General features: G+C 37.6%; 3 protein-coding genes across 3 annotated transcripts; 2 read left to right on the top strand and 1 right to left on the bottom strand.

Annotated features, from left to right (window-relative positions):
• The first annotated feature begins 16,014 nt into the window (after nucleotides 1-16,014).
• On the top strand, nucleotides 16,015-17,808 carry LOC141595431 (uncharacterized). The gene is made up of 4 exons (XM_074415397.1): nucleotides 16,015-16,155; nucleotides 16,210-16,371; nucleotides 16,429-16,722; nucleotides 16,864-17,808. The coding sequence occupies exons 1-4, from the start codon at nucleotides 16,015-16,017 to the stop codon at nucleotides 17,806-17,808; spliced, it is 1,542 nt and encodes a 513-aa protein (XP_074271498.1).
• Nucleotides 17,809-28,827: 11,019 nt separating this feature from the next.
• On the top strand, nucleotides 28,828-33,400 carry LOC141597011 (ATP-dependent zinc metalloprotease FTSH, chloroplastic-like). Its single transcript, XM_074417309.1, has 6 exons — nucleotides 28,828-29,871; nucleotides 30,326-30,844; nucleotides 31,635-31,881; nucleotides 32,162-32,345; nucleotides 32,763-32,934; nucleotides 33,073-33,400. The coding sequence occupies exons 1-6, from the start codon at nucleotides 29,083-29,085 to the stop codon at nucleotides 33,295-33,297; spliced, it is 2,136 nt and encodes a 711-aa protein (XP_074273410.1). The 5' UTR covers nucleotides 28,828-29,082; the 3' UTR covers nucleotides 33,298-33,400.
• A 1,888-nt stretch (nucleotides 33,401-35,288) lies between these two features.
• LOC141597010 (serine/threonine-protein kinase BSK1-like) lies at nucleotides 35,289-44,011 on the bottom strand. The gene is made up of 9 exons (XM_074417308.1): nucleotides 43,421-44,011; nucleotides 42,905-43,040; nucleotides 41,727-41,860; nucleotides 41,311-41,416; nucleotides 41,079-41,164; nucleotides 38,776-38,964; nucleotides 38,106-38,270; nucleotides 37,906-38,019; nucleotides 35,289-35,703 (listed from the first exon to the last, which is right to left on the bottom strand). Exons 1-9 carry the CDS (start codon nucleotides 43,715-43,717, stop codon nucleotides 35,470-35,472), a joined length of 1,461 nt encoding a protein of 486 aa, XP_074273409.1. The 5' UTR covers nucleotides 43,718-44,011; the 3' UTR covers nucleotides 35,289-35,469.
• Nucleotides 44,012-72,089: the final 28,078 nt, after the last annotated feature.

Consider the following 72,089-nt stretch of genomic DNA (forward strand, 5'->3'; position numbering starts at 1 on the left):
AAAGGAAACTCCTCACTCCTTTGACATTAACGGGAGGAGGTAATTGTTGAATCACTTCCACTTTTGCTTTATCAACCTCTATTCCCCTATCAGAAACTAAGTGCCCTAATATAACTCCCTCGTTGACCATGAAATGGCACTTCTCCCAGTTAAGCACAAGGTTAACCTCAATGCAAATACTATGACACTTTATCAAGGTTAGACAGACAGTTAGAAAAATCACTTCCATAAACACTAAAATCGTCCATGAAAACTTCCATAATAGACTCGATATACTCTAAAAATATCCCCATCATGCACCTTTGAAAGGTAGAAGGGGCGTTACATAAACCAAAAGGCATCCTGCGATAAGCAAACACGCCCTGAGGATAAGTAAAAGTAGTCTTAGCTTGATCATCTGGGTGAATAGGGATCTGAAAGAACCCTGAATACCCATCTAAATAGCAGAAAAACTTATGAGAAGCTAACCTTTCTACCATCTGATCAATAAAAGGAAGGGGAAAGTGATCTTTCTTGGTGGCGGCATTCAGCTGTCTGTAGTCTATACACATCCGCCAACCAGTCACTACTCTAGTAGGTATTAACTCATTTTTGTCATTCCTAACCATGGTAGTCCCTCCTTTCTTAGGAACTACATGCACTGGAGTCACCCGCTTAGAATGACCAACAGAATAGATAATACCTGCTTCGAGCAGCTTCATTACCTCAGCCATCACAACATCTTGCATCTTTTGGTTCAACCGGCGGTGACTCTGTCTGCAAGGTTTGTGATCTTCCTCCAGCTCTATCCTGTGCATACAAATATCGGGACTAATCCCCTTGATATCATCCAAAGAATAACCCAAAGCTTTCCTGTTTTTCTTAAGCACAGCTAACAAAGAAGTCAGTTGATCATCATCAAGCTTAGCACTAACAATGACTGGATATTGCTCAGTATCATCTAAGAAAACATATTTTAGATGAGAGGGGAGAGGCTTACGCTCAGGTATCTTTACCTCAATAGAGCAAAGGGTACTGATCATTTGTTCCACTTGCTCTCCCTCAGCGTCGGTGAGTTCATGCTTCTCTAAATCATCTTTAAGCAAATCCAACACAGCGTCATCGTCATCTGGGTTATCTGCACACTCATCCAAAAGCATAAGAGCCTCTAGTGGGTCCTTTATAAAAGAACCCGACCAGAAATCATAAATAGACTCTTCAATAATATCAACATAATAACATATATCCTCTATCATTGGCCGAGCCAAGGTGCGAGGCAGACTGAAAGTAATCGCGTCATCCCCTACTGCAAGCGTCAAACGCCCTTGTTTGACGTCAATAATGGCCCCAGCTGTACAAAGGAACGGTCTTCCTAATATAATTGGGGTCCGGGTGTCCTCAGCTATGTCTAAAACAATAAAATCCACTGGTATAAAGAACTTGCCTATTTTTACAGGCACGTCCTCTAAGACACCCAAGGGTCGCCTCACAGATCTATCGGCCATCTATAAGGTAATGTTAGTCAATTTAAGGTGACCCATATTTAATTTCTTGCAGATAGATAGGGGCATGACACTGACGCTGGCTCCCAAATCGCAAAGAGACTTATCAATTACTTCATTGCCTATAACACAGGTAATAGAGAAACTGCCTGGGTCCTTCATTTTAGGTGGAGCCTTATTTAAAAGTAAATTACTAGACTCTTCTAAAAATGAAACGGTCTCAAATTCACTTAGCTCTCTCTTACGCGTAACAATATATTTCATAAATTTAGCGTAAGTAGGTACCTGGGTAATAAGTTCGGTAAAACGGACAGTTACCTGGAGGTTCTTCACAACGTCCACAAACTTACCGTACTGTCGCTCAACCTTTGCATCCTTCAGACGTCCTGGAAAGGGTACTCTAGTAGCAATAAGTGGACCCGCGACTTTCTCTTTACCTTTATCAGTGCGTGACGTCTTCACACTAGGGGAAGATGACACGGTAGCGGAATTAGATGTCGAAACTAAAGCTCCGCTGGTTCTGGCACTCGATCGAGTACTTTCCTCACTCGATCGAGTGGTTTTGTCTTGATTTTTACTCGATCGAGGTATTTGAATAGCTCGATCGAGCTCTTGTATTTCTGGTTCGCTCGATCGAGTACAATTTTCACTCGATCGAGTGACTTCTTATGTCAGAACGTTCGATCGAGAGGAATTTATTGGTCGATCGAGTTCTTCAAATTGATCACGTCTCGATCGAGTAGAATTTATGCTCGATCGAGCATCTTGATGGATAATTTCACTCGATCGAATTGAAATTTCACTCGATCGAGTGCCGGGACAAAATGCAGCAGGGATATCGTCCGTGAACTCTTCCAAATCGTCATCCGGGGTATCATCAGCTGTCACAATCCCGTCTTCGGGCATTTTTTGCCCTTCATAAGCAAGGTCACTTTGGGGATTTATTCCATTGACTGGGTCGCACGTCGGTGGATGGTTGGCTTGGTTTTTCACGAGTGTTAACTGCACGACTTGTTCTCTTAACTCCACGATAACGGTATTATCCTTGTTGCATTTCTCCCCAAATTGTTGTGTTAAGTTCAAAACCAAGGATTTCAGTTCGGCAATCTCCCCATTTGTAGAAGGGGGGTTTGGCTGCGGCAATGGCGTAAAAGGAGTAGAAACATTTGTCATTTCTTCATATAATTGAGAAAAAGGAACTCCTTGCTTATATTTCTGATCAGCAATGACGCGCTCTATTCTCGCCATACAACCGATGGTGTCATACCCCTCCATGCCGCATCTACCGCATATCTCCACATGCATAGTAATAGCACAAACTTGTGCATGCTCACCCATAGTCTCCGTAATATCCGCACTACCTAGACTTTTGCTAGGACTCTCCACCTCAACTGTCACCAACTCGTTAACTTGCCCATTTCCTCGGGGATTTCCATATTCGACAACATGGATGGCCATCTCCTCAATAAGACGCCACCCTTGATCATCCTCTACGTTCTTCGTGAATCTCCCCTTAGCTACATTATCAAGGATAACTCTCTGGTCTGGATATAACCCGTTGTAAAATTGGGTACATAGAAACCAGCGCTTGAAACCGTGATGAGGCACAGAACGGACGAGTTTCTTGAACCTAGTCCAAGCCCCATTCAAGTCTTCAGTGGCTAATTGCTCAAATGCAGTAATCTGAGCTATCAATGCATTAGTGCGCTGTGGTGGAAAACATCGCTTGTAAAAGGCCAAGGCAAGGGAATTCCAGTCAGTTACACTGGCTGGTTCCCTGTCTAAATCCCTCAACCATTCCCGGGCATCATCAGCTAAATAGAAGGGAAAGAGAACTCCCTTCACTCTGTCTTGTGTCACCCCAGCAGCAAGAGGAATGGTGGAGCAATACTCTGTAAATAGCTCTATATGCCTGCACAGATCTTCTCCAGGTACTCCCCTGAAGAGATTTCTCTCGCCCAGCTGTATGTAATATGGGTGGATTCCAAAGGTTCCCAATTCAGTAGTGGGTAGTAAGAAACCTTTTGGAAGGGAATCCACCATTGGCTCTGAATGGCTGGCTATATTCAGCATCCTAGCAAATAGAATTTACAGACTGGAGCAGGTATGACAATGTTCTCTTTCTACAACATATATCCTGCAAACTAATCAAAAACTTTGCCAAAAAATGAGATCAGCCTCAAGGAATGAATTCCTTGAGACGAAAGACAAACTTAAATATAGCAACAAAATTACGCCACCTCCCCGGCAACGGCGCCAAAATTTGACAGGGCAGTCATATACCTATCAAAAATAACCAACTGGCTCTAACTAATATAGCTAGGGAAGTCGGGTCGATCTCCCAGGGAGATGGGAAAATGTCAGCTTTACTAAGTCCGTCACGGTAACCAAATTGGAGGTTTGAATTTGTTATTCTAAACTAAAGAGATTAAGGAAGAGAAAAAGGCAAGAGAATAAAGATCAAGCAAATAAGGAGAAAGTAGCTAAGACAATCGGTTCACCATGATCATTCAGTCAAGCAATCTAGGTCTCAGGTCAATGCAAGTATGGTCTATGGGGCAGTGAATATCTCTTTCTGGTCTCAATTCGCCCTAAAGCACAAATAGCTTAGCTTCCGCCCTCACTACGGTGCCCTAATGTTCGCTACGAGTCTCACCCTTTCCAACCTTCCGGTCCAGGTCAAGGTTTACTATGATTAAATGACTAATTGCGTCGACTCAATTACACAAAAACAATTAATTGCAGCGATTAACAACAAAGACTACACAATCATTAACCTAATTAATAAATTACTACATCTTCATAATCATGGATTCCCTAGTCTTAGCAAAATGGAATTAGCTACGTATCATCATCAAATCAACAATAATAATGCATAGATAATATAGATTAAACATGATAACAATAAGAATAGCAAGATCGAATAAAGTAATAATGAAAATCAACAAGAAAAGGGAAGAATTAAAATAGCAAATATGATTAAGAAATAAAAGGAGTAAATGTACCGATTACAAGTTCCGAATTCGAGTAGTCTAGAGAAAAAAAGAGAACAAAAAGTCGATAGAAGAAGTGAGAAATACGATCCTCAGAGTAACGCAGTCCTCTGTGTAAAAATAGCACACGAGAAGCTTACTCCTAGACCTAATAAATAAACCTAATTAAAAAAGCCCATGTGAAAAACACGGCTGAAGGGTAAAATCTCTCGATCGAGTGGAATAAAACCACTCGATCGAGTAATTATGCAGCAAATCCTCTCGATCGAATGGAAAAACCCTTCGATCGAGTAACTCCTTATAATGGCCTTCTCGATCGAGTAGAAAAACTACTCGATCGAGTGATCTTCATGGTATAAAGCATTCGATCGACTAGAAAAGTGATCGATCGAGCTATATTAGCACATAAGCCACTTCGACACCTTCCGAAATCAGCTCACGCATCTTCAAAGTGATAGATTCCAAGCTCTGATTCCTTATTCTCCATAAATGTATGCAAATAGGACGAGCGTAGGCTTGATTTATCTTCTTTCCGGTCTGTATCTGCAATTTACACAAGACGAACCAAAGTAGACTATTCGGGGGTATTTGTAGCTTGATGCCACGTAAAATAGTACAGAAATACGTGTAAAAATAAGGTAAAAACCTTATATAAAATACATGCATCATTATATATGCTTCAATGTCAGGCGAACTCAAAATTTATATCACACCCAGATAATTTACCTCCTTTATTGTATAGCCTCTATCAATGCCATCCATTATAATAACATGAAATTTCACCTTAACTTAATTCCTCTTGATTTCTCATAAAACTTCACCGAGTCAATACTATTTCCGATGGTTCACCATATTTTTTTTTATACACTAAATATTGATAAGTTCACCATATTTTTTTTTTTATTAAAAGGTTAAATCACATTCCCTAACGTAAAAAAATGGGATTAGAGAGAGAAAGCTCCTCCTTCTCTCTAGGGTTTACCTGGTTCTAAATTGCACGATGGCAAGGAAGAACGTCCCTAAAAAATCCCGAAAAAAGCAAAAACAATCAAACCACGAGCAAAAATTCGTCTTTCTTTTAGTAGTTGTAAAGATCATAACCTTGATATGGATAATTCTGAACAGGATCTGACTATGGGTGAAGGACCACAATCTGCTGATGCTAAATCAACTAGGAATATTAACGAGATTGTTGGAATTCCAGTACTGAATTTGGAGGCCATTGTTGAGGATGCAGTCACGGATTCTGAACCTGGGGAGGATACAACTGAAGGATGGACTGAAGTGCGAGGTAAAAAGTCTCCTCCTTTACCCCCTGCTGCATCTCCTAGGAAGAATTTATTGCATCTCACTAATGAAGATGTTGCGCCAGAGATTGATTATTGGAAAAGTGCAGTTATTTGTTATGTGTTAGGAGGGAATCCTTCTTGGGAGTTAGTTACTGGTTTTATCAATCAATTATGGGGCAAATACAAGTTTGATAAGATCTCTTTTTTACCAAATGGAGCGTTTGTAGTACGATTCCCTACCAAGGAATGTCAATCTTTAGTACTGCAACAAGGGTTTCCAATGTTTGACAACAAACCCCTTGTTGTCAAACCTTGGACTGAAAATGGCAGTATGGCAAAAGAGAAGGTGAAGAAAGTGCCTATCTGGGCTCGCTTTTGTGAGCTTTGATTGAAGTTCTGGGGAACGTCTTGTCTTGAGAAAATTGCATCCTTAATTGGGAAGTTTATGCGTTGTGATGAAGCCACAATGAACAAAACAAGGATAGGGTATGCTAGGACAATGGTTGAAGTGGAGGTTGGTCAGGAGTTCCTTGAGAGAATATACTTTGTGGATGAAAAAGGGGTGGAGGTCAGTGTAGGAATGGAATACGAATGGAAGCCTGTTACTTGTGATGTCTGTAATGGCATAGGACATAGTAATGGAGCCTGTAGGAAGACTAAACCCACCAACCCTGCTCCTTTGAAGACTAAAGCTCAACCTAAAACCACACAAGTATGGAGGCCAGTGGTGAAACCTGTTGCTGTGGCCAATAAGGGGACTGCTGCTACTGCATCTGTGACTTCTAAGGAACCAACACCAGTTCGTACTCCTGTTAGTGCTGTCACCAGAATTGTGAGGCAGGAACACAACACAAGGGACTCTATAGGTGGCTCTCTAGCACCTCATGGGCCTTCCTATGCTGCTATGCTCACTAGTCCTACTAAACAGCTGACTGGAGGACAGGGAGAACCACCAGACAATCATCAAAATGGATAATATTGGCAGCTGGAATGTGAGGGGTATGAATAAGCTTCATAAACAATTAGATATTAAGCGTTTTTTACATCAAAATAAAGTAGGACTTTATAGTTTAGTGGAGCATAAAATAAAGGGTAATGACTATGATGGTGTTCTTGCTACTTTGGGTCAACATTGGAGTGGGATTCATAATTACAGTCATCACCAAGGAGGGAGAGTTTGGATCATCTGGATCACTGCTATTTTTAATGTTAACCTTGTTCACATGTCTTCTCAACAAATTACTGTCAGAGTGGAGGAAACATCTTCTGGTGACTGTTTCTTATTCACTGTAGTCTATGGCCACAATGATGATATTGATAGGAGGGAATTATGGAGGGATTTGAAGGATATCAAGGACAATTACAATGGAGCCTGGGGAATATGTGGAGATTTCAACAGTCTTCTTCATTTTAATGAAATAGAAGGAAGATCTATCTTGTGGAGTGAGATTTCTAAATTTAGAGAATGTGTGGATTACTGTGAAATAGTAGATATCAAAGGACAGGGAGCTTTCTTTACGTGGAACAACAAGCATGAACCCAATTCCAGGGTCTTCTCTCGTCTTGATAGGTTCATGGTAAATACTGAGTGGATGCAACTGTACCCTGAATGCTATGCTTATTTTCTAGCTGAAGGATTGTATGACCACAATCCTTGCCTGTGCTATAGGAGGGTTGTCCCTCAAAGAAAGACTCATTTCAGATATTTTTGTATGTGGGGGCAGGATCCTAACTTTAAAGCTCTGATCCAAGAGAAGTGGAAGTCTCCCATAGCTGGTACTGCAATGTTTAAGGTTGTTAAAAAACTGCAAGCTCTTAAGAAGCCTTTGAGAGAGTTAAACAGACATGGTTATTCTGATATATGCAAAGCTGTGGGAATAGCCAAACTCAGACTTGATAATTTGCAAGAGCAGATGAACCTTGATCCTACTAATTTGGTCATCCTTGCTGAAGAACAGGCAGCATCTGATGATTATAGGCACCTGAGTAAATCTTATCATAGTTTCTTGAGTCAAAAAGCAAAAATCAATTGGCTGCAAGAAGGTGATGAAAACACTCAGTTTTTTCACTCCCAAATCAATGCCAGACAGATGCAAAACAAAGTACTTCAAATTAAGGATAAAGATGGCATCCTTCATTCCAATTTCAAAGATGTTGAACATGCTTTCCTGGATTATTATGAGACACTCCTGGGTACTTGCAAAAGTACAGCACCTGTGCACTTCCCTACTGTCAGAACTGGTAATCTTATTAATACACAGCATCAGCAGATCCTTCTTAAGCCTGTGATGAGGGAGGAAATCAAAAGTAGCATCTTCTCCATTCCAGCCACAAAATCCCCTGGTCCTGATGGATTTTCAAGCCAATTCTACAAAGATGCCTGGGAGGTGGTGGGTGAGGATGTAATCAGTGTTGTTCTGGATTTTTTCTCTACTGGTAAGCTACTTAAACAAATCAATACCACTACTATTACACTCATTCCTAAGGTCAAACATCCTGTCTCTGTGCTTGAATATCAACCCATTGCTTGTTGTAACATCCTCTACAAAAGCATTGCCAAAATCCTTTGCAATAGACTAAGTGAAGTTCTTCCTGATATCATTAGTAGTAGTCAAGGAGCATTCATCAAGGGAAGAAATATTGTGGATAATGTGCTCATCTATCAAGATCTGGTGAGGTTATATAATAGGCAGGCAGCCTCTCCCAGATGCCTAATTAAGATAGACCTCAGGAAGGCATATGATACTGTAGAGTGGGACTTTGTGGAACAAATGCTCACAGCAATGAGATTCCCACAGAACTTTGTTAAGCTTGTGATGGTTTGCATAACTACACCTTCTTATTCCCTTGCTATCAATGGGAGTTCTTTTGGATTCTTTAAAGGCAGAAGAGGGTTAAGACAAAGGGATCCTCTTTCTCCCCTTATCTTTACCCTATGTATGGAGTATCTCTCAAGAATTCTGGGTGTGGTTGCTAATCAAGATGGTTTTAGGTATCACCCTATGTGTGGACATATCAAGCTCAACCACCTGCTTTTTGCAGATGACCTCCTTCTTTTTTGTAAAGGAACTGAAGCTGCCATTATGTGGATGCTGAGGGGGTTTGCTACTTTCTCAGCTTCATCTGGACTTTGCCTCAACAATGACAAAACTGATATTTACTTTAATGGTGTGCCTGGGTATGTCATTGATAATATCATTCAGATATCTGGGTTCAAAAGAGGTACTCTCCCATTCAAATACCTTGGTGTTCCCATTTCTTCTAAAAAGTTAACCAAAAATGATTGTGTTAAGCTTACTGATAAAATCATGGCTAGAATTCGTGCTTGGGGGACCAGACATCTCTCTTATGCTGGGAGACTGGTCCTTGTGAATGCTGTCCTCACCTCTTTACACTCATATTGGGCAACAATATTCCTCATTCCTAATGGTGTGATGAAAAGGATTGACTCTCTTTGTAGGACATTTCTATGGGAGGGAAAAGACTCCTACTCTAGGGCTCCTAACGTGCATTGGGATACTTGCTGCAAACCCAAAGAAGAGGGGGGGCTTGGGATAAAGAATTCTAAATTGTGGAATAAAGCGTTGTTAGGGAAATATACTTGGTGGCTTGCAACAAAAAAAGATCACTTATGGGTGCGTTGGGTTAATCATGTTTATATGAAAGATCAGAATTGGCAAGACTATGTTGCACCTCAGGATTGCAGCTGGTCTTGGAAGAAGATTAACCAAATTAGTGCTACTTTTAAGAATGCTTATACTGATAATCTCTGGCTTAACAGTTCACAACCTTATAATGTTGTTGGAGGCTATAAATGGTTAATGCCACCCAGTCCTAAAGTTCAGTGGAGATATGTTTGTTGGAACAGTCTGAACCTGCCTAGAACTTCCTTCATTTATTGGGCAAGTAGGCTTCAGAGGCTCTTAACTCGGGATAGGATCATCAGAATGGGTTTTGGTCAGGATGACACATGCTTTCTGTGTGCAGCTGCCCCTGAAACTCATGGACATCTTTTCTATACTTGTGACTTCAGTACCAAGTGTATCAGAGTGCTGCAACAGAGACTGAGAATCACATTTCCTCCGCAGTCCTTTGTTCATTGGTATGCTTCTGGTAGAGGAAGGAGTAAATTGCAGCGTAAGTTTGTTTGTGCCTGCTTTGTTAGCCTCACGTATGAGATTTGGCATGCTAGGAATATAGCAAGACTTCAAGGGCAGATTGTCAGGCCTGAGTTTTTGGTTACTAAACTTGTCAATAGCATCAAGCAACGATGGAGCAAGAGGAATCATCATATCTTGAAACAGCGTGACCAAGTATGGATAGATAGCGTAGGAAATTAGAATGGTTGAGATATTCTTGTATTAAGTTGTTTATATCTTATAGGACGCATATGTAATTGTTGGAGCTTATTCTTTATTAATATACTTACCCTTCACCAAAAAAAAAATATTGATAAGTTTAAACTATATACACCATAAACTTCAATAACTTTTCATGGTTCCTCAACACGTCGTTATACCCTAAAACATCACTTTTAACAAACCTCTACTTTCATCAAACATGTATCTCAAAGCTTTAACTGTCATGAAAAGATATTTTGTCACCAAATTGTCTCACAACATATCATCTCAAAACCCGTCTTCCACCAAATATGATTACTCCACATGGTTTCCAATAAATATAACCTTAATACATTGATATCAATTCCAAGTAGTTATCCAAATAGAAAAGTTCACTAATAATAATCCTCTTCTAATCCATCTATTACATCTTAATCTAAAATCTCACCACAATCACTTTAAGATAATAATGTATCACAACATCTCATTACTCCTAAGTCCTAATTGTAACATACAAAATCCCAGAGTACTCATTCTTTTCTATTACCGTCTCCCACAAATTTTAATTCCTTCTCTAAAGCATGGGCACTCCCTCAGCATTCCTAAGCATTCCTAATCCTAACGGGTTTTATAAAATCTTCCTTTATTGTTTTCCGCTAAATTTCAGCATCTTCCTTAAATCTCACAGGACACCCTACAGCCACAAAAATTTTCTCTATCTCTCTAACCCAGATATCAAGCTCATTTGGGCCTCCCTTTCTAGTAAAATACGGTGCTCTTTTCTTTTGCACCACTTCAAACATAGCGGTAACAGTAGGTGCAGCATCCTACCTGTTTATTCTCAGCCGTTTCATTCATACTCCTAGCCCTTTCGGTCATACTCCTACTAACCTCTGTCATTTGTTGCACATCTTGGGGAATAGCACCATTTAGGGCAACTATTTGTGCCATTAAGGTATCCATATCAGCATTGTTCTCTTAAGTTCTGTTCGAGGAGGCATTGTCATCTATAAGAATAAACATTTTATTTGTAAGCTCGAGTATGCTAATCTCATAGTGAATATTAACCAAAACCATATCAAAGTAAACCCATCTCGTCTAATTTTTCAAATATTATAAATTCCATAGTTATCCAAGGGGCTCAAACTAAATTAGCAATGAGTAATAAGACGACGCAAAGGCAATTCTAGATGTAACAATTTAACATTAACTAATAAAACATTCTCATACAGTATGCAGCGATGCATTGGTGGTAATGTTTATGATATTTGACAGTATTATGGAGTTCGGTTGCGTTGGTGTTGAGAATAGAGGAAGCTAGTTTGTGTTATGTTGAGACATACGCGAACTTCGAGGACGAAGTTCATTTTTAAGGAGGGGAGACTGTAATATTCCGTATTTCTTTTATAGGACACTCGGTCGACTAGGTGGGGATACTCGACAAAGTGGGTGTTACTCTGGCAAGTGTGACTGACCGAGTATATGTTTAGAGTTGGGGGTAGTTCCTACTTTGCGTCACTCGGTCGAGTATGCTGGGCACTCTGTCGAATAGGTACAACTCGGCCGGGTGTGGTGAGGCACTCTACCGAGTGTACCGGTCTAGGGAGTTTATTCCGCGGTCTGTTTACGTGATTAGGGGGGTTATATTTCATGGTATCAGTTTCTAAACATCATTTTAACCCTAAACACATTCTAAAACACATCTAAACTCTTTTTCATCCCTCCTTAATCATCCATGTGAGAGATTCGTGGTGATTATCAGATTAGGGTTTCAACCTTCATCTTCATTTACATTCTTTGCGTAAGTTTTTAAATCTAAGATGTTTAATCAATTTTCTTTTGAGACTAGATCTTGGGATTTAGGGGAAATTGTTATGATATGGGTATTAAATGAAGTTTATAGTGATTATATGCGATTACTGTATGTAGGTAACGGTTTCATAGAAAATTGGTACTTAATTGCTATTGATTGGTTGTGACCGGATAATCGCTAAAAGGTATGATTTTCCTACTCAGTATTGTTATATGGTTGATGATGTGATATACTTGTTTGATGTGATTCTTGTGATGATGTTGATATCAGTATTGTGATTGTGAAGTCATGTCGGGAGATGGATTTCACCCTCATGATTCGCCTTTTGTGGCTCCCGTCACAAGGGGCTGTGAACATTCGGGGCTTTAGGTGGTAAGGTTGTGGTCTGTCACTGGCAGGGGAGGGTTACCTGTTGTAATAGGAACCTGGCAGGGCTACTCATTGTGGTGAGTAGTCATTGTGTCTGGGCTACGGTTCGGACACTGGTTACTTGGAGTTTGGAGTTGATCGATATTGGATTGGATTTAATGTTATGAAATACTCCCTCCCGTCCAAACCAAAGGTTACATTTGACTTTATTACGCTTGCCGAGGCACGTTTTGCAACGTGAATATCTTTAGTTACACATTATTAAAAGTTATAAAAAATTGATATTGTTATAGCATTCATGATGATGAATTAAACAAGATCTCGCATGACTGTGTTTTCTCTTATACATTACTAATAATACTAAAGATTTTATGCAATTATGAATAGTGCCAAAAAGTCAAATGTAACCTTTGGTTTGGATGGGAGGGAGTAAGTGTGATTGCTTACGTTCTTATGATTGATTATATATTGGTACTGACCTTGTATGGTGTTTCTTTGGTTGCTGCCTTGTTTGTTTGTGTCTACGGTGATCCATTTGATATTGCCGGCAAATAGTGAGCCGTAAGACTTTATCAGGTTGTCTATGATTGCTGGTTTAGTTACAGGATTGGTTGATGAGGACGCGACGACATCGAATTCACCTAGACTTCATGATATTAGAATTCCACCAGTTGTATTTCAGTTAGTAGATATCAAGTTTGTTTATGAGTTGTATCAGTTGTAAACCTTTTTATACTAAATTACTTATATTAATTGTTCTTTTATTGTTTAATGATATTTACTATCTCGGGTAACCGAGATGGTACGCTCTTATTTACTAGGGAAGGTCTGGCTAAGGCTCCTCGGTAAATGAGGGTGTTACAGGTACACCCTCTGTCACCATACCATTGCATCATCGATAGTACACTCCCTGACACCGTATATATCGGTTTCCTCATCTCAACATAAATTCCGCCGCAATAATAATAAATTCAATGACATAACAATAATAACATTTCCAAAACTACATATCGTCTCAACCTTGTAACACAATTATCAATATTCTATGTATAAATCTGTCTCAGTGCAATTACGATAGAAAACAATCATATAATGAATTTAAACACATAATGAGTAGGTATCCCTACCTATAAGCAAATTCTTCAAAACACAACCTAGCAATTAGAATCAGAAATGTTCCTCTAGAAATCCTCCACCTATAAACATATAGTAATGACGTACAATTACCAACAAGGTTATACAATCACAACGATGAACGATCTACCCCGAATTCTTCACTAGGGCTCGATGCTCATGGCTCAAACTCATATCACGAGTCACCAGTCGATCTAGGGCACTGTGAAGGTCAACGATTAGAGTAGAATCCGATTGACTAATTCTCCGTGTAGCGCCTCTACTCTCTTTTCTCTCGTTTTAGGTTTTGTGTGAGTGTGTTTAATGAGCAAAAGGTGTATAAGCTGGTGTTAGTGGGGTTTACATAGGTATTAGGTCGGTTAGTATTAATTAAATTGAATTAGAATTGGTTTGGAAAACAGGAATTGAGGATAAACCAATCCGCCAAAAATCGGAGGATACTCGATCGAGTGATATAGCTCATTGACACGGTAATTTACGACTTAAGCAAAACTCAATTCTGCAAAGGACACTCGATCCAGTCACCACCCTACTCGATCAAGTGACCTACTCGCTGCCTACAAACACACCTCCAACCACTTAGCATCTAAAAATGAAAGGTATTACACCCAGGGTCAACCACCCTAATCGGGGTCGTGGTCGCCCAGCTCCACGGCTTCAATTCTTCAATTAAAATGAGAAATAAACCACCCCATGAGGAGGGGGTCATCGACCCCTACAGGGGTCATGGTTAAAAGATTTTTGAGTTAAAATGTTCTATGAAAACCTAGTAATATGGCCCTTAGGGATATGGGTTGCGGCATGGGGTCACGTGCTTTCTCCTCAAAACATCAATGGACCACATTTTTTTCACACAAGTTGCAACCAAATCTCGGTCCTTCTTCCTCGAGATACGCGAATCTTCTGGAAACGCCCTTAGCATGGCCAAGACTCACTCCAAGTAGCTCCGTGCTCCATGGTGAATGCCAAATGATTGGAAAAGGGCGTAAAACTGCTCCATTTCCTATAAAACGCAATAAGACATGTAAAACACCTAGAAGACAACATTAGCTCACAAAATCACTCCATAGAGCGCATAAGTCATATAAAAACGAGCGAAAATAGGGGAGAAAATCACATAAATAATAGACACATCAAATATAATCACTACTCAAACAACCATCTTTTCCTTATTGTTTTCCTCCTGTTCTCATCTTCAATGTTCTCGATTTCTTCCATTTCTTCCATCAATCAATGCAAAATGACTTTTTATTACAAAATAGTTTTAGGTACTTTTGAAGAGAATAAAGTATCTAATGCCATTCTAAAATCATTTTTTTTCTAAAATTGCGACAGTACAATTATTTTTCTAACATTGCCACTACTAAACATGTTTAAGCTATGATAATGTCATTGATGACCTTTTTAACCTGCAAGAGTAGGTTAACTCATGTCATGTCGAATTTCATAAGTTATTACTTATAATAAAACCTATTAAATTTTAAGATATAAATATGATATAATTAAGTACCGAAATAATATATCAAAATAAGTTCTTTGTCTCTTATATTGAGATACAGTCTAAAAAATATAATTTCTCTGAAGGTGTATTACAAATTATACTAAATATCTCTGCTGGTATGTTAAGAGAACTTCAACATATTTTTTTTTTGTGTGTGTGTGTGTGTATTAGCAAATTTATTTTAGATCGGGTGTGAAAAATATGTTCGAATATTATCAACTCACTCAAACTTTGGAATAAAGTTGCAATGTCAATATTGTTTACATTGTGCAATGTTCAGTTATGCTCGAAGAAAATGTTCAAGTTTAACAATGTTTTGTCACCGAATTCGATCATGAAGAACTTTAAGAATTCAGAAACGAATTATATCCCTAGGATTGTAATCCTGATATTATGACGGTTTGGCAAATACGATCAAAATATATCATTGAATCAAAAATTCCAATGTTTTATAAAAAAAATTGTATTGCATAATTACAACTGTAGATAGGTTAATAATCTAGGGTAGCAAGTAACAAAAATTATGGGTGTTATAAAAAAAGATGCTAGAGATAGAAAGAGAAAAAGCTCTAAAATTTTAACCTAGGAAAACCGTTACCTAGCTTTTAGCAGCTCAATCATGGCAGTCATGGTTTTCAGTGACGAGCCACCATCATCATCAGCTTCTACATCTAAAACAAAATCTTCACAAAAAAATCAAAAAACACAAAAACATCAAAAAGAGGTAGTTGTTGAGGATGCTCCACAAAAGACTCAACCTTTGGGTACCAGGGGTCCTACGTCTACTACTGCACGTAAAAGCAAGACGATGTCGGAGATTGTAGGAATCTTGGTGCTGAATTTGTCTGAGGGTGATGAAGACTGGTTGGATTATGAGGAAAGGAGGAAGAAATGTCCCTGTGATGGCCACAATCAGTGAGGAAGAAGATTTAGGGGCTATGCTCCAGTTTACACATGAGGACATCAAAAAAGAGGTAGACTTCTGGAATAACTCTGTCTTTTGCTACATATTAGGTGCTAATCCTCCTTAGGAGGTTGTTGAGGAGTTTATTTATAGAATTTGGGATCAGTATGGAGTGGATAGGGTGTCTTTCATGGATAATGGGGTCTTTGTTGTGCGTTTTCAAAAAATTGAGAGTAAGGAGGTTGTGTTACAGTCAGAGTACTATATGTTTGAGAACAAGCCATTAATAATTAAACCCTGGGATGTTAATGTGGATTTAGTGAAGGAAAAGGTTGATGTGGTCCCTGTTTGGTTCAGGCTCTCTGGGATTCCTATGAAATTCTAGGGGGACTGTCTCCCTCAAATTGCAGGGCTTGTGGGAAAATATGTGCAGAGAGATAAAGCAACTCTTGAGAGAACTAGGCTAAGTTTTGCAAGAGTAATGGTGGAGCTTGGAATGGACCAAAACTTGCCTGATAGGGTTAAGTTTTTGGATGAGCATGGAAAGGTGATTGAAATGTTGGTGCACTATGAATAGATTCCTATCACATGTACTGTTTGTAAGGGGATAAGGCATGAATCTAAAAAGTGTAGGAAAGCCCGTCCTAGGACTATGCCTAAGAAAGTCCAGCAACAACCTCAACCAAAAAAGGTGTGGAGATCTGTGCAGAAAGAAGTGTTGACATCTCTAATGGTAGAACAGTCTGCCATGTTTACCCCTGATGTCTTCCCACCTCTTCACCAGGTCATTCAATCAACTCCTGCTAGACAGTTAATGAGATTGAATAGGCAAGGAGGGACAGTTGGACTGAGGAACATGGGAGGTACTGGTCCTTATACCTTTATTGAAGCACTGAATGTTATGGCTACTCCAAAGGGGGGGTGAGTCAGAGTGGAAAGGATCCCTCTCCAATAGTCCCAAATACATAATTTAGGGTTCTGGAGTGTTAGAGGGATTAATTATCTAAATAAGCAGAAACTGGTCAAATGGTTTCTGCAGAATAATGATGTAGATCTTTTTGGTATGTTAGAAACTAAAATAAAACCTAGTACCTTACTGAATAAAAACAATTCCCTCTGTGAAGGGTGGAGTGTGTCTACAAATAGTAGCTGGCATAAGGGTGGAAGGATATGGATATTATGTAAGCTTGATTTCTTCACTGTTCAATTTTTATCTTATGGTGCTCAGTACATACACATAAGAGTTCAGTCGAGAGATGATGGCAAGAAGTTTTTGATGACAATGATCTATGCTTTTAATGGGGTTGTTGAGAGACAGGGACTTTGGGATTTTCTTAAACAGGAAGCAGTGCATTGTAATGAACCTTGGATTTGGACAGGAGATTTTAATACCGTCCTGAATCCTGTAGAAAGGCTTGGTGGTCATACTACTGAAATAGAAATGGAGCAATTCCAGGAATGTGTTTCTTTGTGTTGTATGGAGGATATTCAAGCTACTGGTGCCCTATTTACGTGGTCTGATAAGCAAGAACCAGTAGACAGGGTCTATAGTATATTAGATAGGGTCATGGGGAATTTTGAGTGGATGGAGGAATATGGAGACTATACTGCTCATTTTCACCCTGAAGGACTGTTTGATCACTGTCCTTCTACTATTGTTGATAGGAAGGTGGGACTTATTGGCAGGAGGAATTTTAAGTACTTTAATATGTGGGGACAGGCTGACTCTTTTAAAGATTGTGTAAGGAAGGTCTGGCAGGGTAACATGAGAGGTACTAAAATGTTCCAACTTATTAAGAAACTAAAGGACCTGAAACCTGTCCTTAAGCAAATGAACAAAACTTGCTTCTCTTATATTGAGAACAGTTACAAGCTTACTGGTGTACTGCTAGAGTCTATAAAGAAAGAGTTACTGGATAAACCAGGGGATATGGAGCTGATGCAGAAGGAACATGTGGTGGCCCAAGAGTTAAGAGGGTTGTAGAGTGCCAGAGATAGCTTTTTAATTCAGAAGGCCAAGGTGCAATGGTCTCTGGCAGGTGATATCAACTTAGCTTATTTTCATAATTCTATTAAAAAGAGAGTCATGTAGAATAAGGTGATGAGCATTGAGGATCAGTATAGAAACTTATGCACTGATGGAGACCAAATTCAGAATGCATTCCTTGATTATTACCAGTCTCTTTTGGGGTCAAGGAATGTTGCTGATGAGGCTAATGTAAGGGTGGTGAGAATGAAAGCTTGTTGTTTTATGGAGCATTGGGACATTTTAAATAGGGCAGTGACTGTTGAGGAAGTGAAACATAGTCTGTTTAGTATACCTAAGGATAAATCTCCTGGACCTGATGGGTATACTAGCCAGTTTTATAAGGATGCTTGGGAGATTGTGGGAGATGAGGTCACTGCTGCTGTTATTAATTTTTTTGACACTAGCAAACTACTCACTCAAATCAATGCCACAGCAATTATTTTAATACCTAAGGTAGAGAGGCCTACTAATGTTAAGCATTTCAGGCCAATTGCTTGTTGCAATGTAATCTATAAGACTATTTCAAAGCTTTTGTGCAATAGATTGTCTAAAGTTCTACCTGACCTCATTAGTAAAAACCAGGGAGCTTTCATCCAGGGGAGAAGTATACTGGAAAACATGCTCATCTGTCAAGACTTAGTCAGGCTTTATAATAGGGGGTGTGCTTCCCCGAGCTGTATGTTCAGATTGGATTTACAAAAGGCTTATGATTCAATTCAGTGGCAGTTCATTGATCAAATGTTCAAGGCTCTACAATTCCCTGATCAGTTTAGGAGGTTAGTAATGACTTGTGTGACTACTAGTACCTTCTCTTTGAATTTAAATGGGGCAATGTTTGGATTTTTTCCTGGGCAGAGGAGGTTAAGACAAGGGGGCCCTATTTCTCCTCTACTGTTCACAATTTGTATTGAATATCTTACTAGGATATTAGATTATACACCTCAGAAATGGTTCTTCAGGTTCCACCCATTGTGCAAAGGGCTCAAATTAAATCGTCTCCTCTTTGCAGATGATTTGTTTCTATTCTGTAAGGGGGATGTGAGATCAATGGTGCTGATTTTGAGAGCTTTCTCTACCTTTTATGTTGTTTCTGGTCTGGAAGTTAACTCAGCTAAGTCGGAGGTAGTTTTTTCTGAGGTTGCAGAAGACTTAAAGACTGAGATTCTTCAGATGTCAGGGTTTAAAGAGGGCTACTTACCTTTTAGATATCTAGGTATCCCTATACAGCCTGGTAGATTGACTACTCAGGACTGTAATATTTTAGTTGGAAGGATTGTGAATAAAATTAGAGGAATTGGAGCAAAGAAGCTTAGTTATGCAGGAAGATTGACTCTAGTTAACTCAGTTCTGAGTACTTTACATAATTACTAGGGGTCAATTTTTATAATTTTTAAGACTGTAATTAAAAAAATTGTGGTAGTTTGCAGGAATTACTTCTGGGATGGTGGAACTGAGTACCAAAGAGCAACATTAGTGGCATGGGATACTGTATGTTGTAGTAAATCAGAAGGAGGATTGGGTGTGAAGGAAGCAGAGAAATGGAATATTGCAAGTGTTGGAAAATTATCACATTGGATCTTTGTTAAAGCTGATAGATTATGGGTACAATGGGTTGATCATATCTACTTGAAAGGGCAAGCATGGAGAGATTATAATCCCCCTCCAGATTCCAACTGGAATTGGAGGAACATATGTAAGGTTAGACGGCTGTTGCAGGTTGGTTACACTGGTAACCAGTGGATATATAATCAAAAGGGTTATAGTATTAAATCTGGCTATAGCCTGCCCAATGAATGCACCCTCCTTTGCAGTGGGCTAAGGAGGTTTGGAATAGTTGGAGCCTACCTAAGCATACTATCATTGGTTGGTTGATTTATCAGGAGGCTCTCAACACTAAAGAGAAGTTGCATCGTATTCACTTCAGTGATAGTTGCCTATGTGTTCTCTGTGAAAATGGAGTTGAAACTCATGCCCATCTTTTCTCAGAATGTCCATACAGTAAGTGCATTACTCAGTCCATTGAAGCCTGGTTGCAGATCCCTTTGTAGATAGGAAGTCCTGGTTTGTCGTGTTTGCAACAGAAGGTAAAGAGGATGGTAAAACTGGGTTGCTGGTATCATATATGGTTAGAAAGGAACAATTGCAGGCTAGAACTCAAGTTGAGCAAACCTAGTAAGATAGTGCAGGATATTAAATGCTTGGTCCGTGCTAGAATTAAGTTGTTGCAGCCTACTCATGTAATAGCTAGAGATAGGAATTGGTTAACTCAGATTAATATCTTGAGTTAGATTAAGTAGAGAAACATGATAAGTTCTGATCATGGATGTAATGACTGATGTACTTTGATCCTTGAATCAATATAATGCTCACATTTGACCAAAAAAAAACTAATGGGTGTCAATTAACAATATAATGAATATTTGTAATGGTAATTATAGAAAAATAATATATTTTGGAATTGACAAATTTTGAAAAAATACCCATTTTCCAATGGCACTGGATAGTTTTAACTCTGCTTTTGAGCAAAAAATAATAATTTTAGGTACCATATTTACAAATTACATAAATACTATGTACCTCGTGATATGAAAACCACTCATTTATAAAGCCACAAATTCTCATTTAAGACCGTCATATTCGTCTCAACCTTAAAATGGGTCAAGTATGACACATTAGACAAAAAACAACTTCATTGATAAGCAAAAGGTTTGTCTCATCTACTACAAATAGAGTGTTATTTGACCCATTTTATTTTCATGGTGGATATACTTATTTAAAAAAAGACGCATTGTCATAACGCCTTATTTAACTCCTTCATCTATTACACAACTCATTATAGCAGAAAAAAATGAAGTTGTTTCAAGGTTTGGCTTTTATTAAACCTTTTATTTGGTTTTACGTGTATTACTTGGAATTTGTCATTTTTTTTACATAAATATTTTGTTAGCAATAATAAGTGATAATATTAGTATGTCTCAATATTGTACGTGAAAATGGGTCATTACTTGATCAAAAGTTGTTTACTGAAAAGAAATATTTCAATATCTAAAATTTTAGATTAAAGTTTCAAAGTTAATGTATGTATACGAGTTAGACGGAATTGAAACTCATTTCGATTCTTGAAAATTCTCGAGCACAACCTATTTATAATAAGAAAAATCCTTAACCCTTAAGGAATTGGCTACGTGACTCGTAAATCTATCTTGCCAAGGACTTCCACATATAGTCCACGTAGCATGTCACAAATGAATACCATGACTCATTTCATTCCATGAAAGGCACGTGGACTTCAGAGTCAACTAGATCCGTTTTGCTCTCTCGTACATACATCTTTCTGATATTAAATATATTTCCGTGTTAGCGGACAATACAAAAATATGTCATCGAGATTATTTAACTTTATTATCTCATAATAAATTAAATAAACTTAAACGTTAAATATCAAACCGTAAGTGTGTGACCACATAGGTTCATCGATAAACCGGTAGTAATTAATCTCATTAATTATTAATCGAGGTTGGCGTCTAACAACACTCCCCGACATCCGGATAACGTGAATACCAATAGTCACTGTATTTCAATGTACTCGCACCTAGTAAAGGATACTGTATTTATTTTCCTCCATCTTTCCAACTCCGGATCTTCCTAAGATATGGTTTGACTGTCAAACCCCATGAGACAACCACTATATTACATGCCAATCATTATCGGTCGAGAATGACTTTAAGAAACTCTTTTATTAAATCATTTATCAGCCCTGGTCAAGGTCTTTATATGACCAATACGATTAATGATAACATAGAGTTCAAACTCATTAACTTGAGTTGACGGATTCCATCTTGACTCACCAGTAATTACATAGGTACTCAATTATACTCAATGACCATTCAACTAGAATTTTTACACACCAGGTAGTGTCCGGTATCTAAGTAACAACAAGTAGTCTATTAACTACAATGATGATCTCAGGTCAATGGATAAAATATACAACTATGCTTTAAGAGAATTTCCTTATTGACAATGCATAATAATTATTAATGTGTAGTTAATCTATTGTGATTGATATTACAACAGATTACAAATGTATCGACTAAAACAGGTTTAGTGTATATATAGTGTTCGTTATAATTTTTATCAAGTAGGTCAAAGATAAATCTATACTTTCATTGTACACTGACTACTAATGAATATGATGCCTTTTAATATTAATGTGAGAATGTTGCATGAGTATTGATGTTGTTTTGTTTATTACACTCTTCTCATTTAAATTGTTTTTATTTGATTAAACGTTACAACGGTTAATAAAAAATGAGTTAAAAATAATAAGTTAATTCATAAAATACCATCGTTATTTCCAAATGTAAAAAAAAAGTAAATACATATGCTTAATACTTCTTATTATCATTTTGATAAAGTTGGAGTAAGAAAAATACAATCCAGTCCTCGAGCTAAATTGATATAATTCAGTTACAAAAGTCATATTAGAATAAAAGTATAATATGTGTACAACAACATATCAAAAAATCTCAAAACAATTATTTGAATATCAAACCATTATAAAAATAATAAAAATAATTTATGTAAGCAAACATTCATTAACGAATAGTTAGAAAATACTCGTGATTTTCACGAAAAATTAAACTACTATATAATAAAAAGCTATGATAAAGCATCACAATAAATCATCCCCCTTTTCTAAGAATTTTAGCAAGTCGCGTCATCATGTATTTATTTTTATTTTATTTTTGTAAAAAAGAGAAAATGTTGAAAGAATTTGTAGAATTAAACACAATCATTAAAATTTTGGCTTTTCTTTTTAAAACTAAATTAAACACTCATTAAACATCAAAATAAATATTAAATAAATTTTTGGATTATATTGTTAGAATAAATTTTATGGACAAAATAATCATTTATTTTACTTGAGCGTTTATAATTCGCACCATATTCTTTCAAAACAATGTTAACCGTTCAATCTACCTTGAATTATAATTCGCAAATAAAAATATAGAAATTTCTTTGAAAATTTTGCTTTTGGTTAAATTAATTACCTAGCTTAACTATTTTTAAGAATTATAAAAGGTAAACAAATGACCAAAATGAAGGGAGTAAAATAAAAAAGATGTAAAAAAAATCGAAGACAACAACAACAATAATAACAATAATCGTGGCAAAACACTAATAAACGTAACAGTATTTGTGGCAAATTACAAATATACGTATTGATTATAGATTCGAGCTTGTATAACACTATCAACGTTACAACATAGCTAGGTCCGTGAATTTAAACAAGGTTTGTTACTATATCAAATATGTTCTTTGCTCTAAAGTTGGTAACTTTAACACATCCATTGAATTTTTTAATTTTTTTCATTTTTAGATGTGGATTAATTTCACAAGTATTGTTAAATATACTCCATTTGTTTCGATCATTTGTTTACCTTTTATATTCGGTGGGAGAAACATTTTAATTAAAGATAAACAAATGACTTGGATAGAGGGGTAGAATTTAGTGGAAAGGTTTAATTTTTAATCTATTCTATTATTTTTATTAGAGAAGTTTTGAGAGCTTGAGGAAAAAAAGCGGCTGTAATGAGAGAAATGGAAAAACTTGAGTCTAAGGAGATCACAATTCTAAACCAACTGGAAACTATGATTGGTCAGCTATGCTTTGGCAACGGGATTCTTGCCATGATATTTGGAATAAATTTCCAAATACCGTGCGAGTCTGTTGTTACTAGTTTTACTAGATTACTCTTTCTCTACTTCATCTGTTTAGCACTTTTCATTCCTTTTGCCCGTATAAATTAAATATATTCGTAGAAAACATGAAAAAGGTCTAGACATAAGAGAAAAATATCACAAAAGAAGAGGCAAAGATAACAAAAGAAAAGTCGGAGGAGAAACTATCATTGTATTAACAACTTAAAAGAAAATGCCATCTAATTATTAATATCCATTAATAATTACATCGTATGACATACGTTCAAAATGTTGTTTTCCTCTGGGGCATAGTTCCAACATTTTCTGGTTAGAGGCCGCCAAAATCATTGCGGTACGGAAACTTTTATTATGTTTAATGGATTTGATTGTATCAATGAAGCTAGATTGGTATCATTTTTTTTTTTTCGTTTACAGAGTCAGCGAAGGCATTAGTAAAGCCAACAAAGGCAGCACCAACGGCTTATAAGAAGCATCCCAAATTCTGCTATTACTATTATGGGTATGGTACACTATGCTCCATATTTTATGACACTATCATATCAAAATAATATATTTACGTACAAATCAATTATATATACTTGTTTGCTCTAATATTGCACATGTTTTTTTTATGGGAATGTGGCTAGCAAGAGTATAAGACATGAAAATTGAGATGATTTGAGGAAGTGTCTTTCCATGTAGTTATGTTTTGTCTACGATTAAGAATCTTAAGATTTGATGAGTTTAGTGTTTAGTAGTAGTATGTGTTAATGTTTTACTGGACAGAAAGTTTGAATGCTCAATTATATGTTAAAGTTTGAAGTTTGATGACTGAAAAGCTTAAATGCAATATACTTTCAAAAACGTACTGGAAATTTGTGTTTGAACATGCAATTGCCGATGTTAATTTTCTGGAAAATGGCAAAGTGGGGAGGGCAATTTTTGCGCCATTGACTTGGTAGCCATGGCCTTCTCGTGTGTAGTTTTTTACGAACACCCTATGGTTGTGTCATGTGCGACAAACGAAGAAATGTTGTACTCTCGTGGAAATAAATTAGGGTTAGGTGAAATGAAAATCCGGTCATAAGTTATATCGCCCTCTGACAAGTGTCACCCACTCGGTTGAGTACAACTCGTACGAGTTCCACTGACTCGGTCCACTGAACTCTCCACTAGGTCTAGTATAGGTTATACTTGATGCATTGCACCACTATGTCTTACTCACGATTAGTTTCTCGTCAAGCCTAAGGGTCCTCTCACGCATCGAAGGTTCCTTTACCAGTCTCCAAATATTCGGGCATTACAGTAACGGTGATATGTTACTCGATATTATACTATTTGTGTAGTTGTTTGCATTATATTAGAGTTTTGGTATGAATAAGATGAGTTTTTTTCATGTAAAATTATCTTGTTAACCATTGTTTATGGAAATTAGGTAATATATGAGATTTAGATGATGGTGGGTGTTGTATTGTACTTTAAATCAATGAAAGACACATAATTTTGGATTCAACCATGTTAGTGGTGGGATGTTGGGTAAAGTTAGTTTGTTGCAAAATTGATGATGCCTTATGATGTGTTTGGATGTTGTTCATGTCTCGCTCCATTGTTGTTTGGTGTTGAACCTAGTTGAGTTTACATGAGGTTTTACCTTCATTAACTAAGGAAAACGATAAAGATCTATGTGTGTAACCCGTGTCACGTTGACGGGTGAAATTTTACCTGGTCAAGTAAAATGTGTTTTTGAGTCTTGTCGCTGATGGGTGAAATTTCTCCCGGCCGGGTAACGTTTTACTCGAGCTGGTAAAACTTTTCCTACACTGTCGCGTTTTACTAAAAAGGTCATATTTCCCTCGTTTCTTTTTTTGTTTTGCGCTTGTGACCTACCGTTAGAACCGTAAGAGGATAATCTATCACTTCCAATTGGTTTCACCTCATTATCATGTTTAGAACTACAGTTATGACTGTTTAAAGTTGACCCTTATTGTAATCGAGTTTTACACTTGTTATTTTGTGGGGTTTAGGTTTCTGATGTGCTTTATTTGTATATGTTTTTAATACCCCATTTATTGCTCGTTTTGTCATGTTTTATGCGCTCTCTTGAGCGATTTAGGAGCTAATATCTCCCCTCTAATGTGCTTGGTTGTTTTATCATGTTTTTATAGGAATTGTGCATTTCTGACGCATTTCCCTATGTTTAGGCACACACCGACGAAGATCAATCATTTTGTACGAGCCTAGTTGTTTTTATAGAGGTTTTTAGGTGATCGATGGAGTTTCGAGAAGCAAAGATGTGGAAATGAAGCAAGGAAGGACTTTAAAGTAGAGAAGAAGTCAAAAAAGAAAGAGATCCCAAAGACTCCATATTCTCGGAGTGATTACGGAAGCAACTTAAGTTTGTTGGGTAAAGTGGGGCGTCGGTCGATGATCGGAAAAGAGGAATTGGGTGGTGATGGTAGGAGTTTGTTGGGTGGGATAAAGAGGAAGTGAAAACGAGAGAAGTGGGACAGGGAAGTGAGAGAGAGAGAGAGAGAGAGAGAGAGAGAGAGAGAGAGAGAGAGAGTTTTTTGTTGATGTTAAAATTTAATATTGTTTGTTAGTTTTATAAATTTTTTTAAAGCCTAACCTTATGAGCAGGTAGCCGCTTACCTTAAACTTTTATGGAAAGGTAGGTTGCATAAGATGAATGAAGTAATTTAAGCAGGTCACCCCATAAGAGGATTATTCCTCTAAAATAACTCTAATTAATTAATTAATTAATTTTAATAAAAACAAGGGTTAATTGATAGGAATAATCCAATCTATTGGCCGTCTTCTCTCAATAATCCGAACTTCAATTTAACTCAAAATATACCGTACTATTACTATCATCTTCTCATACTACACTTATGTCCTTTTTAACCTGTGAAAACCGGTAAACTAATAGGTGAATACCATAAGCCTCGTCACCAATCACCACAATCACTCCAGCACCCACAACCCAGCAAATAACCACCCCAAAAATACAACATCGGCGCACCAAACACCTTGACCAGTGCGGCACGTCGGTTAATTTTTGAGCCGTCGGATATCGTATATCTTCCTACATCTCCTTCCTCCAAACCTTCGGTCTAGATCTCGTTGGAAAACGGTGGTGCATCAACCCAACTCTCTTTATTCCTCTCATCTCAGTATTCCTCACGACATCAGCGAGCTCCTTCCCGCCTCATAACCATACACCAAACCCCATAAATTCTTTAATAAATATGGCGTCGGACTTTTACACCGCCACGAATGACGATAAGGGAGGCTAAAATAGTCTACATGGTGGGAGAATGGCGGCTATGACGGGTTGCACATCACCATGATCGACAGCGTTGGGGCTCCAAAAACAACAAAAAAATCGTATTCTACTCGGATCTCTAACTGAGATCTACAATAATATATATGAAATTTGAAAACTACCACCACTAAGAGTTAAGTGGTCATGCTATTTTTGGTGATGGATGGTATGATGTGGTGTTGGTGTTGGTAGTGATGTGGTGGTGGCAGCAGCTCGTTGGGGGTGGTTTTAGTGTTTGGTGATGGAGGACTATATCAGTTAAGGGGAGGAAATGGATGGAGTCATGTAACGTTGGAGTTGATTTGTTCTCAATGATTTTAGAATTATTTTTTTTACTTAAAAGGTGACCTAATGAGCAAAAGAACCGGTTACTAAGGGTAGTATGAGAAGAGGATTGTAACACCCCGGTCCAAACCTAGGGTCGAGAGCGGTCACTCACGGTAGTTTGTCAGGCTGTGTACATGGCTTACAGATCAACACAAGTCCTTTCCAGCGCATTTTGTCCTCACTCTTTCGCATAGATAACCAGAAAAAAAGTACACTTTGTTGATATGAGTAGTACTTTCAATCTCTTTAAGCACTAGTCAGATTTTAAGCTAATCAATGGACCTCTTCAAGGGGTTACCCCACCCGAATAACATCTTCGATTCAGTGGAGTATTACATGATGGTAATAGTGTGATTTACTTTGAATTAAATTGAAGTTCGGATTACTGAGGGAAAAGTGGAAGACCACCGATAATTTGGATTGGATTAATCCTATCAATTAACCATAAAAACAAGGGTTATTTAATGCGAATACTCTGAACTATAAGGGTGCTTCTCAAAATACTCCAAACTCGATTTTAACTACCAATAAAACCAACAATTAGACCACTTCTCTTATACTAGAATTGGTTGACCGGCTACCGGCTAAACAAGTGAATACTTTTTTACACCTCTTTTAACTCCTCTTTTTCAATCCTCTATTATCCCTCTTTTTAACCTTTTCCTTGCCTATTCACCTAATCCCCCAATAAACTTCTCTGCCTTCTCCATACAATCAAACACTATTAATGATCCTCGGTGGTGGAACCCATGACAACGGCGAGGAGAATAACAAAACGAAGGTAAAACAACAGTTATCGTCAGTATCATTTTTCGTATCGCCTCCAGTATACTAAATCAAGTAACTTTGATTCCACCCATATAGTTTATGTGATTGACAAAGTTAATGTGTTTTGAAAAGTACGACAAAATTTGCAGCAATTTGAGGAGTGCCACCCACAAAATTAATTAGAAAAGTAGAAAAATAGATGCTTAAAGAAAGGAAAAGACCATCTTGAGTTAAAAGAGGATAATGATTAAAAGAAAAATTGATGAACCGATCCCAGTGGTTAGCCAAGTAAAATAGCAGCAGCCTTTGGGTAAGCAAAATCAGGTTGCAGGACTGGTAGATTTTTCTGTAGATGTCGTAGTAGATTGTAAAAGGATAACGTTTTCGGTATTGTCTTCAAATTATAAGGGCATTTCTGATATATGCGAGAAATTGAGTAAATTGATAATTAAATTAACTGGAATTTGGAAAAGTGCGGATTTTGAAATGTGAGGGAGAAGAGATCTGACAGAAGGACTCCAAATCCGATGAAACAAAGAAAGGAGTGAGAGTAAGATAAGGGAGGGAAGTGTGTGTGGAGCGAATGCTAAAGTGAACATAATTATAAACACAAACATATTATTGTTAGAATTAAAAGAAAAAAATAGGGCAAAAGAGGAAGATGAAGACCGATAAAAGAGAAAATAGTGGGCTAATTAACGAGGAAGATGAAGACTCATACTTACCTGCTATAATAAGTTAAAAAAACACCAATTCTATTCATAGAGAAGAGGTATAATTGTAGGTTTTATTAGTAGTTAAAATAGAGTTTAGAGTATTCTCATTAAATAACCCTAAAAACAATTATGAAACTCGGCTTTTAGAAAAGCACACAAAAAATGAGTGAAAGATGGGAGACACACGTAGACAAATCCAAGCAACACCCTCATCTATGGCTTCAAATTAATCCCCATCTTCTTCATCTTCTTCTTTTCAAAACAAACTTCTTCTTTTCTCATTAACAATACATTACATGAACCTCCAACCTCCACCTCTACTTACATGCACTTCACTCATTCATTCTTTATAAATACAAAATTCCCAATTCTTCAATTCTTCATTTCTCATCCATGGCTTCCACAACTACTAACCCACTTCTCTCTTCAACCTTCTTCAACAATGGCGCCATTCATATCTACCCACCAACTCCTAAAACCACTACTTTAAACCCACTTCGTAAAAAGCTCCTAATTACTCTATCCCAAAAACCCACTTCTCAAAACCCTAATTTCCCAGTTAAATCATCGTTAGCTGCTTTAATCTTATCCTCAACTTTCACTAATCCCGCATTAGCAATCGACAATGCTAACCCTCCTCCTTCCCCAATTCCACCAACACAAACCCTAGAATTACAATCACAAGCACAATTACCGCCATCATCACCATTTTCGAAAAACATAATTTTAAACGCGCCTAAACCCGCTAATTCCGATCCTGACATTCCGGATGGAACACAATGGAGGTACAGTGAATTCTTAAACGCGGTTAAAAAGGGTAAAGTTGAGAGAGTAAGATTCGCGAAAGATGGGTCAATGGTACAGTTGACTGCCGTGGATGGGCGGCGTGCGGCGGTGGTGGTCCCCAATGACCCGGATTTGATTGACATATTGGCGATGAATGGTGTGGATATTTCCGTTTCTGAAGGTGAAGGCGGAAATGGGCTTTTCGGGTTTATTGGGAATTTGTTGTTTCCTATTTTGGCTTTTGCTGGGCTTTTTTTCTTGTTTCAGAGGGCTCAAGGTGGTCCTGGTGGACCCGGTGGGCTTGGTGGTCCCATGGACTTTGGCCGTTCTAAGTCCAAGTTCCAGGAGGTGCCCGAGACCGGTGTCTCCTTCGCGGACGTGGCCGGTGCTGATCAGGTGAGTCCGAGATTTTGAATTTTGGTTGTGATACGAGTATTATTTTTCCTTCTTTTAGACTTTGTTTAATTCAGTTCCGTTCATATAAGTTTAGGTTAGTTCAGTTCATTTTTGTTCACTTTGGTCATTTCATTTAAGTTCAGGTTGGTTATTTCTAGTCCATAAGAACAGAGGTATAAAACTTGGACTTAAACCGATGATTTACGTATAGTTTATTTTTCTTTGTGAGGGAAACTATGTACAAAAACAAACGTAAAGAATCATTTGATGCTAATGATGGATGTATTTGTTGGTATTGTAAAATTTTGAATTTTGCCTATATCCTTGCTTAAATGATTGTACATTATCTTATTGTAAGCCGGTTTTTCAGGAGACTTGTAAAGTTGTTGATGTTTGGATATTGATTAGTTAGTTGTGTTTACATTGTATTGACATGTAATGAATTAATGATCAGGCTAAGCTAGAGCTTCAGGAAGTGGTCGATTTCTTGAAGAACCCGGATAAGTACACGGCATTGGGAGCAAAAATTCCTAAAGGGTGTCTCTTAGTGGGACCCCCAGGTACGGGAAAAACGTTGCTGGCAAGAGCCGTCGCTGGTGAGGCAGGAGTACCGTTCTTCTCATGTGCAGCTTCTGAGTTTGTAGAGTTGTTTGTCGGGGTTGGGGCAAGTAGAGTTAGGGACTTGTTTGAGAAGGCAAAGAGCAAGGCGCCTTGCATTGTGTTTATTGATGAGATAGATGCGGTTGGGAGGCAGAGAGGGGCAGGGATGGGTGGTGGAAATGATGAGAGGGAGCAGACTATTAATCAGTTGTTGACTGAGATGGATGGGTTCTCTGGGAATTCGGGTGTTATTGTGTTGGCTGCTACTAATAGGCCCGATGTTCTTGATTCAGCCTTGTTGAGACCGGGTAGGTTTGATCGTCAGGTTACTGTTGATCGACCTGATGTTGCTGGCAGAGTTAGGATCCTTCAGGTAACGCACTCTTGGACTGTCTAACTTGGATTATTATTTTATTTTTATTTTTTGTGTGTATTTGTTGTAGTGGTAAAGAAATGTTATGTGAAATAACTTAGCTGGTATAGTAATAGACGAGGGGTCCTCATACCTATGTTACTCAGACTCGTGGACATTTTTGGCGCAGATGTGGAAAGTACACATATTTTGGCTTAAAGTGAGGTGTTCAACTGTCATACACGAGTGTTGAGTGTCCTACACAGTTGTTAAAGGGGAACATGAAGAGTAGGAGTAACATAGCTCATGACCTAAGTTAGAAACCCATGAGCACAAAAAAAATGCACTTGTGATTCGTTTACAGAACTAAAATAAAAAATCCCCTTCCCGGAGTTGGTGAGATGGTTGTAAAATTTCTGTGCAAATTTCCTAAAGTTATAAATGTCTTAGGAACAGTATTGATTTGGGGGCTTCATAAATCATAACGCAATTGGTACACTTTACACTACTCCATGGACTTTTCCTCTTTGATATAACATGAAATTTTTGTTACAATGCCCGAAATTTCCGTGGAAGATGAGGTTCTTGTGTCACATCATTACCTTGATTTGTGGAGAAAGACGGAAAATTAGGAACACAATTTTTCACCGTCTCATTTTCTGATAGGGAAAACATAAAATAGGACTTGATATAACATCATCGGAATTCTGAGACACATGAGTATTGAGTACTTGGGGTTTGTGCTTTATTTAGATCAACATATTACTTGAGTGATAGCAGCTTAATCTTGGGACTGCTTCATCTTCTGTAGGTTCACTCTAGAGGCAAGTCTCTTGCAAAGGATGTGGACTTTGAAAAGATTGCTAGGAGAACTCCTGGTTTTACTGGGGCCGATCTGCAAAACTTGATGAATGAAGCGGCTATTCTAGCTGCTAGGAGAGACCTTAAGGAAATCAGCAAAGATGAGATCTCTGATGCTCTGGAGAGAATTATTGCTGGACCTGAGAAGAAAAATGCTGTTGTGTCAGAAGAGAAGAAGAAATTAGTAGCTTATCATGGTACACTAATTCTCTCAAGTCCAATGTGCATCTAGCAAACATATCATTTGGGTTCAGGTATGGGTCAGTTCGGGTGGGGTTATTACGGCAAACATGTCACTCAGGAGTCGAGTCGGGTCGGGTCGGGTCGGGTGAACTAAGCTTGGGTGGGGTTATTTTGGATATATTATGCACTAAGGGACAGCTTCGGGTAGGGTCAGTTTTGCCTTGTCTACCCATCTTGTCCATTGTTGCTTTGCCCTCATTCTGATTGTTGTGAATCTTGTTTTTCTTTTCGCAGAGGCTGGTCATGCTTTAGTGGGTGCTCTTATGCCCGAATATGATCCTGTAGCTAAAATTTCAGTCATTCCTCGTGGTCAAGCTGGCGGTCTTACATTTTTCGCCCCTAGTGAGGAACGATTGGAATCAGGCCTTTATAGCAGAAGCTATCTCGAAAATCAGATGGCCGTTGCTCTTGGTGGCCGGTATGTAGTGTTTCTTGGTGCATCATGTCCATATAATCACAAATAAAAATTACAAATTACCAGTGGGGTAACAAGGGGTTGGATACTTGGGTGTATGCAGCCATTAGCTGATACCTGGATTGGCATATGGGGTCCTGGGATACCATTCAAATTTTGTTGATGTATTTTGCTCTAAATCAGTGCTGAAAAAATTTAAAACCCCTTCTAAGTTTTTTAAAGAATGACACATTTTTAGGATGCCACAAGCATAATTTTTCTGTATCTGCCACTGCATGGAGCCATATTCTTGGCTACTTCTAAATGACCCAAATGAAAATTGTCTCGATTATGGTATTGAATGACTTGGTTTACCGAACAGTGTAGTCCATATAATCTGTAATGTTGGTTTTATAATTAACCCCCTATTTCATTTTACAGGATCGCTGAAGAGGTAATATTTGGCGAAGACAATGTAACAACAGGTGCATCAAATGACTTCATGCAAGTTTCACGAGTGGCGAGGCAGATGGTTGAGAGGCTCGGATTCAGCAAGAAAATTGGCCAAGTTGCAATTGGTGGTGGGGGTGGTAATCCTTTCCTGGGCCAATCGGTAAAAAATTTCAACCATCCTTTTGATTTTTGATAAAAAGTTTGTCGATGAAGGCAACAAAAACCTGAATATTGTACATTTGTACCCGTACAAATTTATTCAACCAGTATTTCGCATTAACGCGTGTTGTCAATGCAGATGGGGTCGAGTCAGAAAGATTACTCGATGGCTACAGCAGACATTGTGGATGCGGAAGTAAGGGAGTTGGTCGAGACTGCATATAAAAGAGCAAAGGAGATTGTCACCACCCACATCGACATCCTCCATAAGCTCGCTCAGCTCCTTATTGAGAAGGAGACCGTTGATGGTGAAGAGTTTATGAGCCTTTTCATTGATGGAAAGGCTGAGTTATATGTTTCTTAATCCTTCAGGCACATAATTCTCCCTTGTATTATATTCTCTGTAATATACAATACAAATACACTAGTCTTATAAAAAAATTTAGTACAGATCTTTTTTACGGTGTCGTTCCTGCTTCATTGCTACTGAACGTACATACATCCTGTCTTTTTGTTTAGTGGTCTACTGGTCTATGCCACTTTTACTAACGCCATGAAATTACAGTGTAGTGGGAATTTATTGACTTGACAATTTGCCTTCAAAAGTTTCGAACCAAAAAGTTGTATTTTGTAATGTTTGAAATTTCTTGGAGTGAACAAAGAATTTGGAAAAAATGATTTGGAACCATCAAAAATCCTGCGTTATGTTTATCATTTGTGCTTTCCTTTATATATCTCATCGATCCGAGACAAGTGACAAACCAGCGAGGACTGGTGCACATTACTAGACATGGCAAACCCCGTCGTTCAGTCCACATACAGATCGTGTGAAATCGTACTGGAGTTATTCAGATTTTCAGTTTGATTCGGGTTAGGTTCATTTAAAAAGCCACCTTAATTAGTTTGTACTACTTCAAATCGGGTATAGATTGAGCCTACTCTATCAAATCATGTGAATTTACGGTTAAACTTTTATTGAGTTGAGTGTCTAAACTATTTACTAAACAAAGAATCAATGTGAAAAGTAAAAAAGGAGAAAAGGGAAGATATATTGAATGTACTACCTCTAACCTTTTTGTTTTTGAGCATATATATATATTTTTTGAGCTTATTACCCCATTTTATTTGTTTTTGAGCATATGTATATATTTTTTTTGAGCTTATTAAAATTAATAAGTTAGATTTTAATTTTTTTTCCTTCAAAACTCAAATTTTACTAAAATTATATGTAATATTTTTGAGTTTTATTGTAATTTTTTAGAGTTTAATGTTTAAATGAATAAACTCATAAACTTTAAAACTCAATTTTTAAAACAAAACTCCATTTTTATTAGAGTAAATTATAGATAACTCCCTTATATAATCGACTATTTTGAAATAACTCCCTTTTATAATTTTTTGTTCAAATAACTCCCTTTTAAAACATGTTTTTATACAAATCAATGCCTCATCACCGGAATGAGACTTATTTTTGAATTTTCCAGCTAAAAATTCGTTTTATCTTTCATTTTTCACTTATATGAGATGCTAAATAACAATTGTGCCCGTTTACTCACTATTTTGTTCATTAAAATAAGACAAAACGACGAATTTATACTTGATTTTTATTCGTTCGGAGTGCATGATTTGAGTGTTATTATATTTCAGAGAGATTTGGAATTGTTCATAGGTTATGAAAACGTAGTAGCGATGTAGGGATTATGTTATAAGAAGGGTAAATCAATCAAATTATAAAAAATAGATTTAGTTCCGGTGAAGAGGCATTGATTTGTTGAAAAACAAGTTTTATAAGGGAGTTATTTGGATAAAAAATTATAAAAGAGAGTTATTTCAAAAAACATGATTATATAAGGGAGTTATTTGTAATTTACTCTTTTTATTATAATGCTCAAAAACTAATAAATTGGTAATAATACATCAGATGTATAATCTAGTAAAAAGTAGGAGTGCTTTCCTAACAAAATATTTTTTTCTTCTTAATTCTAGTTTTAGTATCAGTACAGGTGTGTTCAGGTTCAGTCATCTTTCTGTATATAAAATTTGGTTCAATTTAGCTGCCAAAAAAAAAAAAAAAAAATTGGTTCAATTTCAATTCACTTCAGAGGTCAGACTAAACCGGATTTGGATAGTATTTGAGATACTCATAGTCCCATACCAGGTGAGTTATTCATGATATCAATTCAAAATTTTAATATTTTAAATTGGTTGGACACATTACAATTTACGAACCCACAAAGGTGTCGTGACACGAGTAGTTGCCGGTAAGTGGAACCTACACCCCTGTTCTTTAGTCCCAACTGCAGCCTTGTTAGGTATTACCCTCCCCCAAAATTGTGATGTATTATGTCTGAGATGTACTTGTAAACTCGACATTATTTTACCCATTTTAGACAAAAAAGTGGCACACCATCAATACACAAGAAATACATACACCCAACATACACCTCTAACTAGAGAAACTAAACGAATAATTGAACAATTTATGAAAAATAAAAAATGTACAGTGGATTGGTCCTCAGCTTCTTTTCGAATTACGTTATCGTTTATCTTCCAACTGAGAAGCCTCGTTCAACATGTCGGCGGCATCCTTGTGCATGTCAAGCTTCGAAAGGGCAACTGATTGTAAGTAGAATGCTGTTGACCAGTCCGGATATACACATTGTGCTTGCATTGCATCTCTTAGAGCTGCGTCCGGTTGGTCCATGAACAGATTGCAAAGACTCCTCCGAGCATAAACAGTCGGAGATACCATTGTTCCAACATCTAAGAACTGCACCAAGTTTTGGATTTTGAGGTTATGGGCTAACAAGTGTTTCCAGTATTAACCTTACAAATTCTTGCAGAAGGCAGACTAGGCAACAAATTTATTGTTAAACCTTTTTAATTACTTGGTTAATTAAATAATTATTTGGCTTGTTCCAAGAGTACAAGTTTATGTTCGACTGTCTTACTAGTATTAGACTCCGAAAGCGACATGTGTAGCTCATCTCTCTTACTTTTTTTGCATAGTGGTAGAAGGTCATAGCTCACCAAATCAGGTAATCCGTCAATTCAATTGCATTAACTACGGTTGCAATTGAACCAAAGGTTTAAGAGATGGAAAATATGTGAGAACTGAGAAAAAATGAGGTGGCACATAGCCACATAAGAGTGTCTTTTTTATGTTTTTCCATGGGACAGATTAGATAGTGAGACACTTTCACACTACGTTTTAAAATGAGTAAATCGTGAACCACTCCCTTTTCAAAATAATATTATACTTCCTCCATTACTTTATATATGACATTTTTGTTTTATGAGATAAGCCTTTGACTTTCAGTTATATAAAAATATAATCTAGAAAAAATTATGAAAATTATCATTAGATTCGTCATGAATTTTGCTTTCATAAGAGTATACATTTCATATTATTAGCTCATATAGTTTGCGGGATATTGAAGAGAAGTGAGCTTCATTCTCGTATATAAAATAATGGATGGAGTATGTGACATACTACCCACGCGGCCACGCGTCTTCTCCTGCCAAAAAAAGTCAATGTTCTATCTATTGAATCTCAGAGGCACTTGACTTCTTGTTACCCTCCTTTTCTAACCCTCGAGTTATTATAACCCCTAGCTTTTACTTCATTTCCCCCCCATTAACACTCCTCATTCCTCCCTAGTCCCTCCTCTGTCTTCAATCTCAACAACTGACAGTATCTCATCTGATAAGTGTCATTTTTTCTAGCATTTTGTTGCATTTCTAAACATTAATCTCATATTGAAACGTTGCCCATAGTTTAACATTTACACAAATTCTCATTTGCGACGGGTCAAATAAAACCCACATGGGTAGATAAAAGACAAGTCATTTGTGATTCCCTAGGCACTCTAATTTTTGTCTTATCTATACATGTGGGTGATACTTAATCCGTCACAAGACAAGAGAGACTTACTGTAATATTTATTGTTGCTTCATGTTTTGTAGCTGCCTGATGTTTTTAATTGTTTCATCTATTTATTAATTTTGTTCAAACTTTAAAATGTTTGATAAATGCGATGTTTGTATATCTTAGCTTAATTTTTTATTGTTGTTTACTTTTACTTTTACTTTAACTGGGTCTCCGGATTTTAGAAATCAACTGGTTATCACATGCCTCCAAGGATCAATGGCCGGATAGTTGACTTTCTTGGCCAGAGACTGCCTTGGGGTAGTGTTTCACATAAAAATAGATTTGTAAGTGGTGAGTTTGCAAGGTATTTTTTGTAAGGAAGTGTTTCACAAATCAACTACTCCCTCCTAGTCGCTCATTTCTTCCCTTTTTCCTTTTTCACGGTAGTCGGATTTTCTTCCCTCTTTCCTTTTTTGGAAAGGTTTGTGTGGTCCAAAATCATTTGCATGTGGGGCAGAGTGTTTTGTGTGGTCTAAAATCATTTCCTTATTTCTTGTGCAAAATGGAAGGGGAAGAAATGAGCGACTAGGAGGGAGCATTTTAAAAGGTATAGTGTCTAGCAATTGATCTTTTTGTCTTACCCAAAATGGGAATGTAACGAACTGGCTCATATGTCCCACAAAGGAACATGTAATAATTCAAAATGAATAAAGGGAATAGTTACTAAACCTATGATAAAGAGACTTGATAAACATAGGTTTTGATTAAACAATGCTCCCAAGTTATCCTAGATCAATGCAATTACCCTAGGCATAAACATATAGGAATATACATATAGGAATATACAATAATAAGATCTATTAGTGTAAATATTGACGACTATTTACACTAATAAGATCTTCAACAACTTCATTACTCCCTCTATTCGCTCAAAGTTCATACATTACCCCACATATATTACCCAAATGTATGGAATTGGCGTGAATGGAGTACTATTTATGAAAGAGCTATTTCTCACTAGCACTATTCAATTTCTCAACCTTTTGTTTCTAGGGGAACTGTGGGAAGGGAGTGGAAAGAAAAGATGGAAAGTCTGCGGACCTGTGAATAGCAGTCTATGGCAGTTTTGAAATCCTTATCGCGAAATGACTGATCGCCACGCTTTCTAGCTTCCAAAATGTCTCTCATTTGTTGTGTCCATTCTTGAAAAGATAACTGAGCCATTACCAAAAAACAAGGACAATGAATTAAGTACAAAAACCAGGATCGTAAATCCAAATGGCAGATTTTCGGTTTATCACCTCATTGGTTCCTTCATCATCTTTGTAGTGGGTCGAAACTAGTATTTGGTGGATTGCTGTGAGGTCCAACCTAGAACAAGCATCTCCCATTGGAGAAAGAGGTTGCGGAGGTGTAGGAGGTGCATCCTCGGGCTTTGGTATCCCCAACATCAAATAAGAAGGAACCTGAAAGGTGGAAACAGTGACTGGTATTGTCATAGGCCCCTAAACTCGGGAAAATTTGTTGCTAAAATAACATCACAATGGATTTGTTAACCACTCACAACATAATTTTTCTTCCTTACAAAGAGTGAGGTGTTAAGCTAAAAAGTAGAAATCAAACTGAATATAAATTTTTATTAACTTGGTTACACCAAATCAATTTTGTTACTGTACCAGGAAAATATTCTGCCCTTAACTCGGGAGTATCCATATATAGCATATTTCCAATAAATTTGAATGTTAAAGTTGTCAAACCCAAACTCACTGGACTCATTACTCAGGATGACGACAAAGATCAAGAGAATGCCATACATAAGGGAAAAGTTTGAAGCCAAAAAACTACGCAAATGTTATAAGATCGTATAAATTAATGTGAATCAGAGAAAGGCCTATCTCTATAAAGCTAAAAGAACAAAAGATGTAAGTTGGAACAACAGTAGTTGAAGTTAGTTGAACGATGACCACTTACATTAGCCTTACTCTGCAGAGGACCAAGTGTTGTAACCAAGTCTTTAACATTTGGGCGCTCTCTTGGCTCGTACTGCAGGCATTGAGACGCAAGATTGAAAACAATTGTGGCCTCTTCATTAGAGAAATTGCCTTCCAGGTGCGAGTCCATTAGAACAACAATATTTTGGCCACGTATCATGTCAAGAGCCTGGAGAACAGATCAAATATTTTATTCTGACAAAACATAAGTTCGAACCCATCATAATGTTAGGTAACTATTGGGACATACCAACAATGAGGCTATTATCACAGCATAAAAGAAACGAGGAGGATTGAAAGTTTGAAACATCACAACCGTCAAGAAAAGAACATTCAAAGTATTTAAGTAACAAATGAGATTGTTTTGCACAGAACCACACTTATTCATGAAATACGAGTAGCTCGTAACTAATTGAACACATCTAATTTTTAGCTGAATACATGATAAAGACATTCCAAGAGACTCATTTTGGTAACCTCACACCTGTAAATTTAATATGAAAGATTCTTAAATGGGCCAGACAACAGATTTAAATTGCTAGCGGAGGCAGTTTAGACATAGAGCAAACTTTAGACCGAGATACAAAACACTCGGAATAGGGGAAAGGAAACATAATCATCTCAATAGAAGTGTATCCAACCTCTGGAGCTTCACTCATAATGGCAAATCTTAATATTTACTTTTGTGGGTTATGACCCAAAAAATCTAGCCCAACTCATTATGTCATGCTTCTTTGTTTTTGAGGATAAGGATACGTGTTTTGGAATGCCTTGTATGTCATGGTGGCGTGGATTATGCAAAGTTGGAAGCAGAGCACACTGAAGCAGCCGAACATCACAAGAAAAACAGAACTCGTTTTGTGCTGATACACAAGCAAGAACAGAATTTTGTAGTGAGTTTTCAAAAAGGAGACTTGTCTTGATTAGTGCGTTGTCGTACTGCTGGTGCAAGGCGATTGTGATCGAGATTCTTGTAACGAGATGATACAATCGGTCAGTACAAGAGTTTTGTAAGCATGGTGTTTTATGCACAGTAGCTTCAAGGCCGTCTAAGAGGCGGTTTCACTGCGAGAAAAGGGGACTCAAAATACTCGATTTCAAAACGAAAGTCAAGTTAATCCTCAACCAAAGTACAAAGTACCCAAAAATGGCGTTACCCACAAAGCCACAAAGTAAGCCAATTTTCTCTCAACCACATTACAATTAATCTTCTAAACATGACCGTTTCTTCTTCCTATTCCATATTTCCAGGAAATCCAGTCAATTAAATGGTGGTTTCCTAAAATAATACCAAGTCTCTTATCTTTTGCTATTGATTCTTTCCCCTCTTCATATTAGAGAAGATCAGAAGGGTTTCATTTTTTCATCGGTGTCCATAACAAAGAATATAGTTAAATTCATCCTCACTTTGAAGGACAGCCTTGCTTAACTGACTGAAAGTTTAACATCTATCTTTTGAAGATTGTGTTGAGATTATGTAGTCTATATACTCCTTCCGCCGCAGTCATTTGTTTACCTATCCCATTTTAGGACGTCTCATTCATTTGTTTACCTTTCTATATTGGAAATATTTTTGATGAGTAATTTGATCATCCACATGTATTATTGTCCACTTGTCATCTAATAACATTGACCACAAATGGTTCTCCCCTCTCGGTCTTTGTGCCATAAGCAAAGGTAAACAAATAACCGGGATGGCGGGAGTATTTATTTAGAAAAAAATTGCATAATACAGTTTTTGTGTTAAGCAAGTCCATTTTGTATTACATAATACAGTTTCCTTATTGCATAATTAATTTTGTTGTGAAGCAAGTTAATTTTGTATTACATAATACAGTTTCCTTATGATTTAGGCCCTCATTTTGATATTTAGAACATTGCCTCTCAAATCCATTAGACGGCCCTGGGTTACTTTGTAGGCGGTCGGTAAATTGGTGCTGATTTTCAATGGCACCAGGACTTAGCTTTAGTGTTCCTAACTTATTGTGGGTTCCGAATCGGTGTATAATTCAGACCTAATAGTATTCTTATAGTGAATAACTCGATCTTTGGTTGGGTTTACCTTCATCTTTGAGGAATTGCCACACAAGGTGTTGACCCTAAACTGTGTCAATTTATTATTGTTTGCTGTTGACTTGACTTTAACATTGACTAGTCGGTAGGTTCTTCTGTTGCAAGTCAGAAGTTGGTGCTAAGTTCCCGAAATCATTAACATAATAATAAGAAGTACAATATCTTCATGTTCCAAAAAATATTAATACATACAGGATTCCACGCACTTACATGACTTGGAGGAATATGCTTTCCCGTCAGAAGATCTAAAAGAACTGTTCCAAAGCTGAAGATAACACTTTCCGGAGTAACTCTTCCTACATTAACACCATAGTTGTAAAGCGGTCATTTTTCTTTATTACATTATAGTCTAAAACCGAAGAATATTTGAATTCTTGGGCTGGCAATGGAAATTTCAGGGTTCGGACTAATGAACAATATGCTCTGAATAATAACTAGTTACCATTTCTAAGATACTCTGGTGGCGTGTAAGCAAGATTGGTGCTATAACTTTTTCCATCACGGCTGTTCTTCATCAGGCCAAAACAGGAAAGTCGTGGATCGCCACTCTGCGACACAAGTGTTCACACACAAAAGTATGAAAAAAGAAGTTTACGAAAAAAAAAGCATTTACATCACAGAAACTCGCCAACTTTCCACATAGCAAATTCAGACTATATGCATAGCAAAACTGTGCATCTCAACAGAGTGAAGTAGCATCAATAACTTCTGAGTAAAAAAAAGCCTTGGTAGCGATAAAGAAAGATAATTAATCAGGTTATATCCAATTATCTATGATTAAGTGAAGATAAAAGATAGCGCATTCACAACTGAAACGGTTGATAATACTCCACAGTGATACTGTAAAGTGCTAAGTACCTCATCAAAAAGAACTCTGTATGCATTTAAGTCGTGATACAGTGGACGACCTTCTGTGCTGCAGTATTCCAGTGCTTCAGCAATATATAACGCAACTCTTAATCGCATAGCCCACTCAAGGGTTTGATTCTCCCCTGTCAAGCATGAAAGCTCGTACACATCAGCTTACATACACAGATAAGTGAAACGGTGTAAAATATGACGCCATTAAATTATACTTTTGATGCCATAATCTTGATAGGGATGCTTACAAACAAAAATTAAATGTTTACATATTTATCCCATTGATATCATCAAAAACAACCAAACAAGGCATTCAACTAAGTTATGAGTTTAGACTTAATTAGGTGAAGTCCACAGTCTTCCTGCAAATCTTCAAAGGTGTAATGAATGAATTTGATCTACATGATCTTTTAATCGAGTTGAAATAAATGCGATACTAATCCTTACTCACTTTAGCAAATTTGATAAACAATTTCACTTGAGGCCTTGGGGGTGTCCTAAGGGGTATGAATGAGTAATTGAGTCAGCTTAGAGCATCTATAAAACATAGTGACCAACAATTATGAAATACACAAATACTATATTTTTGGAGGGGGTTGGGGGAACCCTAATGGGAGTGCATTGACACCATCCACACCAAGGTCTTAGGTATGCATCCCTCTAAGAGCTTACAACTAGAAATTAGTTGAAAATCACAACGTGATCGGAAGTCATGATTTCAAGCAAAACAAAATGCTGTCTATTATCAGATCTCTCATATAGTCAGATTACACTTTCAAACACGCCAAAATGCATCAATAATTTGCCAATAAATGAACTGTATCCTTACTTTAGATACCAATTTCTCGCCACAAAACACCATTACCCTAGTGACTCAAAGGCTTTCTGTCCACGGCAGGTGTCCTTGTCCGTATAGGGCATAGGCGAGGCAGTCTCAAGAGGGAAAATTGCGTAAGACTTGCATTAAACGACATAATAAAAAGAAGAGCAGATAATTACTAATTTTTCTTTTTTCCAATGTCTCCACTCTCCATCCCTTAACAATGCCCAAAAACACCGACAGTAAACCAAGTAAAATAGGATTGAAATACCGAAAAACACATAATGAATGCATTGCTGAATTATAACGCGTCGTCAAAATGAACCTAGAAAACAATAATTCAGTAGAGACGTACAATGAAATAAATGCTTAGCAAGGGTATCATTAGGCATGAATTCTGCGACGAGCAACCTCTCATCCCCATCACAACAATACCCAATCAAAGTTGCCAACTTCTTGTGCCTCAACTTCCCAACTCCCTTTGCTTCCTCCTATACACACACAATAAAATCAATCAAAGAAAACCACTTAATTAATCAACAACAATAACTACATCCAATAACAATCTCACTCCAACATATGCAGCGGCCGAGCCACGGGTCTAGCAGGGGCTCTTCTCTAACAAGGTAAACATTGAAATATTTTAGTTAATTTTTCGGTTTCAAGTCACTATTTTTTCTTTTGTGGTAATCGGAGCTACTCACGTACCAGCTACGCTAGCTGACATTGTAACTAATTTCACTACTAAATTCAAATCATGAGTCCGCCATTAACAGATAAACTAACAAAAGATCATTAAAATTACATAAAACCCTAGAAATGATTAAAAAAACACAAAAACAAATTAACTGAAGGAAATGAAAGGTCATACAGCAAATTGTTTAGGATCAGGCCATGCAAGCTTGGAAAACTTTTTGACAGCGATCTTCCGGCGATTAGCGAGGCGGCCAGCGTAAACGACGTTAGGCGCTTTCTGGCCGCCTTCGGAAACGATAGACTCGGAGCTGAAGTTGTCGGTGGCAGACTTGAGTTCCGCTAGCGTGAACTCCGTGAACTCCCGGCCGCCAACGCTGGCGGTGGCGGTGGCGGTGGCGGCGGTGGCAGGTTTGCCGTTGGCGTGATAGAGGGAATGTTTAGGTGGGGTCAAGGTTGAACTAAAGCACCCCATGGAAGAAATAGAAGAATGAGGAAATTATTAAAGAGAATATAAGAAACAGGGGGGAATAGCAGCTAGAGAATGATTGAGTGATCTCTCTATCTTTCAGGTTTTGTTGTAGGTGAGGAAATAAAGGAACTTCAGTTGACTTAGTGAAGGATTAATTAATATTTAGTTACTCTTAAACGAATATATCTGTCTTAATCATTCTTATTACCACTTTATCTTATTTATATGGAATAATACACGTTGTATTTTTAGTAGCAATGAAAGCTGCAATCGCTAGTTTTGGTACACCGTTGATCCATTTATTACTAAACCACTTTTGATCTAATATATGAGAATGTGAGATTTATACAACAGTTGGTTTTACTACCTTTTGAACTAGCTTTTTGGACGACTTTTCTCATTATCTATATCACCGAGTATCATTGACTATAAAATCGTAGAAGTAAGGAGGCTAGTAGAGATAAATGTCGATATAACAGAAAAAAACTATGACCGTATTAGTTAAAAATTTAGATTTTATTTTTTAATATACTCCCTTCGCATCATTTGTTTACCTATTCTATATTTGGGTGTCTCATTTATTTATTGACCTTTCTATACTGAGAATGTTTTTAAGGTAATTTGATCATCTACATAACCTACCGTACAATTGTCGTTTAATCACAATATTCACAAATGGTTATCTCCTCTCTTCTTATTCTTTGTGCTAAATTAAAGGTAAACAAATAACCAAATTAAAGGGAGAATTTTTATGATACTAATAATTAGTTTTCGCTTAAAAAGTTGATCGTTTAAAAAATTAAAATGAGTGATATAAATACTAGGTTAATGGTCAATTTAGTGAAAGAGAGATATTAAGGATTGGTGGGTGAAGCATAAATTTTGATTAGTTTGGGTGTGAGGTCGTCACCAAGTACAACTCAACATTGCCAAGTTGCAAGCTCGACGTGTGAACGGGTATAGTTTTCTTGGTCCGTTGACATAGAAGACTTCAATGTCATTCGTAGTCTGTAAGATGATGTATTGATGTGGTGCACTATACTATAAGTAGATAGTATCCCGCGTTTTGCGCGACCTGTTTTAAATTTTCTTTTTTTTATAATTAAAGAAAAATAGTCTATATTTACATTTAAAAGAGAGCTTTTTCGAGGGATTTTAGAACGTCCACATGATCAAAAATTAATTTAGAAAAGTTTCATAAATAATATTTTTCACATAAAAAATAAAGTGGAGAATCTTTTAATTATTATAATATCTATATTTCCTATTTTATATTCATGAGAAGTTTCTAATTTTTATATAAAAACTTTGACATTTCATTTGGCAAAAAAATGTCGTTATAAAAATTATAAAGATAATATAATTAGATTCGTGGTAAAAAAAATGCTTTCATTAGAGTATAGATTTCATATGATTTACACATATTAAAGATAGTGTACTTCTTAATATGTTATATGTTCCACGTTGAAAAACAATGTTAGTGTGGTGATTATAATACGTATAAATTATAGAATTGTCTCACATCGAAAGATTAACATAAGGCGGGTGATCCTATGATTATAAATATGAGTCATCGTTGGAACCTATATACCAACCAAAAATCTTTTGAGTCTCTTAAATATTGTTTTGGAGAGCTCTTAAGAGTTTATATCATTATCTTTACAAAGATGATATATATATATATATATATATATATATATATATATATATATATATATATATATATATATAGAGAGAGAGAGAGAGAGAGGTTCAAGTAAGTCCACAAATTTGGTTGAGTCCCTAAGTCCCATTCTTAGCCAATCATTTCTTAGTGTAACTTTATTACTTTATGAGTGTAACTTTAGTCATTTATTGATTCATGAGTGGAATTTTTGTCTTTAAGGTCATTTTATATATGAAAATTTGAATTTATAAATTGGAATTTATGTAATTTTAACAAAAGTATATGTAACTTTATTTTTTTACGAGTATAACTTTAGTCGTTTTAGTTGTAACTTTAGTCATTTTAGATGTAACTTTAGTCGTATGGTGGTTTCTATACTTTTACAGGTGTAATTTTACCCCTTTTAAGTGTAACTTTAGTCATTGGAGTCGTAACTTTAGTCATAATAGTGAATTGTATGTGAAAATTTGAATTAATATATTTTGTTATTGTAATTTTAGTCCTTTCAACTGTAACTTTTGTCCTTCAAGAGTGTAACTTTAATCAATAAAGGTGTAATTTTATTGACTAACGAGTGTAACTCTAGTCCGTAAATTTGTAACTTTAGTACTCAGAAGTGTAACTTTATGCTAACAAATCTTCTTTCACCATCACCACCATCCTACCACCTCCTACCCCAACCACCACAGCACCACCACCTCCAAACCGCAACAACCAACAACAACACCAACCACTTATTATCGCAGATTTGGAAAAAAAAAAAAAAAGGAGAAGGTGGCAGATCCACCACGACCCACCAGCCGCATATTCCACACCACCACTAGCCGTATCCCACAACACCACCTCCAAACCACAATCAGATTTGAAAAAAAAAAAGGGAGAAGGAGGCGGCAAACCCCACGACCCACTAGCCTCAACACCGCCATTAAAAAGCAACCAACAACACCACCAAAAGCTTTTGATTTTAGATCTGAAAAAAAAAAAGAGAAATGAGAATGGGAGGAAGGCGGCAGACATGGTGGTAGGCGGGAGAAGAGGGAGAAGACGAAAATGGCGGTGGTGGTGCGTCACCATTTCAGATCTGGAAAAAAAATAGGATTTGGTGGTGGAGAGGAGCCTGGCGGCGGCAGGAGAAGGAGAGCGAAATGAAGGTGCGTGGTGGTGGCGTTGGTATGGTGGTGGGGAGGGCGGCACAGATGGAACGGTGGTGGCTTGGTGGGCTGCCGCCTTTTGTGAGAGAAAGTTGAGAGAGAGGTGAGTGAGATGTGAGAGAAGGAGAAATGAGAAAAATAAGAGAGACAATTAGGGTTTGGTTTGTTTTAATCTTGGCCATCCATTTAAATTTAATCTACACCGCTCATCTATTAGATCCAAATGTCTATATTAGGACTTATGGACTCAACCAAAAAAGGTGGACTTACATGATCCTTTCTCATATATATATATATATAGAGAGAGAGAGAGAGGCAAGATCCGGTGAGTTTGCCACTTTTCGTGAGTTACCCCCGCGTATATATACAATTGATTAACAAATTAAAATTAATTGCTCACACAAACAATTCATCGTCGCATACCTCCTTCTCCACTATTCTCTCCTTTCTCTCTCGTTACAAAAAAAAAACATCAACAAAATCAATCAAAATCTTTCAGATTCATCAACAATCTCATCAATTCTTCCCATTTTTTTTGTGATTTCAATCGATTACAGCAAATTCGTTCACAAATTCAATTACTTTAATTGAAACGATCAGTTTTTTCTTCAATTCATAATGAAATTTCGGAAAACCCTAACATATCAAATCAAAACGAAGGTATGAATATGTTACGATTTCGTAGCTAATAATCGAATATCAGTGATTTTCGTAGCTATTGGAGAATAAAAAAAACAAATACTAATCATATTTTTGTATTCTTTTTTTCCGCGATTTTCTTTAAAAACAAGATGAGAATAACAAATACTCATCAGATTTCTGTCTTTTTACGATTTCATGATTAATAACATTAGTAAAGAACGAATTCAACAGAAAATTTGTTGTTTATAACAAATTCTGATAAGATTTCATTATTTTTTGTAATTTGCAGGTGGAATGACGTTGAATTGAACAGGGATAATTGATGCTCAATGGAATAATTGACGTCGCGTAATAGAATAACTGATGTTGTATGATAGAATAATTACGTTACAATAATAAAATAACTTGTTTACTGAGAATAATGTTCTCTGGTATGTATAATTATTTTAATGTAGAAACTCAGTTATTGTAATAAGGAAACGTAGTTATTTTATAGTTAACTCAGTTGTTTACTGAGAATAATGTTCTCTGATATAGATAGTTATTCTAATGTAGAAACTCAGTTATTGTAATGTATAACTCATGTTATTGTATTGAGCTGCAACTCAAATATAGTCAATTTTCTGCAACTCTGGTATTTGTAGTTATTGTAATGTAGAGACACCGTTATTATAATGAATAAAGTCAGTTATTCTATATGTGATTCAGTTATTCACTCGTCAGTTATAGTTATTTTACAATCAAGTTATTTTACAATCCAATTACTTTTTGGGTGTTATGTTAAGTTATATTCTGCTTTTTGATGATTTGCAGGTTGAATCATGATAGCGCGGATAATTGACATTCAACGGAAAATTTTGTGTATATACTTGGTCATTTTTTTGTTAGTTATCATCTTGTTAAATTGAATAACTCGGTTATTGTAATGTAGAAACTCAACTATTGTAATGTAGAAAACTCAGTTATTGTAATATAGGAAGTCTGGTATTTGTACTTAGTCCAGTGTAGAAACTCGGTTATTGTAATGTAAGAACTCAATTATTGTAATGTAAAACTCTGGTATTTGTAGTTATTGTAATGTAAAAACTCAGTTATTGTAATGAGTAAATCGTGTTATTGTATTGAGAAGAAACTCAAATATATTCAAATTTCTATCTTGTGCTTGTTTTTATCTTGTTTAATTGCATAACTAGTCATTCTCGTTCAATCAATAATTGAGATTGGAATGCATTAGCAAAATCTGAAAAATGAAATAATAATATATAGCATGGTTAAAAAAACCACTTACTTTGATTATATAACTATTTTGTTTACAACACATTACACTTAAACATCTCCAACAAGTTATATCTAAGCATTTCAAATAATACATCTAACAATAGTAACATCACAAATATTACATATATTTATCTCTAATACAACGTTTAAAAGTATTTCTTCCAACGAGAACCGTGTTTTGCCGTTGTTTTCACGTTTCTTCCACCGATATTTTTTCCCAACGAGAACCATGTCTTGCCTATTGATGAGGATTGAACCAGCAGACAACAAAAGCTCACTGAAAGAAATAAAAACAAAAATGGGGTAAGCTACAAATAACCATGTAACTGATATACAATAACTACCTATAAGTATTGAAATAACCGTAAAACCACTATAAAATAACTGCATATTTTACAGAAATAAAGCATAGTATTATAACCGACTACAAGCATATTATATAAGGCCACAATAATAACTCCAAATTGAAATAACTAAGTTAAACAATATAATAATTGAGATGTAATATTATTATAATCAACTTAAACAAATTATATAAGAAGACACCATCTTACAACAATTCTTATTTGAAACAACTAAGTGAAATAATACAATAACTAAGTTTGAATAATACAATAACTCGGTTAAAGCAATACAATAACTATTAACAGAATATATTCTAACATAGCAAACAAGAAGTAACTACAAAATACAATAATTGAGTTTGAATAATATAATAACTCGGTTAAAGTAATACAATAATTGTTATTAACAGATTAACCACAAAACCCTAGAAAATATCAAAGATACAAAAACGCAATTGAACTAAAAAAAACTACTCAAACACCTTACAACCAACATGAATATGTAAAAAATCATTTAGAATTTTCATATCAAACTCAAAACTCTATAAATTATTGGAAAAAAAGAGAGAACAAGTAATTTAACAACAAAGACATAAGTACAAACGAATATACAACGAATTAACGAAAATGAAACGGATATTAGATAAGAGCGATAATGAAAACACACAAATCAGATCTAGAAAAACAAAATTAGTACTTACCTATAGTAAAACCGAAGAGAAATACAAGGATGAAGCGAAAGAGACGACGAAATCTCGTTAATTGATGATGAATTTGAACGATTTGTAGCCTGCAGGCTGCAACTTGAGAGAATTTCATGAAGATTGAATTTAATAATTTATACGTATTCTTTTTTTGTTGTTCTGAATTTTTAGATGTGGAAGGAGGAGAGAGAGTGATTTTTTCTAATAATGAGGGAGATTGAGAGAAAAGTGGGTTTTTATAGGTTGAGTAAGATTTAATCTTAGCCATCCATCTTAGATTAGATCAATGGTCTAGATTCAGAGGGGTAACTCACCAATAATGACCCAACTCATATGATCCTACTTCTATATCACTCATTCTCTCCTCCTTCACTAATCCTTCTAATTAATCACTAATTCACATAGAGTCCGTGCTAAAGCACGGAATTTTAGAATGTCATGTGTAGAGAACTTAACAATTAGAGCTAATAATAATAATATATAAATAAACTTTGAATTTTATTTGTAATTATCTACAATTGTTAATGTGTAAAAATACTAAGAATTAAAATAGAATGAATTTTACATTTTTACTCGGAATAAGTTTATGATTAAAATAAGAAGATTGTTAGTTTAATTACAAAAACTTATGCTTATTTTTTACGCATTTGAACAGTAAGTGGATTATGCATCTGATATAGTTTTTGAGCATTAAGATAAAGTTTTTGAGTTTTAATCTAAATTTTTTGAGTTTTATTATAAAGTTTTTGAGTTTATTTACTTAAACTTTGATCTCAAAAAGTTACATTATAAAGTTTTAATCCGTTTATTTACTTATTTTTACGCATTTGAAGCATATAACTATTTTTGTAATGTTTGTTACAATATACGGAGTAACAATTTAAACGGAATAAAAAATTTAAAGAATAAGAAAGTGAAAAGCACACACTGATTTTAATAATATGAGTAAAATCTGCATATGTTTTAAATAGAAAATTTACGACATTTAAGATGCATATATTTGACTAATGAGATAATAATGAATGAAATATATTTGGCCCAGCTATAGAAGTTGCGGTGTTTGATAAAGTTAGGCCCAATTTCTAGTCAAAAGCATTTAGGCGGGAAAATTTTCAGTTTTCTTATTCTTTTAGTTTAAGGAGATTCACTATAACTTCTTTTCCTCTCATCCACTTCTCTCACATATCACACAACTCATCTCCTCTCTCAAACCCCAAAAAATAAAAACCCAAAAAATCCAAATAAATAAAAAACCCCAAAAACCCAAATAAATAAATAAAACCCAAAAAATCCAAATAAATCAAAAAACCCAAAAAATCCAAATAAATAAAAAAACCCAAATAAATCATTCATTCCTCTCTTCCTCATTCACCACCACCCACCACTATCCTACCCGACACCAACCACCGCCACCCACCTCCACCACCGCCGTCAGTAAATTCTATAAACTCGTTTTTTTTTTTTTTTTTTCGTCTCGGTTTTTTTCGTCACTTTTTTTATTCCAGATTTTGTGTTAAATTTGTTGTTTGGGGTCGGTTTATTTTATTTGTTAATTTTTGTTGGTTTTTGTTGTTACTTATTCTTTTCAAATCTCTTCTTGTTATACTTTTTTTTTTAAAATTTCGGGTTTTAAATATCGTTTTTTTTGGTGATATACTTTTTATTTTTACAAATGTCGTTTCTTTAAAATTTGTCTTGTTATATAAATTTTTCAGTTTTAGTCTTTAAATTTAAATGTATATATTTATTTATTTTTTTCTCAAATTTCAATGTTTATAACTCCAATCTCTTGTTTTATAAAATTATTTAAAATTATGTATAAATTCAATCAACATTATGTATAACTTCACTGACATTATGTATAACTTTAATTTATATTATGTACAACTTCAATGATATTGTGTGCAACTTCACCGATATTATGTATAACTTTAATGAACATTATGTATAACTTCACTGATATTATGTATAACTTCACTGACATTATGTATAACTCCACTGACATTATGTATAACTTCACTGACATTATGTATAACTTTAACTTACATTATGTACAACAATGGCTTTGTGTTAGTTTCAAATCTTAATTACATTTAGACAAAAGTTATACTATTATGGATTAAAGTTACACGATTTTTGGACTAAAGTTATACAAAAAAGGACTAAAATTATAATATTATGGACTAAAGTTACACAATTTTGGACTAAAGTTATACTATTATGGACTAAAGTTACACAATTTTGGACTAAAGTTATACAAAAAAGTTATACAAAAAGACTAAAGTTATACAAAAATAGACTAAGTTATACAAAAATGGACTAATGTTATACAAAAACAGACTAAAGTTATACAAAAATGGACTAAAGTTATACAAAAATGGACTAAAGTTATACAAATTTAGTCCAATTTTTTGTATAACTTTAGTCCAAATTTGAATTGATATAAGTACTGTTTGTATAAATTTAGTCCATATTTGTATAACTTTAGTCTGTTTTTGTATAACTTTAATCCATTTTTGTATAACTTTAGTCTTTTTTTGTATAACTTTTAGTCATTTTCGATAAATTATTTGGAATTTATATAATTTTATGTAACTTTAGTCCAATTTTTTGTATAACTTTAGTCCATATTTGTATAACTTTAATCCATATTTGTATAACTTTAAAGTTTAAAGGGTATAACTTTAGTCCATATTTGTATAACTTTACACTTTAATGTTAAAAAGGTATAACTTTAGTCGTAAATAGTCCACCATAATAACAAAAAAACGTTAATCTAACAAAAAAACCCGTAAATCTAAGAAAAAACCAAATATTAAAAAAAAAACAAATAACAATGATTACTGAAGTTGCACATAAGGGCATTGAAGTTGTACACAATGACCACTGAAGTTGTACGAAATCTGAAATAACAAAAAAAGAACCGAAATCTAAAAAAATAAAAAACGAAAACTAAAATGAAAAAACGGAAGCAAAGTGGTAGATCTACAATAATTGAAATAAAATTTGGTGACTGAAGTGTATAAAATTTATATACCGTGTGTATAACTTTAATGCACGCAGTGTATAACTTTAATAGACAAGATGTATAACTTTAGTCCAAAATTTGTGTAACTTCAATTTATACAATGTATAACTTTAGACATTAACAGTATAACTCTATTTTGATTTTTGTATAACTTTAGCCCAAAATATGAAACTTAAAAAAAAAATTAATTTCCTATATAGATCTGAAAATTAAAAAGAAGAAAAACCGTAAAACTAACCAAAACTAGATCTACAATAAAAAACCAAATAACAATGACAAAAAGCAAATAACAATAATAAAAAACCAAATAACAATAACAAAAAACCAAATAACAATAATAAAACCAAATAACCAAATACCAAATAACAATAATAAAAAACAATAAACAAAACAAAAACAAAAAAAATCAAAAAAACAAACACTGATTGAAAACACAAAACAAACAGAGAACACAAAAACAAAAAAAAAAAAAAAAAACACCCTTAGCCACGCAAATCTGAAAAAAAAACAAAAAAAAAATGAATAAACCCGACATCACCAACAACAACCACACACACGAACCACCACAACCAACAACAACCATTCCTCATGCTCAGATCTGAAAAACAAAAAATAGAAAGGAGAAGGGAGTGGCGGCGTCGGGTTGGCCGAGGGCGGCAAGAGGAGCCGAGTATGGTGGTCGGCGTTGTTCGTGGGTTGTGGGGTGGTTCGTGGGTTGTGGGGTGGTTCGTGGTGGTGGAAGGCGGGTTTGGTGGTAGGCGGGTTTGGTGGTGGCGAGGGGAAGGCCGGGTTTGGTGGTAGTCGTGTATGGTGGCAGGCGGGTTTGGTGGTGGCGAGGGGAAGGCCGGTTGTGGGGTTGTTCGTGGGTTGTGGGGTGGTTCGTGGTGGTGGAAGGGTGGTGTTGTCTTGAAGAAGTTGTTTTTTTTTTGGTTTTTTTTGGTTTTTTTTTGTTTTAGTTTATTTTGGTTTGGTTTTTTTTTTTTGAGATAATGGGAGAGAATGAGGGGATGAGAGAAGTGTGAGAGAATGAATAATGAGGAAGTGAGTAGGGAAATTAGAATGAGGAAGGAGTTATACAAGATTAGAAGGAGTTATACAAGGATTAGGGAGGGAGATTAGGTAGGGAGATTTGTGACCCTTCAATGAGATGTAATCTCATCCGTCCATCCCTTCCATCCAAAGGCCCTTATAAGGACTTAGGGCCTCATATGATATGAGGGTCTTACTAGAACCCTTATATATATATATATATATATATATATATATATATATATATATATATATATATATATATATATATATATATATATATATAGAGAGAGAGAGAGAGAGAGAGAGAGAGAGAGAGAGAGAGAGAGAGAGAGAGAGAGAGAGAGAGAGAGAGAGAGAGAGAAGGGTTCTAGTAAGGCCATGATATATATTGAGTACCTAAGTCCTCATAAGAACCTTTGGATGAGGGAAATGGAAGGATGAGATTACATCTCAAATAAGGGTTATAAATCTCTCTCCCTAATCTCCCTTCCTAATCTTCCATAACTCTTCCTAATCATGTATAACTCCTCCCACATTCTTATCTCCCTAATCACTTCCTCATTATTCATTCCCCCTCACTTCTCTCATCCCTTAATTCTCTCTGATTCTCTAAAAAAAAAACCCAAACAAAAAAAAAACCAATCATCTTAATCCCAACAAAAAAAACCAAAAAATAATCATTGTTCTCCCTCACAACCACCAGCCACCAACAACCCCGTCACACCACATCCCTCCCTCACAACCACCAGCCACCGCGCCATCTCGCCACCAAACACCATCACACGCATCTCGCCACCACCACCCCCTGCACCCGACACACCCACGTGGCTCACCACCACAAGCAGCCACGGCACACCAAACACGCATCTCGCCACCACCCACACGCATCTCGCCACCACCAACCCCTGCACCCGACACAACCACGCGTCTCACCACCACAAGCAGCCACACGCATCTCGTTGGTTTTGTTGATTTCAGAATTTTTTTTTAAAAAAAATTTGAGTTCTTTGTTTTTTCCCTTTTAACAGATTTGAGTTTTTTTTTTTAGATTTGAGTTTTTTGTGTGTCGTTGGTTTTGTTGATCCACCATTCCCTTTTAGTTTTTCAGATTTGAGTTTTTTTTAGAGTATATAGTTTCTGGCAACCACACGCATGTGTTGGTTTTGTTGATTTTAGATTTTTTTTTTTTTTTAAATTTGAGTTCCTTGTTTTTTCCCTTTTAATAGATTTGAGTTTTTTTCAGATTTGAGTTTTTTTTGTGTCGTTGGTTTTGTTATTGTTTGTTATTGTTATTTCATTTTTTGGTTGTTATTGTTATTTCATTTTTTGGACTAAAGTTATACATCTTGTCTATTAAAGTTATACACTGCGTGCATTAGAGTTATACACACGATATTTAAATTTGGTTTTTTTATTGTTATTTGGTTTATTTCAGATTTCGGGTTGGGTTGGGTTGTTGGTTTTTTGGTTTTATTATTGTTATTTGGTTTTTTGTTTTTGTTATTATGAGTTTTTTTTGGTTTTTGTTATTATTTAATTTTTTTTCAGATTTATTATTTGTTGATTAATTACGATTTTTCATATTTATTTGGTTTTTTAAAAGTTATACTATTTACGACTAAAGTTATACACTTAAAACATTAAAGTTATACACTGGGTGAATTAAAGTTATACATCTTGTCTATTAAAGTTATACACTGCGTGCATTAAAGTTATACAATTTTGGACTAAAGTTATACAATTTTGGACTGAAGTTGTACTCTTATGGAATAAAGTTATACAATTTTGGACTAAAATTACACAAATTTGGACTGAAGTTATACAAATAAGGACTAAAGTTATACAAATAAGGACTAAAGTTATACAATTTTGGACTAAAGTTATACAAATTTGGACTACAATTATACAAAAAATGATTGAAGTTATACAAATAAGGACAAAAGTTATTCAAATAAGGACTAAAGTTATACAAAAATGGACTAAAGTTATACAAAAAAGGACTGAAGTTATACAAAAATAGACCAAAGTTATACAAAAAAAGAATAAAGTTATACAAAAATTGGACTAAAGTCATACAACAATGGACTAAAGTTATACAAAAATGAACCAAAGTTATACAAAAATAAACCAAAGTTATACAAAAATGGACTAAAGTTATACAAAAAATTGGACTAAAGTTATACAAAAATGAACCAAATTTATATAAAAATGAACCAAAGTTATACAAAAATAGACCAGAGTTATACAAAAATGCACCAAAGTTATACAAAAAATGGACTAAAGTTATACAAAAAATTGGACTAAAGTTATACAAAAATTGGACTAAAGTTATACAAAAATGAACCAAAGTTATACAAAAATGAACCAAAGTTATACAAAAAATGGACTAAAGTTATACAAAAAATTGGACTAAAGTTATACAAAAATGAACCAAAATTATACAAAAATGAACCAAAGTTATACAAAAATAGACCAGAGTTATACAAAAATGCACCAAAGTTATACAAAAAATGGACTAAAGTTATACAAAAAATTGGACTAAAGTTATACAAAAATTGGACTAAAGTTATACAAAAATGAACCAAAGTTATACAAAAATGAACCAAAATTATACAAAAATGAACCAAAGTTATACAAAAATGGACTAAAGTTAGTCCATATTTGTATAACTTTAATCCATATTTGTATAACTTTAGTCCATTTTTGTATAACTTTGGTTCATTTTTGTATAATTTTGGTTCATTTTTGTATAACTTTGGTTCATTTTCGTATAACTTTAGTCCAATTTTTTGTATAACTTTTGTCCAATTTTTGTATAACTTTAGTCTTTTTTTGTATAACTTTGGTCTATTTTTGTATAACTTTGGTTCATGTTTGTATAACTTTAGTCCATTTTTGTATAACTTTGGTTCATTTTTGTATAACTTTGGTCCATTTTTGTATAACTTTAGTCCTTATTTGTATAACTTTAGCCCATATTTGTATAACTTTAATCCATATTTGTATAACTTTGGTTCATTTTTGTATAACTTTGGTTCATTTTTGTATAACTTTAGTCCATTTTTGTATAACTTTAGTCCATTCTTTGTATAACTTTAGTCAATTATAAGATTAAAATCAACAAATTATAAGAATTTTTATATGGCTAAGATTAAAACAACAAATTTTATGAAAAATATTTTAGTAGATCTTAGATGAAAAAAAAGTATCTCATAAAAAAAAACGAGATTTAAAACCCGAAATCTTAAAAAATAGTATAACAAGAAGAGATTTGAGAAAATGAATAAAAAACGAGAAGTAACAAAATAAAAGAAAATAAAAGACAACAACAAAAAATGAATGGAAAAAACAACTCAAAACATGAAAATAAACACCAAACGAAAAAAAAAAAAAAAAAAAAAACCGAGGCGAAAAAAAAAAAAAAAAAAAAAAAAGGTAGCGGCGGTGCGGTGGCGGCGGTGGTGGGTGGTGAGTTGGTGTCGGGTGGGATAGTGGTGGGTGGTGGTGAATGAAGAAGAGAAGAATGAATGATTTATTTGGGTTTTTTGATTTAATTGGATTTTTTGGGTTTTTTGATTTAATTGGATTTTTTGGGTTTTATTTATTTATTTGGGTTTTGGGTTTTTTATTTATTTGGATTTTTTGGGTTTTTATTTTTTGGGGTTTTAGAGAGAAGATGAGTTGTGTGATATGTGAGAAAAGTGGATGAGAGGAAAAGAAGTTATAGTGAATTATTGATTAATTAGAAAGATTAGTGAAGGAGGAGAGAATGAGTGATATTAGTCCATAAACACACTTTTGGAGGTTGATCTTGGCCATCCATCTCCCTCCATCCAATGGCTCACAATAAGACTTATGGACTCAAATATATAAATGGCCTTAGTTGATACTTCCTCTATATATATATATATATATATATATATATATATATATATATCAATACTGATGGGGCATATTCTGCACCGCTGACCAAGTCAACATATTGAGCAAGGTCAAAGACGACCACAGCAAGTCAACGACTTAGACAGCCTAGCCGATGCATCCCATCGGCTGTCGGCTGGTCTCGCATGGCAACCCGCCAAATAAGGGCACATACCCGCGTACTCATATCCAAGACCCCTCGGCGGTGAGTCAACAGGGCCCGCCGGCCTGCCATAGGTCCCTCGGCCGAGGGGTAGATCAGTCTTTCCACCTGCTAGCCACTTGGCCACTTGGCCACTACGTGACAAAAGGTGAAAGTCTATAAATACTCCTCAACCTTCATTGAGGAAAGGATCCACAATTTAACCTAAGAATCACTATTCATCTGGTATTATCTTCCTTATCTCTCTACAATATACATTTAGTCAAGTAACAACAACTTTTCCCATAAGTTTACTGACTTGAGCGTCGGAGTGAGTTCGCTCGGCCCCAAGCCGAGCCCTCAGTTTGTTCATCGTTTCAGGAGACCGAAAGGAGGATTCAAGCAAAGACGTCATTCTACGAGCTACGAGTGGTGACAAATATCTGCTCTGGAATTACACCCGGAACAATTGGTGCCGTCTGTGGGGAACGCTACTAGAAGCTAGTCACATTCATTCCCAAACAAAAAAAAACAAAAACCCACCCAAAAAGCTAAGAAGATGTCGAAACAACAAGACGCAGTCGTGACCGACGAAACCGCACTCTACCAAGATGATACCTTCACCAATTCGGTCGAGTCGCGGCCCTCCACCGTGAGTAATCCAACCGGAATTCGGGATGCCGATAATATCGGACACGCCACGCTTCCCCAACCAGTCACCATCATGGGACATGTGGTTGACGTAGCAAAAACCGAAAATGCTCCTGGACCTAATTGGTAATACGCCTGCTCACACTGTCACGCCGATAAGAGCGGCGGAAACCGTACAGGAGACCAGGGCCCGAAATGTGACTCCGAGAAATTTGAACGGAGCACTAGGAGAAGCTGACCCAGTCAAGTCGCCGGGGGAGCCCAAAGTGGGCGTGGTAGACCTAAGTCCTTCCCGTACTCATGGGAGGACAGCGTCCCCGCAGCACGAACGAGGCTTACCCCAAAGGAGCCAGAGGAGTCCGACTCAGCAGAGTTGGAGAAGAAGTCCGAGTCGAAGAAGGAGTCCTTCCCGCTACGAGGGGAGGAGCCGGATTAGGAATGCGAGGAGCCGATCGCCGCGTGTCGTTCGACACGTGGTCAGACAGCCCCTCAGCGCCTACGTCCTAGAAGTCCAGGTGCCAACTAAGCTCAAGTTGCCACCCATATCATACAAAGGAGATAGTGATCCAGCCGACCACGCCGAGGCTTTCGAGTCTTACATGTCGGTATGGGAGCAGCCCGATGAGGTCTGGTGCCGAGTTTTCCCAACAACTTTGCATGGGATGGCTCAAAGTTGGTACAAGGGGCTTCCCGACGGCTCGGTATACTATTACGCCGACCTAAGGGACGCCTTTCTAGCCCAGTACTCTTGCAATAAGAGGAGGGCCGTGGAGACGTCGGACCTCCTAACTATCAAACAGGAGGGGGGCGAGTCTCTGCGAAGCTATGTGAAGAGGTTCGACGGAAAGGTCCAGCAGATTCGAGAAATTAATCCCGAACCGTGGCCTTCGCCGATGAAGGGCCTCCCAAGGGGAGACTTAAAAAATGAGCTCATCAAGTGCGGAGGCCTGGGTTTGGACGCCGCTAGGAAGATGGCCGACCAGGCCATCAAGGTAGAGGACAATCACAAGACCTGGGTAGGCCCCAGCGAGGCCGAGCACTCAGAAAAGAAGAGCCGCCGGGAGGATAACCCCGATGAAAGACGCCGTGACAACAACAGGTCACGGTCCGATGAGAGACGCCGTGACAATAATAGATCACGGTCTGACAAATCTGCCAGGAAACAGGACTCGACGGGCGCCGGGTGGAGTTCGGGAACGTACCACCAGAGGCGGTATAATGATAAAACCCCTCTCGTCGTATCAGCCGCCGAGGTCTTCGCCCTGAGCAAAAACGAGGGCCAGAAGTGGGAGAGACCCCCCAAGCCAAAAAGTGACGGTGACACGAGCCAGTACTGTGAGTACCACGGCCACACCGGCCATTTAACCAACGACTGCCGACATCCGAAGAATGCCATTGAAGAGCTGATCCGGAAGGGGAGCCTCGGCAAGTACGTTGCCAAAGGCCAAAAGACGACGCGGCAGTTCGGGTAAGAAATCCGTCTTCGAACGGATAGGAGTGATCCATGTTGTCATCGGGGCAACGAGAACGCAGGGTCCGCTCATGGCACAAACGACACCCGAACGAGCTATATCGAGCCATCAACTTTGTGCCCAACACAACGATCCCCGCTTCCAACATCCCCGATATGACCATTGGAAGGAAGGACTACGAAGGAGTCATCGCTCCTCACAAATGACCCACTTGTAGTCAATTTGGACATATCCAACCACCTGGTCAAGAGGTGCCCGATTGACACAGGCGCGTACACGAACATCATGTTCGGGGAGTGCTTCCTCGGCCTCGGCCGAAAGTCAAGGACTTAAGCCCCGCACCAACCCACTATACAGCTTCTCCCGGCCGGCCTGGTACCACCGGGGTCAATCGACTCCCGGTGATGTTCGGCGAAGGGAAGACGGCTAAGAATGTCCTAGCCGAGTTCGTGGTCATTGACGGCTCGTCCGCCTACAATGTTCTCATAGGCCGAGTCACTCTGAGCGAGGCCGACGCGGTGATGTCCATCCGGGCCCTAACACTGATGTATGTCTCGGACCGGGGGGAAGCGCATAAGCTCGTCTCCAAGGACGAGAAGGACGAAGTGGTCAACGTCCAGATAGCTGCCAGAGGATGCAACATGCAATCCCTCAAAGTGGCAAAGAAATAAGAGAAAAGGAAAAGTCCATCCTTACAACAGGAGGGCGACCTCATGGATGCGATTGGTGGCTGACTGGGAAGGTGTGCCTTTGATGAGCCATTAGGACGCTGGTAATCTCAGGAAAACTTTATGTAGCGGCGGAGGTGTCCAAAACGGCTGTGGGCACCCCGACGCATGTTTTTATCTAATAAAAAATCGTCCAAGTCTTCCATCAAAATGTTCATTTCCCCCATAGTCACTAGGAAGCAGCAGACGCCGGCTCACACTGTCATACCGACAAGGGCGGCAGTCTCTATCAGTAAGTAGGCGCCGTCGCAGTCACCCCAAGTAGTAGACGCCACGGCGATCCACCCCAAGAGGTTTGACGCCGTCGCAGTCACTCCAAGTGGTAGACGCCACGGCAGTCTCCATCAAGAAGTAGGCGCTGTCGCAGTCACCCCAAGTAGTAGACGCCACGGCAGTCACCCCAAGAGGTTTGACGCCGTCGCAGTCACTCCAAGTGGTAGACGCCACTTAGCCTCCATCAAGAAGTAGGCGCCGTCGCAGTCACCCCAAGTAGTAGACGCCACGGCAGTCACCCCAAGAGGTTTGACGCCGTCGCAGTCACTCCAAGTGGTAGACGCCACGGCGGTCACCCCAAGAGGTTTGACGCCGTCGCAGTCACTCCAAGTGGTATACGCCACGGCAGTCGCTGACAAGAAGTAGACACCGCGACGGTCACGACCAGCGCAGTGGACACTCGCTGAAGCGATCAAAACGCCTCGGAAGCGTTAAACACAATTGAGATACGCACTCTAGACTGCCTCGGCCAAGCCGAGGCGGAAACAAAAGAGACGCTCAATTAATAACGTAGGAAGACAACCCAGACGAAGACGAAAAAAAAAAAAAAAAAAAAAAAACTCGGCCAAGCCAGAGGCAAAGTAAAAACACAAAAGTACAGTTGAGACGCTCAAATACTAGCGCAAGAAAAAGAAGTGAGGTAAAAACCTCGGCCAAGCCGGAGAAAGAAGAAACGAACTCTTATTAAAAGTAATAACAGGTTACAAGCAAGGAGAATGCAGACGACGACCGTCCCCATAGGGATAAGCCTAAACACAACCTACCAAGAGTTTTACAACAAAAGAAGGGAAAGAAAAACAAAAAGTTACAAGTATGTCTCCCTACGTCTGTTGCTGCTTGCCATCAGCAGCGGTAGCAGCATCTTCTTCAATGGGCAACCCAGCGGTTTTCCTAGCAGCCTCAGCTTCAGCAGCCTCAGCCTTAGCCTCGGCAGCCTCAGCTTCCCTCATTCTCTTGGCTTCCTCATTGGCCGTCTTAGCCTTCTCAGCAAGGGCTGCTTCCTCCGCGGCCGCCTCTTTCTCTATCTTCACCCTCACCGCCTCCTTGGCCTTCTCCGCCACGGCCTCCTCCTTAGCTTCGAGCTTGTCGTCCAAAAGCTCGTTAAATTTGCCCCACGGAAAGGAACCATCAAGAGGGAAGAGCTCCCCAATCACTTCCCTGGCAGCTTCTTCGGCCAGATCCCGGAATTCGGCGCACATGTTAGGGAGCATGACGGTTTGGAGCATATCAATGTCATCCTCCTTTTGTCTGATGATGGCTTCCTTGCTCCGAATCACCTTCCCCGGATCTCAAACCGGTCCCGAATTCATTCCTCTGGAAATAAAGGTCGGCGTGCCTCGAACAAGGTCACACTTCGCCGCGCTTTGCAACTTCAGCGCGGCGGCCTCGGCCTTGGCTCTCTCAAAGAAGGACCTCCTTCTCGGCGTCCTCCCGAGTTTTCTCTCAGCCAAGAGCGCTTTCTCAGTATCCCCCCTAAGCCTCTGCTCATTGAGGAGATCCAGCTTCGCCTTCACGGCCACCTTCTTAGTAGCATTAAGCTCAAAAGCGGATTGAGCCACGACCTTCTCCTGCTCTATAATACGAGCACCGGTCAGCTCGTTCCACCTCGCCAGCCTCTCGATCAACCTCGCGCTTTCCGCTACAAGCTGGGAAGGGGAAACCTTCTGGGATGAAGAGTCAGTGGTGACGTTTCGGTCACCAGCTTGCAGTCGGGAGGGGGAAGCCTCCTGGGGTGAAGAGTCAAGGGCGACGTTATGATCACCTGCCTGCGCGGGATTCTCCTCCACTTGCTGCTCAATAAGAGCAACGGCCGACAGCGGCTGATCTACAAAATTTAACGAAAGCATCAGTATCAGTATGCATAGGCATGCCAGAGAGCCTGTCATCAGCAGCGCCTAATGAACGGCAGCGCCTAATCTGAGCATCAGGATATATCAGTACCATGCTTAGCCCTCTTGGCCGGAGGACGCATTTCCTCGCCCGGCGAGCGAAGCAACGGCGGTAAAGGCTCTCTCCTTTCTCTTACGAACAAGGGGAGACCCCTCCTCATCGGAGTCCTCCCCATTGGTGATATCAACGATCTCCACCGTCTCCTTCCGAACAGGGGGGATGGGAGGTGGAACCGATGTCGACGCCATCACCGCCGAAGGCTTTGTTTTTCGCGTATGGCGCGGCATGTTGCTAACAACCTTCGCCTGGGCCTCCACCACATTCAAGCTTTTCAGCTGCTGATCCATGAGATCATTCGGCGACGTCCGGCGGTCATGGGTTAGAGCCTTGGGATGCAAGTTAGCAACGGTTTTATCTTTGTGCAGCCCCATTCTCCGGAGGATATCCTCAGACAAATCCGGTCCAAAGTGGTCTGCGAAGGAAACAAAGCAAGAGTTAAGTAGAAGAAATAAATCGAAGTTCGAAAAACAGGAACATTGAGAGCGGTGATGGGCCTCACACCGACCCCACTCACCCTGTGCTAGGGCCGGTATGAGGCCGACATGACAGAGCGGCTCATCCTGAAGAATGATCTGCGTTGGGGGAATCCATCTTTTCGGCACCCCACTCTTGTCCGCCTCAAAAAGCCTCATCGCCAGCTTCTCATCCTCTTTAAGAAGGACCTTGCTGGCATCCATCTTGAGCTTTTTCCGGGTGACCCATCTGTCATGCTCCGCCTTAGTCTCACACCGCAAGTTAACTTGGTGCTGAAAAGAGCGGGGCAGCGGATAGTCATCCGGCACCTTAACATACACCCACCGATCTCTCCAGTCCTTGCAAGAAGTAAGTTTGTCAACAGAGACATAACCCTTCTCCATGTGCACACTGTACCATCCGACGCGCCGGTTGACGGAGATGATGAAGCCAGCGGAATAAATTCACCGTTGGGGCCTCCCCCTTGAAGAGACAAAGCCAGACAAAGCCGACTATGGTCCTCATAGCCAACGGGTGCAGTTGGGCAACGACAACGTTCATGGCCCTAATGATGGCCATAACGTACTCATTCAGCGGAAACCGGAGCCCGTACTCCAAGTGTCGCATGTATACGTCGGTGTAGCCCGGTGGAGGGCAACAGACGGCCTGACCCTCCTCAGGGATAACAATTTTGTATCCCCCGCCAAAGAAGAAATGGCCCTCGAAAAAGTCTCGCCGAACAACGGCTAACTTATGGGTCCAAGCACGGTCAACGCGTACCTTACGGCGTCACCGTGATCCATAACGTCCTGCCTCCCCTTATTAGGACGAGCCTTTTCAGCATCATCACCAAAGTCATCATCGACATCATCGTCATCGTCCCATTCCTCCAAAATTTGAGGATCAACTTCAGGAGAAGGAGACCTAGGGCCCCCAGGCCTTATCAGGAGGGCGTCTAGCTTCTCCTCCCCATCAAGACGCGACGGGAACCCCGGCGCGAAGTGCTAGTCCCGGCGTCGCGAAAGACATGATAGCAATGATTACTTAACAAAATAAAAAGTGAAGAAGTTTGTTTGTTTACCTTGAAGGAAAACACTCGCTTTGAAGTAATGTGAAAGAAACCCTAGAAAGTTTAGAGAGAAGAAAATTTTGGAGAATGAAATTGGTGGCCAATTTCACGGAATAATTGCCCTATTTATAGGGAGAAGCCCATGAAGAAGGACCAATCGAGAATGTACCATGAAGCGTCAACCAATCAGCGTGCAGACACGTGTCGGACATGCAACCACGGGATGTCAATCGTTGCAACAGTTGAACGTCAATCAATGCAACAGTGACCAAGCGTCTTCAACACGCCCATTCACATCTCTCCGCCTATTCACCTTCCTCAACAAATTCCCAAGCATCCGTTCTCTGCGGCCACATGATCAACCAAGCTAGGTAGCGCGGCCGGGGCAATCAAAAACAACCGGCACTCTCAACCCTGGTCTTGGCCAGCGTCACTTTCTTTTCCACATCGGATGCCCTTTACACATCCATGTGGAGGGGGGATATGGTACGGCCTAAGAAAGACCAGGCCGAGGTAGAAAAAGCCGATGCAGTAGAAGAAGCCGATGCAGAATATTTTTCACAAATTACTTACGCAGAATATACGCTCAAGCATACATCGGAGCCCATACCACGGCATAGACTACGCTGGGGGCAAATTGATGGGGCATATTCGCACCGGCCGACCAAGTCAACATATTGAGCAAGGTCAAAGACGACCACGATGTCAACGACTTAGACAAACTTAGCCGATGCGGCCCATCGGCTACAATCGGCTGGTCTCGGCATGGCAACCTGCCCCCGGGCACATACCCGCGTACTCATATCCAAGACCCCTCGGCGGTGAGTCAACAGGGCCCGCCGGCCTGCCATAGGTCCCTCGGCCGAGGGGTAGATCAGTCTTTCCACCTGCTAGCCACTTGGCCACTTGGCCACTACGTGACAAAAGGTGAAAGTCTATAAATACTCCTCAACCTTCATTGAGGAAAGGATCCACAATTTAACCTAAGAATCACTATTCATCTGGTATTATCTTCCTTATCTCTCTACAATATACATTTAGTCAAGTAACAACAACTTATCCCATAAGTTTACTGACTTGAGCGTCGGAGTGAGTTCGCTCGGCCCCAAGCCGAGCCCTCAGTTTGTTCATCGTTTCAGGAGACCGAAAGGAGGATTCAAGCAAAGACGTCATTCTACGAGCTACGAGTGGTGACAAATATCTGCTCTGGAATTACACCCGGAACAAATACTATATATTAAATCCAGAAACCAAAGAACTTCAATGTAATTAAAGAAAGTTATACAAATTAATTATACTATATAGTTTTAAATCACTAGCACCGTGTGATGGACCCGATTAAGGGATCTCAATGCAAATATTATATAGTTTGGGTTAAAATTAAATTATATTGAAGCTTGGTAATTTTCCTAAACATTTGTAAGAGACTAAAATATGGTCAATTTCCTTAAAATAAAATAATAAATTAAGATGATCAATTTCCTTAAAATAAAATAATTAATTAAGATGGTCAATTTCAAGTAGACTAAAAGAAAGAAGATGTTTGATAATTTTCCTAAATATTTATAAAAGACTAGAAGATGGTCAATTTCCTTAAAATAAAATAATTAATTAGTATAAACATGTGACAGGGAGGCGGTCACTATCTACTTGTCAATTTAGTCTATCTAAGGTCACAAGATGGAGGTTTGAGTTGTTTAAACTAAACTAATAAAAGTAAGTGTAGAGAGAGAGAGAGAGAGAGAGAGATATGCCAGGATGTCGGGTTATCATGTTAAATGCACAAGTCAGCTAAAGGTAGGTCAGTCGATCTAATGTGAGAAGGATAAAGGAAAGGTCCTTCCGGTCTGCTATCCGCCCTAAAGTACAACTAGCTTAGCTTCCGCCCTCACTAGTGTAGTCTATTGCCCATAACAGGTCTATTCATTCCAATCTTCCGATTTAGGATTGAACTTAACCAAATTAACTAGTTCAGTTGTATGCATTCAGCTAAACGATTATAATTAAATTGTTAATGCAACAATTCTCACAATAAATCTACTACCCAATTATCACATCATCGCTACACTACCATGACTCCTCTAATCCTAGCATTAAGAGATTAGCTACTCATAGTAATAGGTAAAGCAATAACAAGAAAGAAAAGGACAAACATGATATAGAAATACGCAAAGGAATTAAATTAAATAAACGGAGTAAGGGAATTACAGAAGTTTAAGATCCAGCCAGAGGAAGGCAAAAGCATCGTTCAACAGAGAAAGGGGAAAAGGAACCCCTAAACCTAATTAAGTCTCTCCTATTTATAGGAAAGATATTTATTTTAACCTAAAACATAATTAAAATATCACGAAAATAAGTTTACGCGAGAAAATCTCACCTCAGTTAGCAAACTACTCGATCGAGGACTTTAGAACTCCTCGATCGAGTAAATCCTAGCAAAAACCTCTCGATCGATGACTTTAGGTACTCGATCGAACACTTATCAAAAAGGCACCATTCGATCGAGTAGAAAAAGGACTCGATCGAACACTATAGTACTCGATCGAGTGGTTTCCAGCGAGTAATTCCTACTTTGCGCACTGAATTTCAAACGGCCGCCATTTCTTCGTTACTTGGACAAATAGAGCGTTTCCAGTGGCGTTGGAAATATAAGAGGACAAGCTTTCATATTCAATTATAATCACTTGAAAATATGTTGTAGAACTCGAGATATGGCTCTTCAAAGTAGGCACTAGCAATATGAAGCTCTTCCTTTGCTCGCCTAGCTTCTTTACTTCTATGCGCATCACAATTAGTAGTTTCCAAGCTCCGACTCAACTCATCTCTTAAATGCATACATAGGGACATGTATTAAGCTTGATTATGCTCCTCTTTGGTTCATTCCTGCAAATAAGACAAGAGAAACCAAAGTAGACAATTCGGGGGACATTTGTAGCTAAACACTACTAAATATGCATAGGAATGCGTGCAAATACGGTACAAAAAGTCTATATAAAATGCACGCATCAAACTTCCCCAAACCAAACCTTTGCTTCTCCCCAAGCAAACTAAATGCAACTAACTAATGGAACGGAGTAAAGCTCAGAGCTAGCTACAAATCGTCCACCTAAACCAATTTAATGCAGCAAACTAACACTTATAGCAAAAACTGTCAAATGCAAACGAGTTGTAAGATGTTTATAATAAAGCTGAACTGTCGGCCTTGCAAGACCTTTAATGATGGACTCTCACGGGTCACTCTTCTCTCATGAAGTAAACGGTAAGCATATGAGTGAAAGAGAAGGAGAAAAATAGTCGCTCACCTAAACTACGACCCACATAAACATGCTTGCAACTAATATGATAGACAATTCTAGCTATCGTACATACATTCCAACCAAACAAGGTCCTGTCACAACCGAGGGCTTACAAAAATATGGTAAAGTGAGGCAATGGGTAAGAAAAGGCAAAACATTTATCGAATTGTGTGGCAATAGTCAAGCTAGCTACCTAACGAAACCATACTAATCAACATCCGATTCTTACTCAATTATAGAATTAAGCACATGTGCCCTTCATTTGGCACAAAAAACTCACTAACCAAAACAACAACTCCTCATAAAATAGTGATAAAGCATAGGAGTGAAACCGTCTCATCAAACAAACTTCTCTTTTTTTTTCTTTTTTTTTTCTTTTCCATCACATTTTTTCCTCTTTTTTTTTTTCATTTTCTATATTTTTTTTCATCCAACCTCCTTTTTCCTTTCATAAATTACCAACTCCAATCAATATATCCTGAACCAAACTCGACACAATAAAATATATACCGCAGTAACACACTAAACTAGCTTGACATGGCAGGCTAAATTTGGATGTAGTTAAGGGTCAACAGGCAAATTTGGTTAATGTGGAGTTAAATGGGTAAAAATGAAAGAAAAAGGGAATGTAAGCACCTCCCTGCATGTGACACCAACCACAAACCCGAATGTATATAGGCAAAAAGCAATTGAATTTCATACTTGTGCAAATTAATAAACATGTTACGCAAGGAGTATAATACTCACAATCCTACATGAAACTGGTCATAAATGACACCAGTTTATACGGCTCTCAAACTTAGAAATTTTAAGTAGTTTGCCAAAATTTGGTCAAGTCTATTCGTTCAGCTGTATTTTAACATTAACTCGTAGATATGCAGAAGACAAAGCTAAAGATATAATAGTTTAATGCAAGGCTTAAGTAAAAAAGACAAATTATAGTGCAATTTCATCATTGAAATCCACCGTTCCGACTCAACCTATATGCTAAAATAAACGGGAAATTTATTGATTTTTTTGAAATTTTTCTATTTCTATGAGATTTTTGAATTTTGTAAAAATAAATAACAATGCATACAGAAATTAAACGTGATAACAGAAATGCAATAAAAACATAAATGCAGACACATATATGGATGGATAACCTCCCCAAACCAAACCGTACAATGCCCTCATTGTACTCAAAAATAGGGAAAGGAAATGCAAACTAAAAAGGAGAGAGTGAAAATGGGACTCGGAAAACTTAGAAAAATACGCGAAGTGGGGACCTCCCCAAACCAGCCAGCAACATGGGAGGTCGCCAACAGCTCCATAGCAGCATCATTGGAAGTAAATCAACCAAATCTACCCGATGGTACTCGATCGAAAGAAGTTAGTACTCGATCGAGTACAATTGGCTGCCAAAGTGTTTGATCGAGGAGAACTGGTTACTCGATCAAAATATCTGTTTCTGTAGGTGCTCGATCGAGCGGCTCAAGCACTCGATCGAGTAAAAAGAATGCTCGGTCGAGTGGTACCTGGAGACAAATGACGACCAAAAACCAATTCTAAATCGTTCACAGCCTATGGTTTAAAAACCATTTATTACACACACAACAAAAACTGAAAAGTTCGATAAAACAACTAAAAATCTTAACATTTGAGTTGCCTCCCGGTCAGCGCTAGTTTCAGACAGGTCCCAGCTCGACCTTCTTTTCTTCATCCAGCTGCTCCAGTTAGTCGCGATCAAAACAACTCAAAGCTCTTAGCATAAGATCATAAATCTGCGCATGTGCTACACAAGAGCATAAGTAGCACCAAAATAAATAAGGAGCATATGAAAGTACCGTCTCAGCCTAACAAATTTTCGATGACAAATATGGTGAAACTTTATAAGCCTATTTGTCCAACTGGGAAGGGGTGGAGTATTGAAATATAAAGCATAAGTCATATGAGGTAATTTACTATTAGTCATAGCAATAATCATAAATTTATCTCTAATTACCTCAGGTCGGTCGTTCCTAACGTCGGAATCATTGACAAAAGAATGTATCACCTCTTCCGTGCTAAAAGCATTCTCTGACTCAGCTACCTTATCATTCCCCTCCTCTATGGGTTCTATCCCGTAAATCGCAGCCTCCAGGGCATCCAGCTCGACTTTGAAAATGGGGAATTCACCATAACCATTGTCTTCATCCATATCGTCATCCAAAACGGACCAAAGTGACATAGCAATGCGCTCCGTGGCCATATCACTTGATCGAGAATGCATATTGCTCGATCGAGGAGTTCCTTCATCAGCAGTACTCGATCGAACAGTGTGGGGTGTTCGATCGAGGTCTTCCTCATACAAACCGTTCGATCGAGTGGTTAGTTCTACTCGATCGAATTCCTCCTCATAGAATTCACTCGATCGAACATGGTGGGTTGTTTGATCGAGCATTTGATGCTGAACCGTAGTGAAGTGCTTGAGAAATGCTTCGTGCTCTTCAATTTCTGAGTCGTACAAATCTTCATCATCAATAGGCAGCTCAGGTCGTTCATAGGAAGGACCGCTCTTGGTACAAATAGCAAGTACCTCCTCTGAATGCCTATAATCCATCTCGGTAGCTAATTGAGCTATTTGAGATTCAAATAGCCTGACACGAACTTCCCTAACTTTATCAGATTCTTGCACTAGAAGTGCAAATGCCTTCACCAAGGACTTCAATTCAGCAACCTCTTCATTCTCTTCAACGGGAGGAAGGGTTTATTGTTGTGGGGGCCAGATAAACGAAGGTTTTTGATAACCTCGTTGCTGAAGCGGATGTGGTGGCACATATGCAACGGAATGAGTGGCTTGCCTACGCTGCTTAAACGCATAGAGTTCATCGTTCCCTGCTAGACAGATAACAGCATTGTGCCCCGCAGCACCATATCTCTCACAATAGACCACCTGTCGTGCCATAGGATGGAACATGGGTGGAAAATCAAAGGTACTTAAGCCTTCCCTTTGATGATCTTTTACCTAGAACTGCCTAGGTAGGACCTGTAGGACCTATCAAAACAACACTAGAGAAAAAGATAAGAACTGCCTCAAGGAATAAATCCCTTGAGGCTAAAGACAGACAAAAAGAAACAAGTAAATAAAATAGTTGCCTCCCCGGCAACGGCGCCAAAATTTGATACGGTCGTTATGTACCAAAAATAAATACCTAAAACAACTAACAGAAGCTAGTGGAAGTAGGGTCGATCTCCACAGGGAGGCGGGCCTATCTACTTGTCAATTTAGTCTATCTAAGGTCACAAGATGGGGGTTTGAGTTGTTTAAACTAAACTAATAAAAGTAAGTGTAGAGAGAGAATAAAGATATATATATATATATATATGTGTGTGTGTGTGTGTGTGTGTGTGTGTGTGTGTGTGTGTGTGTGTGTGTGTGTGTGTGTGTGTGTGTGTGTGTGTGTGTGTGTGTGTGTGTGTGTGTGTGTGTGTGTGTGTGTGTGTTAGAAATCTATATCTCATTACTTAACATATTCATATATGTGATGATATAATTTAGTCATAAAATTAAACATGGATCTTATGCATGCAAACAATAATAAAAATAAGGAAGAAATCATCAACCCTTACATTGATATTTCGGATTATTGGGCACAAGTAAGATCTCCTTCTTACTTGTTTTTGAGCACTCCTAAAATGGAAGAACAAGGATTCAAGTAGAGAATCCCTCCCAAGGATTAATACCAAGGTAATCTCTTAATAAAATTAATATTATTATTACTAGAACAATATTAATTTAAATAAAATTGACCAAAATATTATTTGTGTTCTCTTAATTTTCGGCTAAGAGAAGGGGAGAAAGAGGAAGATTTTATCTCACTAAAAACTCTTATTTTTAGATGTGTGATGAACGAATAATCCTCTAACATTTTTATGTAATGTATAAGGTAAAAATTAAAGGAAAAACCCATGGTATTTCCTCTCATAAAACCGGGTAGGAGGGGGAGTAAAGGGGCCAATGCATGAGCTAGGTTGTCTTCACAAGAGCAAGTAGGTTTGCATGGCTAGTTTTAGGCAAATATGATTATGTTTACCACTAAGTTAATTAACATAATAATTTCCTAATACACCCCATTATTTCGGTCCATTTAGAGATAAAATGGATTCCATTTTATCTTTGTCAATTTGTCACATGTCACATGTCACATAAAATTGTTATGTATTTTTAACATATTAAAAATCAACGCATTAATAAAATACGTCATATACAAAATCGACTTAGTAATTCATAATTACTTGTACCAAAATAATTTACCAATTATAAATCACAACATCTTGTATTTATAATAAATTATTCATTCAAATGCAATTGTTTCCTTAAACAATAATTTCATCTAAGTAATAAAACAATTCGATCACTTAGACCGTATCTTATTTAATTAAATTATAATGAGATACGTAAATATTACTTCCAAAATCGTCCGTCAATTTTAAGTAATTTAATTAACCCGTATCGTCATACGATCAATTAAATATTCAATTAAGAGTGTTACCCTTTAGGTATGACCTAAGGGGATCAACTGATCACCACCGTCGCACGACAGTAATGTCAAA

The sequence above is a fragment of the Silene latifolia genome, chromosome 8 (assembly GCF_048544455.1).
Source record: "Silene latifolia isolate original U9 population chromosome 8, ASM4854445v1, whole genome shotgun sequence".
Classification (NCBI taxonomy): domain Eukaryota; kingdom Viridiplantae; phylum Streptophyta; class Magnoliopsida; order Caryophyllales; family Caryophyllaceae; genus Silene; species Silene latifolia.

Excerpts from the sequence above, each read along its gene's own strand:
- LOC141595431 (XM_074415397.1), top strand. The coding sequence starts at position 16,015 with ATGGATAATGGGGTCTTTGTTGTGCGTTTTCAAAAAATTGAGAGTAAG. Across the intron at positions 16,156-16,209 it reads TGGATTTAGTGAAGGAAAAG|GGGGACTGTCTCCCTCAAAT; the intron begins GTTGATGTGGTC and ends ATGAAATTCTAG. Across the intron at positions 16,723-16,863 it reads CCTTTATTGAAGCACTGAAT|AATAATGATGTAGATCTTTT; the intron begins GTTATGGCTACT and ends TGGTTTCTGCAG.
- LOC141597011 (XM_074417309.1), top strand. The coding sequence starts at position 29,083 with ATGGCTTCCACAACTACTAACCCACTTCTCTCTTCAACCTTCTTCAAC. Across the intron at positions 29,872-30,325 it reads ACGTGGCCGGTGCTGATCAG|GCTAAGCTAGAGCTTCAGGA; the intron begins GTGAGTCCGAGA and ends ATTAATGATCAG. Across the intron at positions 31,882-32,161 it reads GAAATTAGTAGCTTATCATG|AGGCTGGTCATGCTTTAGTG; the intron begins GTACACTAATTC and ends TTCTTTTCGCAG.
- LOC141597010 (XM_074417308.1), bottom strand. The coding sequence starts at position 43,717 with ATGGGGTGCTTTAGTTCAACCTTGACCCCACCTAAACATTCCCTCTAT. Across the intron at positions 41,417-41,726 it reads ACAGAGTTCTTTTTGATGAG|AGTGGCGATCCACGACTTTC; the intron begins GTACTTAGCACT and ends CTTGTGTCGCAG. Across the intron at positions 38,965-41,078 it reads AGCATATTCCTCCAAGTCAT|GCTCTTGACATGATACGTGG; the intron begins GTAAGTGCGTGG and ends TCTGTTCTCCAG.